At 59.2% G+C, this 66,643-nt stretch overlaps 3 protein-coding genes across 6 annotated transcripts; all 3 read right to left on the bottom strand.

Moving 5' to 3' along the window:
• Nucleotides 1-10,742: 10,742 nt before the first annotated feature.
• C2CD4C (C2 calcium dependent domain containing 4C) lies at nucleotides 10,743-13,777 on the bottom strand. The gene is made up of 2 exons (XM_079917076.1): nucleotides 13,428-13,777; nucleotides 10,743-12,832 (listed from the first exon to the last, which is right to left on the bottom strand). The coding sequence occupies exon 2, from the start codon at nucleotides 12,793-12,795 to the stop codon at nucleotides 11,533-11,535; it is 1,263 nt and encodes a 420-aa protein (XP_079773202.1). The 5' UTR covers nucleotides 12,796-12,832; nucleotides 13,428-13,777; the 3' UTR covers nucleotides 10,743-11,532.
• A 6,323-nt stretch (nucleotides 13,778-20,100) lies between these two features.
• On the bottom strand, nucleotides 20,101-50,065 carry SHC2 (SHC adaptor protein 2). 3 transcript variants are annotated; one of them, XM_079918267.1, is made up of 13 exons: nucleotides 48,891-49,434; nucleotides 34,686-34,756; nucleotides 32,889-32,949; nucleotides 32,655-32,774; nucleotides 32,100-32,153; nucleotides 31,920-31,971; nucleotides 31,706-31,832; nucleotides 30,351-30,507; nucleotides 29,647-29,704; nucleotides 26,615-26,758; nucleotides 24,462-24,772; nucleotides 21,424-21,557; nucleotides 20,101-20,235 (listed from the first exon to the last, which is right to left on the bottom strand). In XM_079918267.1, the coding sequence occupies exons 1-12, from the start codon at nucleotides 49,362-49,364 to the stop codon at nucleotides 21,429-21,431; spliced, it is 1,758 nt and encodes a 585-aa protein (XP_079774393.1). In that variant the 5' UTR covers nucleotides 49,365-49,434; the 3' UTR covers nucleotides 20,101-20,235; nucleotides 21,424-21,428. The 3 variants fall into 3 exon arrangements, with proteins under 3 accessions (XP_079774393.1, XP_079774392.1, XP_079774394.1); XM_079918266.1 differs by having other exon boundaries at nucleotides 32,655-32,949; nucleotides 48,891-50,065; XM_079918268.1 differs by lacking the exons at nucleotides 20,101-20,235; nucleotides 21,424-21,557; nucleotides 24,462-24,772 and adding an exon at nucleotides 24,831-25,765 and having other exon boundaries at nucleotides 32,655-32,949; nucleotides 48,891-50,065.
• A 1,950-nt stretch (nucleotides 50,066-52,015) lies between these two features.
• CIMAP1D (CIMAP1 family member D) lies at nucleotides 52,016-57,496 on the bottom strand (the record flags this gene model as incomplete). 2 transcript variants are annotated; one of them, XM_079917891.1, is made up of 4 exons in its annotated part: nucleotides 52,016-52,500; nucleotides 53,728-53,841; nucleotides 56,402-56,551; nucleotides 57,370-57,496. In XM_079917891.1, 4 exons carry the CDS (start codon nucleotides 57,494-57,496, stop codon nucleotides 52,016-52,018), a joined length of 876 nt encoding a protein of 291 aa, XP_079774017.1. The 2 variants fall into 2 exon arrangements, with proteins under 2 accessions (XP_079774017.1, XP_079774018.1); XM_079917892.1 differs by having other exon boundaries at nucleotides 56,402-56,509.
• Between the last annotated feature and the right edge of the window lie 9,147 nt (nucleotides 57,497-66,643).

Below are 66,643 nucleotides of genomic sequence, written 5' to 3'. Positions count from 1 at the left end.
AGCTAGGCGGGTATCCCCTTCCACTCCACGTGTGTCCCTCCGGAAGCTGTGAGCCCGGTGGAAGAGGATGACCTTCCCTGATAGAGGAGGACAGTTCTTCGGTCAAGGGTATACAAGTAGCTGCGCTCCCCTGCTAGAACCTCCAAACAAGCTCTCAAGGTCCATTTGTAGGAGAATGTAGGGTAGTCAAGTTTCCAAGACTCCAGACACATGCAAATGAAGCACTGCATGTGGCAGTCTGCCTTTCAAAAAAAAAAAAGTCTACAAATAACAAATGCTGGAGAGGGTGTGAAGAAAAGGGAACCCTCCCACACTGTTGGTGGGAATGTAAGTTGGTGCAGCCACTGTGGAGAACAGTGTGGAGGTTCCTTAAAAAACTAAAAATAGAGTTACTATATGATCCTGTAATCCCACTCCTGGGCATACATCCAGAGAAAACCAAATTTCAAATAGATTCATGCAGCCCAGTGTTCATATCAGCACTATTTACAACAGCCAAACCCTGGAAACAGCTTAAATGTCCATCGACAGAGGAATGGATAAAGAAGGTGTGGTATATATACACAATGGAATATTACTCAGTCGTGAAAAGGAACGAAATAATGCCATTTGCAGCAACATGGATGGACCTAGAGATTATCATACTAAGTGAAGTAAGTCAGAAAGAGAAAGACAAATACCATATGATATCATTTATATGTGGAATTTAAAATATGACACAAATGAACTTATCTACGAAACAGAAATAGACTCAGAGACATAGAGAACGGAGGTGTGGTTACCAAGGGGGAGGGAATGTGGGAGAGAGAAGGATTGGGAGTTTGGGATTAGCAGATGCAAACTATTATATACAGGGTGGATAAACAAGGTCCTCCCGTATAGCACAGGGAATTATATTCAATATCCTGTGATAAGCCATAATAGAAAAGAATATGAAAAAGAATATTTAAAAAATAGGGAGTTTGATGGGGACTTCTCTGGTAGTCCAGTAGCTAAGACTCCGCGCTCCCAATACAGGGGGCCTGGGTTCAATCCCTGGTCAGGGAACTGAGCTCCCACAAGCTGAGAGACGTGGCCAGAAAAAAAAAAAAAAGATGGAAATGTGGACAGAGACACCCAGAGGAGAAGGTCGTGGAGGACAGAGCTGGGATTGGGATGATGTGTCCACAAGCCAAGGAACCCCAAGAATGCCAGCACCACCAGAATCTGGGAGAGAGCCTGGAACAGAACCCAGAGCGCCAGGAAGGAACCAGCCCGGCTGACACCTTGATCTTGGACATGTGACCTCCAGAATGTGAGAGTGAGTTTCTGTTATTTGAGCCCCCAGTGTGTGGTCATCTGGCAAGGCAGCCCAAGAGATGAGCCCAGAGGGCATCTCGGGCAGGAAGGTGGTGCTGGGGGTCCCTCACCCCCTTGGGGGCACTGGATCTGTATCCAGACACTTCCAGGAAGAGCTGGCCACGGGCCTGGATGTCAGATATTCATCCATATACACCTTCAGCATACATTGGGCACCTACTCTGTGCATACCTGTATGTACAAAGTGCTAGGAGGGGAGAAAGCCAGCAGGGGTGTGAGGTGGCATGGGGGGCTGGTTCAGTAAGGCGGTATCAGGAAGCCCCACCAGGAAGGGATGCTTGAACAAGTCTGACGGAGCTGAGGGGGCGGTTTTGTGGTGGGGAGGGGCGGTGCCTGGCCGGGGCACAGCCAGGTAAAGGCCCAGCGGAGGGCGGGGATGCTGGCGTGCGGAGGCCATCGGAGTGGAGTGAGGGGGCAGCGGGAGGCCGGAGGAGAACCCCTGCCCTGGGGCTGTGGCTCCACAGGGCCGCCGGCCCCCTGCACGGCCTGACCCACCCTTCTGCCCTCACCTCCGGCCCCTCCCCCTAGCTCCCTCCGCTCCAAGCAGCCCAGGCCTCTCCGCGGTCCCTCCCCGCTGTGCCGGGCACAGGGCTGTCCCAGAGCCCCCCCCAACCCCCCCGCCAGGTGCGCCTTCGCCCCGTGTCTCCACAGGGCCCTCACCGCAGAAAGGCTTTCCCTGGCCATCCATCTAACAGGTCCCTCTTCTCCCCCTACTTCTTTATTTTCTCCCTAGCGCCCCCGGAGGGCCAGGCTGCCACCCTGCGGTTTGTCCCCGCCTGGAACAGCGCCTGCCCCCGCCCACAGGGAGCCCGCCCAGCGACAGGCTCCTGGATCAAGGGTCTGGGAAGGCTTCCCCGGCGGCGGCGGCGGCGGCGGCGGCGGCGGCGTCAAGGGCGGACGCGTGAAGGACCACGAGGGCCGGGCGGCCCCCACAGATGGGCTGCGCGTGCCGGTGTAATTTTAGGTTTCCTCGCCCATGGCCCGCCCTTATTATTGTGCAATTAAAGCACTCGAGGCAGCAGATCAGGCAGTAAAAAATAGCGCATCCCAGTCAGCCACACAGGTGGGGGGCGGGGTCTGCTGCGGTCTCCGAAGGTGGGAGGAGGCCTGGCCCCGCCCCCTGCTCGCTGACTTCTCCAAAAAGTGCAACACCGTGGCATCTGGGTGGTCACTCGCCGGGTCGTGATTCAGCAGATAATTGTTGGGCAGCTGTGCCCAACAGGCCTGGACAGATGTCAGGGGGACAGCCTGGCCCTCCTGGGGGTGTAGGGAGAAAATAAAGAGGGGCGGAAGATGGGGGCGTACATCTTCGATGGATGGCCATGGAAGGCCTTTCTGCGGTGAGGGCCCTGTGGAGACCCGGGGCGAGGGCGCACCTGGCCGGGGGATTGCGGGGGGTTGGGAGGGGGCCCTGGGACAGCCCTGTGCCCGGCAGGTGGGAGGGACCGCGGGGACGCCCGTGGCGGTTGGAACGGAATGAGCGACGGGGAGAGGGAGGAGGTGAGGGCAGGAGAGGACGGGGTGGGTCGGGTGGTGCAGGACCCGGGGGCGCGGAGAGCTCGGCTCTCACCCGGAGAGACGTGGGACACCCCAGGGCGGCGGGCAGAGCAGGGACGCGGGCTCGCTGCTCACAGGCGCCCTCTGGCGGCTTCGGGGAGAACAGGCCGTGGGTGGCGCCGGGAGACTGGGCGGAGGGGACGGCGGAGGTCCGGGAGGGGTGGCGAGGGCTGGCGGGGGGCTGGGGAGGGATGGTGGAGAAGGAGGATGGGAGGGGACGGTGGGAGAATGGGGGGGGGATGGGGAGGATAATGGAAAGCGCTGATGGGGTGGATGTGGGAGCAACGGTTGGGGTTAGGGTGGGGAGGTATGGGGGTTAGGACGGTGCCACGGTGGGCGTGGATAGTGGGACCTGACCTGTGCAGGGGCCGAAGAGGGGGCAAGAAATGGGCAGTTTCTGTGAAATGCTTTTTCCATGTCCTTTCTAATGAAATATAGCTTATATGCAGTAAATGTAAGCACATCAAGTTCAGTGAACTTTTTTAAAAATTGAAGTCACAAAAAATCATTCAAACGTGAACAATTCGGTGTCATTTAGTACAGACACAACGTGCAACCATCACCTCTAACTCCAGAACATTCCATCTCCCTGAAAAGAAGCCCCGTCCTCATTAGCAATCACTCCCCCTCCCCCTCCCCAGCCCCTGACCACCACGAATCCACTCTCTGTGTCTGTGGATCGGCCCGTTCTGGACGTTTCCCATCCATGGAATCACACCCTGTGTGTCCTTCTGTGTCTGGCTTCTCTCACTGAGCGTCGTGTTCTCGGGGTCCATCCACGCTGTAGCGAGTGTCAGGGCTTCTGTCCTTTTCCTGGCTGAGTGATGCTCCCGTGTGTAGAGGGGCATATTGTGTCTATCCCTCATCTGTTGATGGACATTTGGGCTGTTTCCACCTTTTGGCTGCTGTGAATCATGCTGTTATGAACATTAAGGCACAAGTTTTGGTTTGAGGAGCAGTTTTCAATTCTTCTGAGTATACCTAGGCATGGAATTGCGGGTCGTATGGTAATTTTCTGTGTATCTTTTTGAGGAAATGCCAGTCTGTTTTCCGTAGCAGCTGCACAACCTCACATTCCCTAGGCAGCTGGAAGGTTCTAATTTCTCTACATCCTCTCCAACCCTGCTTATCTTCCGTTTTCCTCATCACAGCCATCTTTTGGGTGTGAAGTGGTATCGCTGTGGTTTTGATTTTCATTTCCCTGATGACTAATGATGTTGAGCATCTTTTCATGGGGTGTTAGCCATTTGTGTATCCTCTCTGGAGAAGTGTCTGTTTGGGTCATTTGCCTTTTTTTTTTTTTTCCCGTTGTGGAGCACAGGCTCTGGACGCGCAGGCTCAGCGGCCATGGCTCACGGGCCCAGCCGCTCCGCGGCATGTGGGATCTTCCCGGACCGGGGCACGAACCCGCGTCCCCCGCATCGGCAGGCGGACTCTCAACCACTGCGCCACCAGGGAAGCCCGCCCATATTTTAATTGAGTCATGTGTCTTTCTGTTGTTGAGTTGTAGGAATTTTGCAAATGCATTCTGGATACTTGGTCCTTATGAGCCTAACGAACATTTATAAATAAACTCACCCAGATGAAAATGCCGACAGTGAGAGCTCCCCAGAGGCCATCCTCACCTCTCCTGGCCGCTACCCCCAGGTGGCCTGACTTCTGTCTCCAAAGACTCACGTTGACTGTCCTTGAACTTCTTACCTGTGGAATTGCGCAGAGTGTCCTTCACGGGGCGACATTCAGTGCTGAGGTCCACCTGGCTGTCACGTGCGGTGGTCCCCTCTCTGCAGGGTTGATTCTGGGCATTTAGAAGGCAGAGCTGGGTTTGCTAGCAGGCAGGACTGAATGGGGCCGAGAGAGAGAGGATCTCGCGGATCCCCCACCACACAGCCCTCACATCCAAGCCAGCACATCCCGGACGCCGTGCATCCTTGGTCTCTGTCAAATGTGTCCTGTCCACCTCTGCTCAGCCCAGTCCCAACGCCCTCCCACCTCCTCTGGAATCAGCAGCAGCCCCAGCCCCGTTTCCGTGCCACCCAACAGTGCCCCTTCCTCACAGACGCTGCAGGGTCTAAAACATTAACCAGAGCCCCTCGCTCCCCGAGGCTCCCCACTGTCCTCAAGACAGAGTCCACCCTCCCTGCAGGGTCCACCTCTCCAACTACCAGCCTCCTCGATGTGCCCGGGGGGTTAAGAACTTCCCGACCTCGGATCGGTTCTGTGTCCTGCACCTCCTCCCCCAAGAAGCAGGTAGGGGTTCTGGTGACTCAGACCCCAACACACATGTGAAACAACCATTTTGTGGATTCCGAGGGTGAGGAAGAGGTCGGGGATGCTGGCTGGAGACTGGAAGGCAGGCCAGGCACGCACCTGAAGACTCGGAGGTGCCGTCAGCCCAGCCCCCAGAGTTGAGCTTCGCGGCGGCTTTTGCATGTGGGGGTGCTGAAGCTCTTCCCCGAGTTCAAGAAACAAGGAAGGAGTTTCTGTGGCTTGGCTGTGGGAGCTGAGGAAATGTTGGGGGGCAGAGTGGGCTGTGGGGGGCTGGGCACCTCTGGCTGAGAAGCAGGGGTGGTTGAGCATAAGTCAGGTGGCTGGAGGAGGGGGGCTTCCTGCGTCACCATAGCAACGCAGGCCCTGAGCTCCTAGGAAGGGCTTGGGGCGGCGGTGGGGAGTTAGCCAGGCTGGAAGGTCAGAGGGCACAGTCTCCACTTCTGACACCAACTGAAAGTTTGGGGGTCCTCCAAACCACCCTGGGGTTTGATCATTCTCTGGAAGGGATTCGCAGACCTCACTGAAAGCATCTGAGAGGCTGCACAGGTTACCAAGGGAGGAGCGTGGGGAGGGGGTCTCGCCATCACCACCGTCCACTTATGCCCCTCCCGGCACCACGGGCCCCACACGGGGGGCCAGTGCCGGTGTGACGCCCGCATCGCGCACCAGCTGACCTCAACCTCCAGGCCCACTGATGCCGTCACGCAAGGCCACCCTAAAACGCAGGGCTGGTCTTCCTGGCATGGCCAGTCCTGTCAGGCGGGACACAGATCACCTCGAAGACCCCTCTGGGCACGGCTAAACCCTCTACAGCCCGAGGGCATGAGGCAGAGCCTCACCGCCCAGCCCTGGGCCGGGCCCGCGGCGCCCCTGGGCCAGGTTTGGGCGCCGTGTCTGTTCTGCGTCTGCGCTCGTCTCCGCCCCCACCACGAGGGGCAGGAGACAGGGTTCTGGAGGGGAAACCGCGGTCACAGAGAAGACGGTGACTTGTCAGGATTCAAACCCAGGCGGCGTGGTCCGGGCGGGCCGGGGGCCTCTCACGGGGAGAAGGAGCCTTCCAGTACCGGGAAGGCAGCCTGGGCGGGGTTGAGGGCTCGGGGTCTGCACCCGGCGCTGCTTCGAATTGCGTCCTGTCCCCTGTGAGCTGGGTGGCTTTGGGCAGGCCCCTCTGCCTCACCCGGCCTCGGTTTCCCCATGTGTGAGTGGGAGTGGCAGCGTCTCACTGAGGATCCAGGGGGTCGTCCCTCTCACCCGGTACAGGCTTCGTGAACGGGCCCTGCACGGTATGTGCGCAGCTTATGTGCCCTGGAGGGAGTGCGCAACGTCCCCATTGCACGGGGAGGGGGGGGGGGCGCGGGTAAACTGAGGCCCCAGAGCCAGGCCAGCTTGTTCGCAGTGGAGCCGGGACTCCGGCCTCGGTCAGGCGGCTTCGCGGGGGAGGGGTGCGCATCCCGGGTCCGCTCCCCACTCGCGGCTCCTTTTTATTGAAGTCATTTTTCTCCTCGCGTCAGCAGAGCCGGCTGCGGGCAGCCCCTCCCTCCCACCCGCGGAGGAGCTGAGAAGAAAACAAAGGCTTAATTGAATCCCACACGGGGGCGGGGGAGGGGGGGGAGAGGCCCTCGGCACTCGGAGGCCAGGGGAGCCCGGGCCTCAGTGGATCTGACGGGGCCGGTAATTAAAATCCTGATGTGATTAGATTAATACCATCGCTGCCCTGCGCCTGCGGCCGCGCATGGACCCATCACAGCGACCGCGTGGGGAGCCTGAGACCGAGACAAGCCATGTGAGTTGCCCAAGAACGCAGGGCGAGTGAAAAATCGGGGGCTTGAATTCCGCCGTGGAACACTCCCCTCGCTTGTCAGGGTTCAGATTCCCAGACTCCAGACATGGGGTGTCAGTGAGGGGGTCGCTCCAGGCCGGGGGAAGTGCATGGGTTGCAGGGCAGGGCGCCCGTAGCAGGCCTCCCATGCCAGGGTGTGGGGCCCTGGGAACTATGGAAGGTTTCAGAGCAGCAGGTGAAGGCAGAGGGCAGACTAGGGTGGGCAGTGCATCAGGGCTGTGGTGGGGTGGGATGGAGGCCTACTGCGGGCTGGATTCCCAAGGCCCCTGGAATGTCTCTGCTGCCCCAGAGCTCCTTCCCTGTTTCAGATTCTGCTCCTTCTGCAAAGCCTTTCTTGATGAATGCCCTGATGGAAGCTCACCCCCTCACTCCAGGGCCACCTTCTCCAGCTCTGTGGGATATACAAATCCCAGGCCTTCCCCATGCTGCCTTCCTTCTCTGCTTCCCTTTCCCGTGTCAGACTGGGGCACCCCAGGTCGGTGCTGTTCCTCCTTCCTCAGACTGGAGATGCTGTATCAGTGATCTTTGGCTGCAAATGAAAAAAAAAAAAGTCAAACTGGCTTAAGCAAAGAAGGGAATTTATTGGCCCTCTGAACTGAAATGGTGAAATGGACTGCAGGCATAGCTGGATCCAGGTGCCCACCATGTTGCCAGGCATTTGACTCCTCATCTTTTGCTCTGCTGTCTCCTGTGCTGGCCCCACTCTGAGAAAGGGGCATGGTTTTGCGATCTTCACCAAATCAGGTGCCTACCGCTCGTGGTGGACCTGGCTGACCACAGCCCCCACTGAGGGTAGGAAGATGTTGGATGGCAGCCGGGCTGGAAGGAGAGAGTGCTGACACCACCTTCATTTGCACCCTGGGCTGAGCACTGGGGTGTTCCAGGTGCAACAACAGACTATTCTGATAGCATCAATATTACAAGGCCGAGTATGACACTAACAAGGAATATAAAAGGGGTGTCTGACCTCACTGGGGTGGGGGCTGCCCTGGGGAAGAGGCAGTGCTTTGAGACCTCAAGGTAGAGGGAGAGAACGTGGGAGAGGGGGTTCCCAGAGGGGAACCAGCATGGAGAGGGGAGGGAGGGGGTCTCCCTGAGTCCATTTATGTCTTTGGGGGCATCCTTCTGGGGGCTGCACAGGGCAGCCACAGCGCAAGCACACAGGCACAAACACACGTACACGCGCACAGCCACACATTACACAGCAACATGTGTGCACACGGGGCTACATACATGTACAGGGTGCAAACACAGAAACGTGCACAGTCCACACAGGTGTGAGCACACACGCGCACGCACGTGTTTATGCCCACACTGTCACACAGGTGCAAGCACGGCTGCACTCTCACACTCACGTGGCTACCCTAACATTCACACACACGTGCATACGGCCTACAGCACAGTTACACATGTGCACAGAGGCGTGTGGATGTGTGCATGCAGACATGCATCACACACACACACGCGCACACACCGGTTGCCCATCCATGAGTGGCTGGTGGGGAAGAGGCAAGAAGGCGCCCGGTTGCCCTGGCAACACATCCTGGAACCCGACCAGGCCTGGTTAGTGCAGCTCATCTGGCGGGCTGTCAGCAGGTGGGGGCTGCTCAGGACCCCAACCCGCACAAGGTTGGTGAGGGAACAGCTGGTCTGATTCCACACCCTGGGGCTCAGTTTCCCCGCCTGTCAAATGGAGCAAACACAGCCCACACCAGCTGCAACTCCCACACTCGCAAAGGCTGCGCAGTCCCGGGCTGCACAGACGCCCTCCCGTCCCTGCGCACTGCCTGACCCCCAGGCTTCCGTGATGGGAGGCCTGCCCCCCAGCCCGGGTCCCTGAGTGAAAGGAAGCCACTTCCCAGGGGACAGGGGAAGGCAGGGTCGGACCCAAGCTAGAAAGAGCGGGCAGTTCCTCAAGGGGGAGCAAAGGGGGAGGGCTGGGACCCTCGCCCTCCACTGCCAGCTCCCCGGTTCCCCAGCAACCTTGCAGGAACCCAGAGACAGGGTCAGGCCACGGCTTTCCATGGATTCACACACTGAGGAGCCTCCCTGGGGCCCAGCGCAGTGCTGGGGCTGGAGATGGCCTTTCACGGAGATAAACCTGCCGGCCCTGGGGCTGGAGACAGATACGACCCCAGACAGCCTGTGAGCTGAGGTGGGACAGGGAACACACAGCAGAGGGGGCCAGGAAGCCTTCCTCTATGAGGTGCCATGTCAGCTAGGGCCTGAGAGCAGGGAACTTGAGGGGCAGCAGGCATTCCAAGCAGAGGGAACCAGCTGTGCGAAGGCACAGATGTGAATGGCCCAGAGCCGGCTCCCACGCCCCCAACCCACCGCCCCTGGCAGGGGGTCTCCAGGGTGTGTGACAAGGGTGGGGGCTGCCCTCCTGTCTGACTGCAGGGGCTGGGGCAGACCAGACGGGAGCGAGGGGCATCTGAGGGGGTCCCCGTCGACGACGGCCCTGCACGTCCAGTCTCTGTCCCCAGAAGGTCAGAGCGCGGAAGGGGCCGATCCTGGCATGGCTCTCCCCGGTGGCTTCGGTGAGGGTGCGGATTCACATCCCGGCTCTGGGCCAGGCTGCCCCGGGAGGGTGACTGAAAGGCGGGGTCTCCACACCTATGAGGTGGGATGCTCGCGGCCCTGGCGGGGCGAGAGCAGCGCTCTCACGCACACCTGCGGGATGAACGTCTCATGTCCTCCTAACAGGGCCTGGGGGTCCCTGCCCTGCTGCAGTCTCGCTTCCTTGCCTCCACCCCAAGCAGGAGAGGCCCAGAGGCTCGAAAAGGCTGGGTGGGGAGGGCTTCACTCATCCTGAAGGCTCCCGCCACCCTCCCTGGAATTCAAGACAAAACTCTTCTCTTGTTATTAAACAGCAAAGCCAGCAGATCTCCGCCCCCGCATCCCTGGAACACCTTTATTGCACTAAAAACAGCAGTTATAAACAAACACTTGGGCGAGGTTGTCTTAAAGATATACCCACAGTCAGTTTCAAACACAGATGTCAAACAGTGCAGGGGCCTATAAAACGGGGGCCCCAAGAAGGAAAGCCGGGGATGTGAGCGGTCAGGGTCAGAGAAGGGGGCTGAAAGTCCGAGCATCTCACTCCATGCAGGGCTGTCTGCCCCCTCCACCCACAGGCCTGGCCCGGTGGTCCCCCGGAGCAGAGGGCCTAAGGGAGCAGGCCCAGCACAGAGGCCGGAGGGGGCACAGCAAGGGACCCTAGTGCCAAGGGCTTTCGTTCTCGGCCTCAAGGGTGCACAGGTATGTCTCACCACATGTGCAGAAGGGAACACGTGCTCCTCCCCCTGCCCCCCGGGGCGCTGGAGGGAAACATGCTCCTTCATCCCTCCCCCAGGGTGATCTGGAGACCCAGAGCCAGGAGGGACGACGTTTGGACTGGGAGGGGCACCCCAGGATCCCCACAGACTGGCCGGGTCCATCCTCGCCCAGCAGGCAGCCCAGGAGAGGTGAAGGGTCAGAGCTGGCCTTGCCTGGCCCCTGCTTCAAACTGTATCGTTTCTGTTTCGGTGAGCAGGAAACCTCCACAGAAATCATTCAAGGACCCACAAACTGACACAATTAAACCCATGCAGCTGTTTTAGCAGCACGAAAAACCACAACCAGGGTCTCCCCAGCCTCCCCTTTGTCCCACCCACCCTAACCAAAACCTATGTACACGAGTGGAGTAAACGTCAAGGCCATCAGTCACTGGGCATCACTTCCTGGGTAATGCACCGGAGGGGGCAGGGGCCAGGGAGGAACGGGGCCCCCGGGCTGGCGCTGCTCTCTGAGCACGTTCTGAGCAACCCCTCCAGGGGAGGGAAGTTCCCAACGTCCAGCAGGGCCACAGGGTCCCGAGTAGAGAAGGCGATGGAGGAAAACAGCTGACAGGAGGGCTGCCTCGCTCGAGGGGCTGGAGGGGAGCAATTGCCCCCGTTTTCATCTGCTGGGACTTCCTCCACGGCTGCCTGTCTCTGCCAGGCAGTGGCTCTCAGACGTGGCTCTCGCCTCCAGAGCCTGGGAGGACCGAGGACTGCCCAGAGCCAGCCCAGCCCAGGAGGGGATTCTCCCACAGCCCCGAGGGGCACCGTGGGCAGAACTTGGGCCTGGCCCTGATCTCTGGGGGGGCGGGGGGCAGGGTCTGGCGGGCCGGTGGCAGGAGGACACTCATGCAGCAGAGGAGAAGATACGACTGGGCCTCAGGACCGGCGGCCTCTGGGTCTGTGATCGGCCTTAGCTGCCTCCTGGCCCAGGTTCCAGAACTCGGGAAGGGGCGAGGCAGGGGCATGGAACTTGGGGCACAGGGGGACCCTCAGCCCTGCAAGCTGACCCCTTCTTTTCCCCGGCAGCCCCCTCCCTTCTCCTCTGGAAAACAGCATGACCCAGGACACCCCCAACATGGGCTGCAGCATCAGGGCCGGGCAGCCTGAATGGAAACCACCTCCCCTGCCGGATCCGGGTGGGGGCGGGGTCTCCTCTGCCGGCGGGAGGGGGCGTGGGGGCCTTTACAAGAAGGGAAGCAGAGAGGTCAGGGGCAGCTCCTTCTCCCCGAGCAGGGTGTCCCGCTTGAGGCTGCTGCCCTTGTTCACCACCTTGATCCTGAGCGCCAGCTTCCGCACGCTGGCCGGCCCCAGGCCGTCGAAGAAGAAGTCCTCGTTGAAGACGGGGTGGCGGCTGTTCTTGACGATGGTGCTGCGCTGTTTCTGCAGCTTGCCGGGCACCAAGCACAGGCCCACACAGCAGTTGATGCTGCGGGCGTCGCAGAGCCGGTCGTAGAGGCCCTCGGCCGCCAGCAGGCGCACGCGCAGGCGGGCCTGGGCCGCCTCATACTCCGCCAGCAGCCGCACGCTGCCCCGCGGGCCTATGCGCACAGCGTGCTCCGCGCGGGGCGCCGCGCCGGGCTCGGGGCCGGGCTCCGGGGTGGCCCTGCGGGCCAGGCGGCGCCGGGCCCCAGGGCTGGTGTCCGGCGTGCTGTCGTCGGCCGACGGGGAGCCGTGGCGGCCCACCGAGTGCTTCAGCTGGCTCACCTTGGCCTGGCTGTCCTGGGCGAACCCTTTGAGCAGCGACACGGAGCGCGAGAGCAGGGGGGACCCGAACGGCGAGGACTCGGCCGAGGACCCCGTGTCGCTCTCCCCGCCACTGACGCAGCGGCCGGGGCTCATGAGGGCACCGCCGGCCTCCCTGGGCGCCCCATCGCCCCCGTTGGCCTTGACGCCCCCCCGACGGCGCCGGGTGCCCGGGGAGCCCACCTGGGCCAGAGCCCCGTGCTCGCTATGGAACAGAGACTCCTTGCGCCGTGTGTGGGGGCTCTCGGCCAGCGTGGCGAAGCCATAGGACGTCTGGGCCTTGGGCACCGAGGGCAGCGACATGGCCCCCTGGGCCTGGGGGTCGGCGTTGGTGGCGGCCTCCTCGGCGGTCCAGTCCTCTGCGCTCTCGATCTGGATCACATGCCTGGTGGCCGCCTTCAGCAGGCTCTTGCTCTCGGCGGCCAGCTTGGCAGGCAGCCGGGGGCTCCGGGGGCCGCGGCGGGGCGCGGCAGAGGCCAGGTTCTGCTCCGAGGTCGAGGGCCCCAGCTCAGCCTGAGCCTCCGGCTCCGTGGGGCCGGCGGGCAGCTTCGGGGGGATGAAGAAGTCCGGGATCTTGTCGGGCGTGAGCACGTTGCTGTACAGGGGCCCCTTGGCGGCCCTGTCCCCACCCTCGCCCCCCGTAGCTCCATTCTCCCCTGACCCACGAAGCCGCTCCAAGAACCACATGTTGGTTTTCTTCATCGGGGCGGAGGCAGGAGCCTGGAGGGATCTGCGGAGCCTGGGAAGAGAAGCGGGGGTCGGGAGCTGCAGGCCCCCCTGCACGCGGGGGCTGGAAGAGGGGCTCCCGGCACCCGTTGGGGGGAGCCCTGCAGGGGGCCAGCGGGGTCAGAAGGCGCTGAGGCCCAGGACAGCGGCGGGGTGGGCTCGCCCCTCCCCTCCCCTCCCCAGAGGAATCGCGCTTAACTTCCAAGTGCCGAAGCCCGGCCCGGGAGGTGGGGGCGGCGCTGACTCTCGGGAAGCTCCCAGGGGACTGCGGCTCCACTCTCGCCCCCACCCCCGTTCTGAGGATCTCAAAGCGCTTTCTAAAGGGGTCCGCGCTCAGTCCAGGGGGAGGACACCCCAGGGCGTACGGTGGACCCTGGGGTGTCCCAGCTCCGCCCCCTCCCCCAAGCTCCCACCCACCTGTGGCTTCTCCCGGGCCGAGGGTCCAGGCATCCGGGGTGAGGGAAGGGAGAGGAGGTGAGTCTGCGGGCTGGCGGCGCGGCGAACCGACCCCTCCCCTCCTCTCCCCCACCCCGCCCCGCGGGACTCGGCTGGGGGTGGGGGTGGGGTCCTAGCAGCCCCCGCGGAGCGTGGCGGGGCCCCGAACTCACCTGCCCGGGGACGGTGGCCGAGGCTGGCTGGTCCGCGGACACGCCGGGGTCTCGGCGCAAAGGCTGGGGGCGCGGGGACGCGGGCGCAGCCTCGGTCGGGCGGCAGCGGCAGCGCAGTCGGACTCATTCACCAGCGGCGGCGGCGGCGGGAAACCGCCCAGCTGGCCGCCGCGCCGCCGTATTCCTCCTAGTACGGCCGCCCTCCTCCCCCGCCTCGCTTGCCCCGGGGACCGGGCGGGCGGTCTGCGCAGCCCCCAGCGGGCAGAACCGAGGAGCCTCGCGGGGACTCGGGGACTGAAGGGGTGGGGGGAAGGAGGCAGGTGGTGGCGGTTTGCTGACGCCCCTCGAAACCCCGGGCCCCTGCCTCAGTTCCTCTGAGGGCCACTTCCCGACTTACGCTGACGAGTAAAAGAACAGCAATAATAATAACGGCAGCTGAATTTATTACTGAGCGCTTTCTCAGTTCCAGGCTCTCAGCGCCCTCCCCCCAACTCATTCCACAAAAACCGGCGGGTACGTCCTATGGCTGTCTCCAGTTTGCACATGAGGAAGGTGAAGGTTTCTTTCCAGAAAAAAGGAGCTAGCCGCTGAGACGCGGCTCAGTGCAGACACCCGAGAAGCCGGCCAGGGCGCTGCTCCTTCATGGGAGAGATGTTTATCGAGCACCTACTGGACGCTGGGAACATGGCTGTGGCTGGCACGCAGCTGCCGGCTTTGTGATGTGTCCTGGTCGGAAGGACGCCAATACAGAAATACACAGGTAAATACTAACCGTAGGTTTGGTGGCTCCCATGGCAAATGTGATTCGGGGAGAAAGGAGAGAGTCCCCCCCTTCAGTTCACAGATGGCTAAACCAGCAAGGGTGAGACCAGGAGACTCAGGCCTGGCAGCTCTGAGACCACAGCGTGTCTTGGGATTCCACCCTCCACCCTTGTGATCTGCTGGCCCCAACCCCCCTCGTCCTCACTCCTTCCTCCCTCCCAGCCTCAGTTTCCTCTTCTGGAATCCAAGACCGAGTGACCAGTCCCAAGTCCAGCAAGATAATGTATTGCCAGGACTGATGCAGAGCAGGGGAAGCCTAGACCTTATTTAATTATCATATTCCAGGAGCCTCCTCTCTTCCAGAAATGTCCCCGAGCATCGTCGTGGCTGGAGCTGGGATGGGGGCTGGTCTGGAGTGACGGTTGGTTCAACAGCAGAAGGGGGGACGGGTGGGGGCAGACTGAGCTGGAGCTGGACAGAGGCCCCTCCAACACTTCCCCTTGACCTTGGAGTGAGGTGGGGCTTAGCGTCCCATTGTCCAGATGGGGAAAGTGAGGCTCCCTCAAGAGGCCTGTCTCAACTTTGCTCACCCAGGAAACATTGAGCCCCCCTTTGTTCTGGAGGCAACACTGGCATGGCCACACAGTCTGACAAAGGAGGCAGATACCAATGAATGCATCACTTCATTGCCACCTCCAGGAAGCCTGCCCTGCCTGCCCCGCATCACAGCCCAACAGAGCCCACGAAACCTTAACTTCAGCTGTCATGAAAAATACCCTCGAGCAATTACTCGGTTGATGTCAGTCACCCCTGCTGGGCCCGGAGTGCCACAGTAGGAAGGGTGACCCTAGAACAATGCTCTTCCTCGCAGGGGCCTCGAGCCACCGCCCAGGATGGCGAGGTGACCGGCTCAGGCGTCCTGATGACAGGCCGGCCTGGGTACTGGGGCTTCGCTCCCCACACAACCTCGCCTCGCTAGGAGCGGGGTCTTCCTCCCAGCTGGGTTGGGGGAGGAGGGCAGTGAGTTTATTCTGTGCCGGTCTCTGCGCTGAGTAGCTCAGGACGCTAGTCCGGAGCCTTGTATCTGGGTTCAAATCCTGGTGCCAACTATTCCTGCTGTGTGACTTCTGGCAAGTGCCCAAATCTCTCTGTGCCTCTGTGTTCTCAGCAGTCCATGGGCATAACACCTGCCCCTGAATTGCAGCGTCAGAGTGAAGATTCCACAGGGTGAGGTACTATTTGCAAAACGCTTAGTACGGGGACCAGAAACGTGTGAGTTAAGTGTGGGTTCCACGGATGCTGCTACCGGTGAAGAAGGGGACTCAGTGGGGGAGGAGCCCCAGGACCCGACCCCACCACGGTCCAGCTCAGCCGGAAGCCCCACTCCTATCCCCACCCCATCACATTTGGGGAAACTGAGGCACGGCAGGGGGGTGCGGGAAGGCACCTGGGGAAGGTCCCGAAGGCCTGCCCTGTGGGGCCAGGGACCCCACCCTGGGAGGCGCCCTTCCAGCTGGTCAGCTCAGCTCCGAGCCCAGCTCCATGTCCCTTTCTGTAAACAGGAACCTCTCCGGGTCCACAGAGCCCTCAGCTGACGGGCATGGCAGCGCCCCCAGGACTCCCCCCCTCAGCAGCAGCCTTCTTGGAAGAGGCTGCAGGCTCAAGCTGGAGAGAGGGCCCCCTCCACCTCATGCTGGGTGGAGGGACCCACTGAATGGGGAGGGGGATGTGGCAGACCTAAGGGTGGCTGGGAGGAAGCACCAGGAGGTGGCTTGCAAGAGATCTGAGCTCCAGTCCAGAGGGGCCACCTGGTGCCCATTTGACTCCAAGCAGTGGCCTCCCCTCTGAGCTCCGCCTCCTTCCCTGGAAAAGGGGGCGCAGGCCTGTCTGCAAGCTCCCAGGAGGGTCCTGGGCCCAACAAGGCACAGGGTAGCCCGCGTCGGGGGAGGGCCATCATCCCCAGTTTACAGAGCAGGACGCTGAGGCGCAAGGGAGGCCCAAGCCACAGGGCACCCAGTTCAGAGAAGGGGAGCTACTGGCCAAGGCGGCACGGTGGAGTTTGAACCCCCGTCTCTACTGCCTCCCTCCCCAAGTCTCCCTGAGGGCAAAGCTGGGGCAAGCAGCGTTTGTTGACTGAATAACTGAAGGTAGAATGGGGCAGGAGCTAGCTGTGCGGGGCCCAGGCTCCCAGCCCCCGTCACCATGGGGCACCCCAGGCCTGGCTTTCCCGACTCAGGGAGCAGGATAGGGAGGTGATGGGGTTGGAATCCAGGCTCTGCCCCCTCCCAGTGGTGTGGCCTTGGCAGTGACCTCATTCCTCAGAGCCTCTATTTCCTCATCTGTAAAGTGGGGAGAAGTTCAGGATTCCAAGTCTGTGCAGTTCTTAGCACATGCCCGGGGTGGGGTGCTAGATGGAGTCTTTGAAGGGGAACCTGGGCCTCGGAGGACCCAGAGCTAGGAATGAATGGCCTACAGACCTCCAGAATCTGACAGTCCCCCCCACCCCCCCGCCCGGTCCTTTCTGCCCGCCACCTCCCAGTCCCATCCTGTCCCCCACAGCTTAATTCCCACTTGGGAATCTTATCACCTCTGTGCTCAAAAGGCCCCAAGCGGCTCTCTCTGGCACCAAGCTTTGCCCAGCTGTGCCCCTCACTCCACCGCCCCTCTGATCTCCCTTCCAGCTGCTCTGGCCATCCTTCTGTCTCCTGAAGAAGTTGTGTTCCACACACCCAGAGCCTTTGCACACACCATCCCTTCCGCCCAGATCTCTCTCCTCCTCTCTCGGGGCCTCCCTGCTCATCCTCCTGGATTTCCTGGGGCCCCTAAGCTCCAGGGCACTTCCCTTCCCATGGTTGTCATCAGACACTTAGCAGTGACCTGCTAATTAATGTCATTTGACAAACTCCACAAGAGCGGGTCTGTCTTGGTCACCCGTTGCATCCCCATTACCCACCAGGGGTCCTGGCAGGTGGACAAGAGGAGGTCATGAAGGCAGATTAAAGGATATTAGGATGGGGGTGTGGATGGATGGACAAATGAATGGTGAATGGGTAGTTAGATGGATGGATGTGTGATGGATAGGTGGGTAGACTGATGAACGATGGATGGACAGATGGATGGGTGGGTGAGTGGATGGATGGATGGGTAGAGGGATGGGTGGGTGGGTAGGTGAGTGGATGGATGGATGGATGGGTGGATGGATGGATGGGTGGATGGATGGGTGGGTGGATGGATGGGTGGATGAATGGGTGGGTGGATGAGTGGGTGGATGGATGGGTGGGTGGATGGGTGGGTGGGTAGGTGAGTGGATGGATGGATGGATGGGTGGGTGGATGGGTGGGTGGGTAGGTGAGTGGATGGATGGATGGATGGGTGGATGGATGGATGGGTGGATGGATGGGTGGGTGGATGGGTGGGTGGATGGGTGGGTGGGTGGATGGGTGGGTGGGTAGGTGAGTGGATGGATGGATGGATGGGTGGGTGGATGGGTGGGTGGGTGGATGGGTGGGTGGGTAGGTGAGTGGATGGATGGATGGATGGGTGGATGGATGGATGGATGGATGGGTGGATGGATGGATGGGTGGATGGGTGGGTGGGTGGGTGGGTGGGTAGGTGAGTGGATGGATGGATGGATGGGTGGGTGGATGGGTGGATGGATGGATGGAGGGATGGTTGGGTGGATGGATGGTTGGGTGGATGGATGGAGGGATGGGTGGGTGCATGGATGGGTGGGTGGATGGGTGGATGGATGAATGGGTGGGTGGGTGGATGGATGGGTGGGTGGGTGGATGGATGGGTGGATGGGTGGATGGAGGGATGGGTGGGTGGATGGATGGGTGGGTGGATGGGTGGATGGATGAATGGGTGGGTGGGTGGATGGATGGATGGGTGGATGGATGGATGGAGGGATGGGTAGATGGATGGGTGGGTGGGTAGGTGAGTGGATGGATGGATGGATGGGTGGGTGGATGGATGGGTGGATGGATGGGTGGATGGATGGGTGGGTGGGTAGGTGAGTGGATGGATGGATAGATGGGTGGATGGATGGGTGGATGGATGGATGGGTGGATGGATGAATGGGTGGGTGGGTGGATGGATGGGTGGGTGGGTGGATGGATAGGTGGATGGGTGGATGGATGGATGGAGGGATGGTTGGGTGGATGGATGGTTGGGTGGATGGATGGAGGGATGGGTGGGTGGATGGATGGGTGGGTGGATGGGTGGATGGATGGATGGGTGGGTGGGTGGATGGATGGATGGGTGGATGGATGGATGGAGGGATGGGTAGATGGATGGGTGGGTGGGTAGGTGAGTGGATGGATGGATGGATGGGTGGATGGATGGATGGGTGGATGGATGGGTGGATGGGTGGATGGGTGGGTGGGTAGGTGAGTGGATGGATGGATGGATGGGTGGATGGATGAATGGGTGGGTGGGTGGGTGGATGGATGGATGGATTGGTGGCTCTGTCTCCAGATCTCTGAAGTAAGAGACATGGCATCAGAGTCCCCTTCTGGCTCTGCCTTTTGATGGCTTCCCCCCTAGTTACAGGCAGACCAGAGTGGCTTTCACTGCCCACACCCTTACCAGGTCCCCCCACAGTCTGGGACAGCCTGCTGACAGCAGAGAAAGCACAGCCCCTCCCCAGAGCCAGACCCTGGGTAGGGGTGTGGCCCAGCCTGGCAGGGATGTGGTGAGGCTTGGGGTGCCTCCTTGGGAGGGATGCCTCCATGTTTGTGGGAGGAGTTGAAGGAGGGTCCTGGGGAGAGATGGGGGTCTCCCTGGGAAGTAGAAATCACGTGAGGGAAGGTCAGGAGAAGAGAGTCGGGTGCCAGAGCAGGGAGCTGGGCACGTGGGAGAAGTAGGGGCTTTGAGGTCGATAAAGGGGCCTGAGAGAGAACTGGGGTCTTCTCAGGAAAATGAGGACGAGAGACGTTGGGAGACCAAGAAGTCAGGCCATCTTTCAGGACAAGTTAGGAGTTATTTGGAGACGAAAACAAAGAGCTTTTTGCCAGATATCTGGGGGTATCTCGAAGGACAGAAGAAGTTTCTGGCATTTGGGAGATAGAGTGTTTCCAAAGAGAAGCTGGGGGTATGTTTGACAGAGGAGCTGGAGTGTGCTTTGTCTCAGGATAAGATTGAGGTTCTGGGAAATGTCAGGGGATTCGCCACCCCCCCCCCCCAGACAGGGGCACAGCCAGGGCCTGGCTCCCTCTTCCTCCAGCCCCGGGGAGGCCAAATCCGGTGCTGCCTTGGCTTCCCCCCGCCCAGGAGACTGAACCCAGACCCCCAACCCGAGAGGGCCTTGTAAGGCGCAGGACGGCTCACGCGCCCCGTGGTCATTCCCAGGTTTAATTACAAACAGAGTCCAAGTGTCCAGTGCAGGTTGACAGCTGGGAGGGCGGGGGCCTCACAACCAGCCCCACCCGGGTCAGTTGTCTTGGGGTTGCCTGGATACCCCCCATCATCCCAAGGCTGCCCCCCACTTCCACATCAGCATTTGCCCTGGCCTGAGGGCCCAAAGCACCTCGATTCTCCCCCCAAAAGACAACTGTGCACTAATTTTTCAGGTGGAAAATCTGAGCCCGGCCAGGACAGGAACCCGTCTCCATGCCAGGGAACTGGGGACCTGCTGGTTCCAGGGAGGCGAGCTGACGTCCAGCCGGGAAAGGAAACGGTGCTTCCTTGCCCCATCAGGAACCTGGGCCAGGGCTCCGAGATAGAGGGCTGCTTTCTGATATACTTTCTTTAAAGGCGAGAAAAGGCTCTGTCTTTGGTATGTGTGCCCTCACTCCAGGTGAAGGCTGGCGGCAGGCAGAGGGCTCGGTGGGAGAAAGGGGTCGTGGGCTCCGTCTCCAGGCGGGCTTGACCCAGCCCAGCCCAGGGCCAGCTGGAGAAGGAAGATTCCAGAGACCCACGCGGAGGAAGGAGAGACAGCGGCGATTCCGGCCCGACCAGGGTCCAGAGAAAGGCTGAGGGCCCCTAAGGCCACCACAGGGCCATCCGGGGGGAGCGGGGACAGGAGCCACAGGCTGAGAGCCACAACCTGGGGGAGAAAGAAGGAGAGGTCAAGGCTCAGCAGAGACAGCAACCGGAGACCCGGCTTCAGGTGCCAGAGACCTCAGTTACAAGGCAGCAAAGTGAGCCAGCGTCAAGCCTCAGGCTGAGGGCCAGGGTTCGAGTCCCAGCTCCTCCGTGGTCTTGCTGTGTGACCTAGGGCAGTCCCTTAACCTCTCTGTGCTGCTGAGAACGCTATTAACAGTGCCTTTGTCAGCGGTGCCTGGGAGTCAGTGAAGATGTGGAGAAGGGATGAGCTCAGGGCCTGGACGCAACAGCTGCTGCGTTAGCACCTATGATTACTGCCATCGGTGTTGCTTCTCGGGTCACAAACAACTCAGGGAGTAGAAGGGAAGCAGGTCAGACCCCGGCACGTGCACACACACGGCCCCACGGTGCCGCAGATCGTTTCAGGTGTTCCACAGGCCACCCCCATCCCTGGAGCCCTGCCCCAGATTGGGAATCCTGTCTCTGCCTGCGGTGGTGGCCGAGGCCTGGCTGGGGGCAGGGAGCAGGCCAGCGCTGAGTGGGGAAGGAGGCAGAAAGAGACTGTTGTCATGGGGACCGGAGAGCAGCCCAACCTGGCCCACAAGCGCCTCTCAGCCTTTGGGGAAATTCCACCAACCCCTTCCCTCTGCGAGCTGAGCCCCCGGCTCCCAGCTTCCCTGCATCCCCGGGTCCTGCCTCTGTCTGCTCCCCAAAGACTGTGGCTGCCACCCAGACCCCTCTGCGCCCCAGCTCGGCCGCATCCTCCCCTGCCTAGCCAGGCCCCCACCTCACATTAGCCCCCCCCTCAACCAGAGAGGCCCTGGAATCACCAAGACCTGCCTGTCCCTCACCCACTCAAGACTTCCCGAGGTTCCAGAAGTGACAGGCGCAGGTGGACCTTCTCACCCACCCACCTCGCCTCACACTCCAACCCCGCCAGACCCACCTCCTCTGGGGGCTTTTTACCCCCAGTTAAACACAGAGTTACCCTAAACAACTCCGAGCGTGACTGCTGATGGGGACAGGTTTCCTTTGGGGGTGATGGAATGTTCTGGAATTAGATGGGGGAAGGTGGCACAACTCAGAAAGCCACTGAGTTGTGGGTGAATTATGTGGCGTGTGCATCTTAGTGTTTAAGATGAGAAAAATCTGGCAAATGGGGGCTGGGAGCCCACGGGGCCGGACGCACCTGGCTCAGGGTTCCCGCCTGACGACACCACGCAGGTGCAGCTCGCTCTCGGCGGCCACGATGGGCTGCCCGTTCTGCAGGTGGTAGTCGATCAGGTGGCTGATGCTCTCGAAGAGCACGTCCTTCGTCCGCACCTGTGGGGCCAGAGGCCTCAGCATCACCACCACCAGGAGCTTGTCGGAGAGGCAGACTCTCGGGCCAGCCCCAGACCTGCTGACGGGGAGCTGCGTCTTCACGAGCCCTCCGATAGCTCGCGCTCAAGGCTGAGAACCGCTGGGTCAGAGACTTCAACCACAGAATCAGCCTCAGAATTCCAGAACTACGTGTGGACACAGGCTCCAAAAGCACCAGCAGGCTGGGGCCACGCTTCCTGTAGCGGGTTGCATGGTGCCCCCACCCCAAGTATATGTCTACATCTTAACCCCTGAAACCTGTGAATGGGCTGTTGTTTGGAAAAGGCCTCTTTGCAGATGTGATTAACAGGAGTTCACCTTGATGGATAAGGAAGATGTGGTCCACAGGCACAACGGAATGCTACTCGGCCATAAAATAGAACGAAATAACGCCATTTACGGCAACGTGAATGGACCTAGAGATTATCACACTAAGTGGAGTAACTCAGAAAGAGAAAGACAAATATCATATGATGGCACTTCTGTGCGGAATCTAAAATATGATGCAAATGAACTTATTTACAAAACAAAAACAGACTCATAGACATAGAGAACAGGTTTGTGGTTGCCAAGGGGGAGCGGGGCGGGGGAAGGAGGGATTGGGAGTTTGGGATTAGCAGATGCAAGCTATTATACATAGAATGGATAACAAGATCCTACTGTAGAGCACAGGGAACTATATTCAATATTCTGGGAAAACCATAATGGAAAAGAATATAGGAAAGAATGTATATACGTATGTATAACTGAGTCACTTTGCTGTATAGCAGAAATTAATACAGCATTGTAAATCAACTATACCTCAATTAAAAAATTAATTTTAAAAAAGAGTAAAAAAGGATGAGTTCATCTTGGATTACGCAGGAGGCCACAAATCCAGTGACCGGCATCCTTATAAGAAGAGAAAAAGCTTGGACACAGAGACACAGGGAGGGGCCACGAGAAGACAGAGGCGGTGACTGGGGTGATGTGTCCGCAAGCCAGAGAACAAGAATTTCCGGCAACCATGAGATGCTGAGGGGGAGGCCTGAACCCAATCCTCCCTCAGAGCCTCAGAAGGAACCAGCCCGGCCAACGCCTTGGTGTCAGACGTCTGGCCTCCAGAGCTGGGAGAGAATACATCTCTGTGGTTTCAAGCTGCCCGGTTGGTGATCATTTGGGAGGGCAGTACTAGGAAATGAATACCCGCCAGGAATCTTGTAGACATGGATCTGAAAATCAGAACCACCAAATCTAAAAGCCACCTGCATCTCAGAATGAGAAAATCTTAGCATCCTACGTATAGACGTGGACGCAACGCACACCCGCTGGCCTCCAGCTGCCAGACATTCACGGGCGATGCCAGACTCGCTGGGCACAAATCACCAGGAGAGCGGGCTGGCAATGCACATGCCTGGGCCCACGGCAAACCACCTATTTCCCAGGCACTGGGGACAGGACCTGGGAACCTGCATGTTAACCAAGTATGTAAGGAGGTTCTGAAGCTTCTACAGCGTCTCTCATCCTGGAGATCTGTTTACCCGAGAGGGAATTAGGCCTGGGGGAGGGCTGACGGCACGCCAGGCTGAGGTCACAGCTGTGAACTCTGCGATCAGACACGAGTGAGGAGGTGGCTCAGGGAACTGCCGGAACAGGGGCCTGGAGCCGTGGCCCCACCTGGGCCAGGCCACACAGTCGCCACCCCCGTGTGCCCCGTATAGGGCACGGAGCGCACGCAGCCCCCCGGGGCGGCGCCGAGGATTCAGCTGGGGGTGGTAAAAGCACTTGCTAAACTCCGAGAAGGCCCTTAACACCCCACGCTCCTCACCAGGGAAACACAGGACAAAGCCCAAGGCCCTCGGACAACGGAAAACCCTTCAAAACCCTAGCACGCCTTGTAGATCGGAAAATGCCTTGTAAACCCTAAGATGCCTTAGGAGCTATAGAATATGCCAGACCTCACTGACTCAAGGCAGCCGCAAGATGCCTCACAATTTACGTGCCACAAGGAGAGGAGAAAACCTCCAAGTTCAGTCATGATAAAAGCGATGCAGTTGGGCTTCCCTGGTGGCGCAGCGGTTGAGAGTCCACCTGCCGATGCAGGGGACGCGGGTTCGTGCCCCGGTCCGGGAAGATCCCACATGCCGCGGAGCGGCTGGGCCCGTGAGCCATGGCCGCTGGGCCTGCGCGTCCGGAGCCTCTGCTCCGCAACGGGAGAGGCCACAGCAGTGAGAGGCCCGCGTACCGCAAAAAAAAAAAAGTGATGCAGTTGATGGTTTAAAAAAAAATCAAGACTTTAGAGACGTCAAAATGAGAGGAAAGTGTGTACCAGAGGGTTGAAGCAAGTCCGTAACTTGCAGGCCCTGAAACTCCTTGTAAATGGAGACGTGCTTTGTGAACCCGCAGATACGTTAGAAATGGAAACGACCAAATTTATCGCTCAAAGACATCACTGTTTGCAAGATGCGTTAGCAATGATAGAATGTGGGGGAAAAAAGTGCATCTCGCAAATGATGGAATATGGTACTTTGTAAGTCCTAAAAGGCCTTGAGATTGGAAAAGGTTTTGTAACCCCTCTAAATGCTTTATAGACTGGGAAGTCCTTCGTAAAACCTAAAAGTCTTCTAAAACTGCAAAATACTTTGTAATTCTAAAATACCTGGTAAAGGGAAACAGAGTAAAGGGCTCTGTAATCTGAAACATACTTCATTAAACCTAAAGGGCGCTTAAAAGGCGGGCACCCTGGGCCTTGGGCTGAGGGGAGAGGCCAGGTCCCTTCCCTGCCCAGCCCGGTTCCACACCTGCCTCAGGCCCCCCACCCCAACCCCACCCCACGCAGCCTCCGGCCCCCTCCCCACCCCTGCCCCGCCCCCACGCCCACCTTACCACGCCTTCGGGGTCCACGAGCAGCAGGTGCTTGGGCTGCCCTGCGTGCATGCCGGTGAGGACATACTGCCCCGGGTTGGTGACGCTGTCCCGCACAAGGAAGTCCCCGTCCACTCGAAGCAGTTTCTCCGCCGCGCGACGGCTCATCTGGCCGTGGTACCAGGGCTCCTGCCGCAGCTGCTCTTCCGTGGGGGCGATGGGGGCCCGGCGGGTCGGCGGGCTGGGCCACTGGTCCTCCACGGGAAGGGGGGCTGCCGCCGGACCCGCGGCCACGGAGCACTCGTGCAGCCTCAGGGCATCCTCGAAGGGTCCTGTGGGCGAAGACCGTGCGGGAGGCGGGGGGGGGGGGGGGGTGGGGGGGGAGGGAGGGGCCTGGGCCGGGGGGACCTGCTCCTTCACCTTTTATTGGTTCTATTAGTAACGCAATATATTCTCTTGGATTTTCTAAGCATGCGCAAAGAACGAGCATGTCTTTCTTTCCAAGGTGCACACCTACTTCTTTTTCTTGTCCTGTTACACTGGCTTCCTTCCCAGTGTTTATGCCTCTTGTTTCAGCAGCTCGTCTGACCGCACTGGCCAGGGCCTCCACTACAGGCTCCACCTCGGTGGTAGGCAGCAGGCATCCCTTTCTTTTCCAAACTCTTAATGGAAAAGCTCCGGATGGTCTTCCTAAGTTTCCCGAGGCTCCCAGCAGGCACCATTGTGACACTGTGCAAGCCAGTCACCCTCTCTGAGATGTGGCCGCATAGCTCAAACACCCTGGAGTGCAGTCGCAGCCCTGACCCCTGCCCTGGCGTGTCTGTGCTCTGCCTCCACCCTCCTTCCACTTCTGGTCCCTCCGGATCACTCCTCCCTGACTCCTCCAGCGACCTAGGGGAAGCTGACCCAGCCTCCCGCTCCCAGGACATGTGACCAGTCCTGGCCAATCAGCATATTCATCTCGCACCCCTGGCCTAGTGATTGGCTGGGGGATGAGCACATGACCCAAGGAGGGCAAATCAGAGGCAACCCCAGGATTTCTAATGGGCGCCTGGCAACAAGCATCACTTTCTCCACTGGGGTTGCTGGACCATCTGGCTGGTCACCCAAGGGGACAGCCTGCCTCAGAAGGAGTTCACACCCGGAGCATCTCCTTTCCCATCTGAAATTGCTGTGGGGGCCAGCAGGGCCACAGCAGGTGCAGGTGTCATGTCACTACTGTAATGACAAGAAATCGAGTTGTCGGTGGAGGGAAGGAGGCTTTGCAAACTGTGAAGGAAGACATTTCCAGGGCTTCTCTGGTGGCGCGGTGATTAAGAATCCGCCTGCCAATGCAGGGAATACGGGTTTGAGCCCTGGTCCGGGAAGATCCCACATGCCACGGAGCAACTAAGCCCGTGCGCCACAACTACTGAGCCTGCGCTCTAGAGCCCGCAAGCCACAACTACTGAAGCCCGCGCGCCTAGAGCCCGTGCTGCGCAACAAGAGAAGCCACCACAATGAAAAGCCTGCGCACCCAACGAAGAGTAGCCCCCGCTCACCGCAACTAGAGAAAGCTCGCGTGCAGCAACGAAGACCCAACTCAGACAAAAATAAATAAACAAACAAACACATAAATAAATAATATTGATGTTGTGGGAAAGGAGTGTATTTTGGACCCAAACCTCCTCCATCAGGCTGAGCCCTCCCTCAGGCTGGGGCATCCCAGAGGGAAGAAGGAATGGCCTCCACCATCAGCTAGTCACTTTATCAAGGTGTGGATTAGGCCTACCTCCTCAGACTGGGGGCTCCCCATTAGGCTGGGATTTCCATTTAAGGGGCTTGGGCCTCCTCCCTCAGACCATGGAGTCACATGAAGAGGGAGCTTAAACTCCCTCATCAGACTGGGGAGACCCAGAGATGGGGAGCTAGGCCTCCTGCAGACTGAGGCGTCCCACAGAGAAGAGACGCCTGAACGCCCTCCATCACACTCTTCCCCCATAGAGAGGGAGCTGGGTTACCCTCAAGAGACTGGAGGGTCCCACCGAGGAGGAAGTACCATAGGATGCACACTTCCCCACCCCAACCCTATAACCTGGGGAGAAGTCCCAAGGGGAGGACGCAGGGCATCTCCCATCAGGCCACGGGCTGCTCAGGCCCGGCCTCCTCCAGCAGGCTGGCTCGCCCCCACTTACTCATGTCGAACAGGTCCTTCTTGGGGCTGTCCTCAGGCTGCAGGGTCTCCGGGCCGTCCAGACCTTGCGTGTTGACATACAAGTGGTCCTCGTAGTCTCGCGGGCCCCGCGGGTCTGCCTGCACGTAGCCATCCCCGGGCGGGGCTGGGGTTGGGGAGCCGGAGTGGGGTGGAGTCAGCCGGGGGACCCCAAGGACAAGGGCCCTGGAGGGCAGCCCCGCCCACACTTGTCTCCCTCCAGGAGGGAAGCCCTGCCCTTTTGCACAGCAGGGTTAGGAGTGAAAAACCCGCATAAAAGCCCAGCCCGGCGCAGGGACTGTGCAGACGCGGAGGTCACGGGGAGCCGCGCCCCCAGCCCCCCCCCCACACCTACGCCCATCTGCCAGGCAGGAAAGCGGCCAGGGGGCCAGAGCTTCTCAGTTTCAAGGGAAGGCAGGAACCCCAATGTTTATGTTAAATCTCCACGTTTAAAACATAATAACAGGGCTTCCCTGGTGGCGCAGTGGTTGAGAGTCCGCCTGCCGATGCAGGGGACACGGGCTCGTGCCCCGGTCCGGGAAGATCCCACATGCCGCGGAGCGGCTGGGCCCGTGAGCCATGGCCGCTGAGCCTGCGCGTCCAGAGCCTGTGCTCCGCAACGGGAGAGGCCGCAACAGTGAGAGGCCCGCGTACCGCAAAAAATAATAACAATAAAATTCTGCTCTCCCTGTAATTATGTTGTCAACATGATACATGGTCAGGTCATTTGTTTGCTTCCGTTCTATTTTAGGCTTTCCTTTCTTTTCTTTCCTCAGTTTTGTTTTTGAATGTATAAAGCATTCACGTGGTTCAAAAGCCACAACACCATGAAAAGGTATCCTCGGTGGAGTTTCTCCCCGGGTCCCTCAGCACCTCGGTCCAGATCTGCTGGATCCTCATCAGTTTGCCTCTGCCCTGTTCCCAAGGCCTCACCACCGTGTATTATCAGACTGTTGGATTTTCGCTGACGCGGTAGGTGAGAATGGCATCCTGGGGGAACTTAATTTCCATTTCTCTTATTCTGAGCAAGGTTCAGCATCTTTTCCTACATTCAAAGGACACGTGTGTATTTTTTTTTCCCCAGAAGTGTCAATCCATTTCTAAACGTCTCCATTTTTAATCATTGGCAGGGAAATAATGGCCTTTGAATAATACACTGTGGCCAAATGCAGCCCAAGGGCCCGCAGCCACGATCTCTGCTTTATGCCAATTATATCCTTAACCCTCGCAGACACCTGGGCTCATACATCGGCTCCACCCTCTGTGGGCATGAGCAAGTAAGGTCACCTCTCAGTGCCTCAGTCTCCTCCTCTGCAAAATGGAGAGAATGGGAGTAGCTTCCTCACAAGTAGGGGTGAAGATGAAACCGCCCTGGGTGGTTGATGGGGGCCGAGGGGCCTCAGCCCAGGCTTCCCAGTCTTCACAGAGGAGGCACAGATTCTCCCGGCCTCTTATAATCAAGGTGAAGTGAGAAGGAAGAAACCTGGGCTGCAGGAGTCCAAAGAGAGAAAATTTCTGGGCATTGGAGCTGGGGCATTGACATATTGGTAGGAGTTCTTGGCCAGAGACTTGGGAAAGGCATGATAAGAAGTGATAACATCATGTGCAAAGGCTCAGGGGTAGGAAATGCTAGTGAGCCCTGGGAGTCAGGCCTGAGCAGCCCATGTCCCAGAGAAATAGCTGACCAGGGCCAGATGACGGCTGGACACCTGCTGGGCACCCAATGCCACGCGTGTTCTTTAACCACAAGCTCCGGGAGCCAGTAGGGTTCTGATGCTCGGCAGTGAAATGCCCAGATTGTTTGCGAAGATCTAAAAAAAAAAGCCCAACACATGTCAGCACGGCTGTGAGGGAAGAGGCAGCCGCAGCAGGGCTGGTGGGAAAACACACTTCCCGGCCACATGGGGAGCCACTCGGCAGCTTCCCTCCCGTGGCTGACGTGTGCACTCCATCCACAGCTCGGCATCCGTGGGAGGGACACACGGGGGGGCCCAAGGGGTCTGCCACCCATCAAGAGGGGGCCACGTCAATAAGCAACTCCAAGGACAGGGGACTAGCACGCAGCCGTTCAGAAGAGCACACGGACACAGCCAGAGCCCCAGAGAGACCGAAGGTGTCCGCAGCCTGCCGCGGGGTCCTGACTTCTTTGGGGGCCTGTTGGTAATAAAGGCTGAAAGGAGAGACAAAAGTGCCAGGGGGGTGAGGTCACGACCTCGGAGCTGGGGCAAAGGGGATTTTAGCCTTCTCTGTCACCGTAAATGTCGTATAACGTTAACATTTAAATGGCTGAAAACTCTACCATTTTGTTAAAAGCTCATGATACCTGGTGGGAATGTAAATTGAAAGGGCAGCTGTGTGACCTGTATCACATGGAACAGCGGCCACTGTCCCAGGTACGGATTCTACGGAGGCCCTTGAACAGAGCTGAGTGGTGGACGCTGTTGTGGCGAATACCTGCGAAAAGCGCCCAAATGTCTGAGCGAGGACGGCCCTTCACGTGGCAGGGAGTATGCCGTGGTGAAAAAGAAGGGGGGCGACTGCCGTGCCCCGACGTGGGGAGGATTCCAAGCTGGGTTGTTACGAGGGGAAAGCAAGGTGGAGGGGTAGATAGCACGCCACCGTCTAAAAACCGGGGAAAGCCACGTACGTCTCAGTTGGCTTGAATGTGCGTGCAAAATTCTGGAAAAAACATGGAAACTACTAACAGCGGTTACCTGATTAGGGAGGTGGATAAAACAAATGGGGCAGGGAGACTGACTTTTCACCGGATGCCTTTTTATACTCTGGTGCTTTGAACCACGAGATGCAGTACCTATGCCCAAAATACAAGGAAACTGGTCTGCACAGAAAAAAAAAAAAAAGCAGACGCTGTCAAATCTCTAAGAGCGTGGGGAGGGAATACAATCTCGCCGGTGAAAGTGGAGTGACCCAAAGAGTGGAAGCAGTGTGAGGGGCGGCGGGGACCCAGGGGGAGGGCTGGGCCCCCCCCACAGCCCAGAGAGCAGCCGACCGTACCTGAGGGGCCCACGTCCCACTGCGGGCCTCGGGCGTCTCTTCGAGCAGGAGATGCTCCCTGAAAAAGAGAGCAAGGGGTCCTCCGGCAGTGTGCAAGCCCAGATCCCAATCTCCCATGGCAACCCTCCTGATTGGCCTATAGCACCCCCTCTTCCCAGCACAGCACTCCGGTCTCCCACACCAACCCTCCTATAAGCCAGATTTGAAGCTCGGCTCTGAACCCATCCCCCGCTCCCTGGCCTCCGTCTGCCTGTGCGCCCACCACACACCTCTGCTGCAGCCTCATGGGCCGTCCCCACTTGGAACGCCTGCCCCGGCACATGCTGTCTCTTGCACCTTGATGCCCTTCCCTGCACTGCTCTCCTGGGCGACGCCTATTGACCCGTCAGGGCCCAGCCCAAACCCTGCCCTCAGGGACATCCTCCTGACCAGGGCTGGTCAGTCTCCCTGGGGTACGTTCTCGTTATCCTCCTTGGAAGCCCTGATTCAATCACTGCTGTACCCATTTCCTCCATGTCTGCGATGGGAATCCCGTCTGAAGTGTCAAGAATAGGGCCGAGCAGATCTGGGCAGCTTGGGGAGGGAGGAAGGAGGTGGGGGCGGCACAAGAGACCCTCCTCTAGGATCCCGGAGGACAGGAGCAGAAGGAGGGGCTGGGGGTCAGGCCCCCCGGGACACCCTCCCACGAGGTCCCAGAGGCTGACCTGGCCAAGGGCCCCGAGGGCACAGGGCTGCTGCGCGGGGGTGAGCCTGGAGTCCACCAGCCCGCCCAGGGGCGGTTCCTTCCCGGGAGTGCGGTTGTAGTAGCTGTGTTCTGTCTCGTCCTCGTCCCCCCAGGCCGAGTCCTCCGGCCCGGTCAGCCTGCGGACACAGAGCCAGCGGGAGCACAGGCCCCAGCACGGGACGGGGAAGGGGCTGGCTCCCAACAGGGTGCCGAGGACCCCAGGCCCAGGGACCCTGACCGCCCCCCATCAGCTGAGCGGTGGCACCAGGAACTGCTGCTGATGGAGGGTCTGGGTGCCCCTTTCTGTCCATCAAAGGGGACTCTGCACGAGCCTCAGCGCTTTGGCTGGGCCAAGCAGGGCCTCAGAAAAGCTGGTCTCCACCCCCTTTGCCCACGCCAGGCTTGCACCAGAGCCCGGAAGCCACGGCTTAGGGTGGCGACACCCCTCAGCGTTGAAAACGCCCTCGCCCTCTGGCCCCGGATGGCGCCTTTGAAGTTTATGCCATGGAGACTCATCCAGGCAAGCGTGGTTCCTAAGAGCAAAAGACGGGAAGCCGCTGACCGCCGCTCAGTCAGGGAGGGACAGCAGGTCGCAGTGGGGGCCCCAGAGGAGGGCCCTGCAGCCCGGGGAGGAGAGGGGCTGGGGCCGCCCCAGCGTGCGTGTGCGAGGGGCGTGCAAGCCCGTGCGAGGGCCACAGGGGCGTGCCCAGCTGCACACGCCGGCCCCTCATCGGTGCATATCGGACTTCTAACAAATTCATTTTTTCACTACTTATTCTAGCCAATTCCTGTCTGTCCAGATATTTAAATAGCCGACCGCAGGCCACTGCCTGTCTCTGCCGGCCCAGGAGCCGAGGACGGTTTCTATACTTTTACGCCGCAGAACTGTTAAATGGCTAAGAAAACATCCGAAGAACACCATCTGATGACATGTGAAAGTCAGACGGAATTCAGAGTTTGGGGTGTCCATAAATACAGTTCTGCGGGCACACAGCCCACCGTCGACTGCTCACACATCCTCCTTGGCTGCCCTCCGCCACAGTGGCTGAGACAGCAGGGCGTGCAGTCCGGCCCTTTGCAGAAGCGCCAGCCACCCCCGTGCGGACTAATGACGACAGTATGACGGCCACCTCCCGCCAACCAGTTCCCTGAGCCCTCACCTCAGCCGGGAGTGGGGATGTTGTTATCCCAGCTTTACAGATGCGGAAATGGGGTCCTGGTGGTCGAGCCGTGGGCCACGAGGGGCGCAGAGCAGGGAGGGGACAAGGACCCAAGCCCGGGGAGGAGGGGCAGGGCCGGCAGAGGTGCGGGGGGACGGGGCGGGCAGGCCGGTACCTTCCCGGGGGGACGACAACCCTGGGGGGGCTGTGCAGGTACTGTTTGAAGCGCAGCTCGAAGGCTTGGCCCACGGTGCTGATGACGCTCTGGGCGAGGCCCTCGCAGCACTCCAGGATGTGGCAGGCTGGGGGTCGTGGCGCAGCGTCAGCGGGGCCTCGGCTGGCTGACGCGCTCCAGCCCAAGGGCCCCTCCCACCCCCACCGGGCCTCACCTCTCTGGTTGATGGGGTCCTTGGCCACGTAGGCCACATAATCCACCATGTCCTGGGGAGAGAGGGCAGCGGGCGGAGGAGTCCCAGCAACGCGGGGGGTGGGACCGATGGGCACAGGCAGGGGGTCTCGGGGCTGGGGGGACAGAGGGGCCGGGAGTCCACCCCCAGTCCCGGCCTTACCGTGTCACCCCCCGACGCAAAGGAGATGGACTGCATGTGGTGGCTGGCGATGATCTGGCCGAAGAGAGACCACCAGTCACGGGGCTGCCGCTTCAGGGTCGGGGGAGGAGACAGGGGCTCGGGCCGGTCACGAGACCAAGGCCACGGGGGGGCCGGAAGGACAGGGGTGAGGGGATGAGCCATCCCCTCGACAGTACGCCAGGATGACCGAGAGCCCCACTGGACGGGCAGCCCCGCAGCCAGGGCAGGACGCAGAGACCCACGGCCACGCGGCCGCACGGGAGGACAAACCCGCCCCGCGCTGGTGGGCATTCTCACACGTGTGCACGTGGGCGCCAGGCTCAGACACGTCACCACAACCCCAACACAGACACACAGACACACGTGCTAAAATCCACACGCGTCCCGGTGCGCAGTTCACACCAACACCTGCACTTCACCCAGGCCCCCCCACACCCGCGCCCAGCATGCCTCCAGGCTTCACCTAGGTGAGTCCACAGACCCCGCCCTGGGCGGGGCTGGCGGAGGCTGGGGGGAGGGGCGGGCGGCGCTCACCTGGTGCGTGGCGGGAACGGAGAGGTTGAGGCCGTCGATGGAGATGCTGACGGCGATGCTCATGCCCGCGAAGCGTAGGTTGCTCTTGCCCAGGATGGAGGCCAGTGCCTTGTTGGGGGCCTGCGGGGGGCACAGGGCACCGGGAAGGTGGGCCCGCGGTGGGGCTCCAGCTGGGGCAGGCCCCGGGATGGCCATGACTCGCTCCCACCCGGAGGCCACGGGCCCCTCACCCACCTTCTTCTTCCAGGAGCCCCGGATGCCAGGCACGGCCTCATGGAGCCGGTTGATGGCTTCCCTGTGTGGGCGGAGGAGGGAGGGGGCTTGAAGAGCTTGGAGTGGAGGGAGCAGAGGCTCAGAGAAGGGGGGGGGTCAGAGGACGATGGGCTGAGGAAGGGGTGCAGTGGATCCTGAGTGGGGAGGGGCTCAGAGGAGGGAGGAACGCTGGGGTACCTGGAAGCCTGGACCAGGGGCTCCGGGCTCCCAGCCGCCCACCCCGTGCGCCCCGCAGGTGCCCCTGCCCTCGGCTCTCCCCCTCCAGCTCTTTCTTTCTCAGTGACCAGCGGACCTCTGAGCCACAGCCCACTTGACAGATTTGGGGGTCAGATTTGGGGGTGCTGACACAGCCCTTCAGCCTAAACCCCAAGTTCTGTGTGGCCACAGGCTGGCCAAGATTCCCATCTGTGGCATAAGAGGATGACCTCTGCTCTGGGCCCCCAGACACACTGGCAGAACCAACCCTCCCCAACAGAATGGGAGAGACTCCACGAAACAGCTCATCCCTCCGGAGGGGCTGCAACTTTTACAAGGTCCTGAGGGTCAGATGGACACTCAGAAGGCTCTCAATAATGTCAGTGCCGTGAGGGGAACCAAGCCCTCACCCCGCAGGTGGGAAGGCAACATGAAGCAGTAGCTCCTCAAAGTGTGAAGCGATCCACCCCCAGGTGCGCACCCTGGAGAACTGAAAACACACGTCCACACAAAGCCTGCCCGTGGGCGGCCACCGCAGCTCAACTCACAACAGCCCGAAAGGCAGAAAGCACCCGAACGGCCGTCAGCGGAAGATGGATAAACACAATGTGGTCCCTCCACACACGGGACCATCACTCAACCCTGCAAAGGGGGGAATCCCTGACACTCGCTACAGCGTGGACGGACCCTGAGAACACGATGCTCAGTGAGAGAAGCCAGACACAGAAGGACACACAGGGTGTGATTCCATGGATGGGAAACGTCCAGAACAGGCCAGTCCGCAGACACAGAGAGTGGCTGCGTGGTTGTCAGGGGATGGGGAGGGGGTGGGGTGACTGCTAATGGGGATGGGGCTTCCTTTCAGGGTGATGGAATGTTCTGGAATTAGATCGTGGTGATGGTTGCCTAACTTGGAAAACAGCAAAATACATCGAATTGTACACTCTGATTGGGTGAATTATATCTCAATAGAGTTTGGGTGTACACTTTGATTGGGTGCATTATATCTCAGTAGAGTTTTTTAATGTCTCTGGTGAATGCACTCAGTCAGTTTCCAACATGCAAAACAATGGGGGCCCCTCCTGCCTCAGCCCTGGCTGTACCCTTGACTCTACGTGACTCAGGTCCAGGCAGCTCGGAACATCACGACACCACCACGCCTTCTCTGCACCAAAAAAAAGCCAGGACGGTGGACATGCCCTGGTCGCCTTGGACGGGCTCCCAGCCCCTTGCAGCCCTGCCCTGAGTCTCAACCAGGAGCCAGCAGCATCGCCCCCCCGGTGCCAGGACATGCTGGGGCGTCCTCAGCACCCCTCGTGGGACCCACACACTCTCTGAGGGATGCGCTGTCGTCTCCAGGAGATCATCTGGGGTCCGGAGAGCGTGGGTGACCGGCAGGCGGGGACAGAGCTGGGACTGTGCCCCACCCCAGATCGCTCTGACCCTGCAGAGCGCTGCTCCCCAAGCCGGGAAGGGGGAGGGAATTGTCGCCGAGTCCACCACCCTCACCTCCCAGCACAGAGCTACACACCGGACCCCCCCACCCCCACAGCCGGGCCTCACCTGGTGAGCTGGGTGCGAGTGCTGAAGTCCAGGGAGCGCATGGAACGGAGGACTTCGATGCAGCCCATGTACTGAGGGGAGAGAGCACAGGGTGAGCGCCAGCCCAGCAGAGCCCAGCTGGGGCCTGACCGTGGAACCCAGGCCTTCCCTCCAGCGAGCCCTCTGCCCTCCCCTCCCGCCACCCTGGGCTCCAGCCCCCGCCTCTGTCCTTATGAGGCCCAGCCTGGTTGCCACAGGGCCTTTGCACCAGCCGGCCCCAGCCGTCCCTTCCCCCATCTATTTGCGGACTGCTTCCTTCCCCAGCTCCAGGCTCCCGGTCACCTCCTCAGAGCTGCCCTCCCTGACTGTAAGGGAGCTGTTCCCTGGAAGCGGTGGATTCCTCCAGGCTCAGTCCTGGCTGTTCGTTTAACCATCTGCTGTTCATTCTCTTTCTGCTCCACTAGAAGGTCACCTCAGGAGGACTGGACGGTGGCGACCCTGTTCACTTCTGCGTCCCCAGGGTCCGGGACAGAGGACGTCTGGCCCGCGAAGCGCAAAGCTTTGACTGTCTGACCTTTTCCAGGGAGAGTGTGCCCACCCCTGCCCAGATTACCATTTCCACGGAAGGTAATTCGGTAATTCAAAATCTCCGAGAGACGATGCTGAGGGACAGAGAAGGCAGGAACAGCCGGGGGAGGGGTGGGGCAGGGTGGCCAGACGACGGCCACCAGCACCCCCCAACGTGCTGTCTGCACAGCTGGGAGGGAACCTGGCACAGCCATTTGCAGAGTCTGTCATGTGATCCCATTGATGGGAAACGTCCAGGACAAGAAAATCCACAGGGACAGAGAGTGGGTTCATGGTTGTCAGGGGCTGGGGAGGGGCGTAGGGGGTGACAGCTAACGGGGACGGGGTTTTTTTTGGGTTGATGGAATGTTCTGGAACTAGATAGATTTGGTGGTTGCACAACCTTGTGAATGTACTAAATACCACTGTACTGTGATTTCAAACGGTCAATGGGGGACTTCCCTGGTGGCGCAGTGGTTGGGAATCCATCTACCAATGCAGGGGACATGGGTTCGAGCCCTGGTTCGGGAAGATCCCACATGCCGCGGAGCAGCTAAGCCCGTGCACCACGACTACTGAGCCTGCGCTCTAGAGCCTGCGAGCGACAACTACTGAGCCCACGCGCCTAGAGCCCGTGCTCTGCAACAAGAGAAGCCGCCGCAATGAGAAGCCCGCGCACTGCAGTGGGGAGTGACCCCAGCTCGCCGCAACTGGGTAAGGCCTGTGTGCAGCAACAAAGACCAAATGCAGCCAAAAATAAATAAATTTTAAAAATAAAATTAAAAAACAGAAAAACAAAAGGTTAATGGTAGGGACTTCCCTGGTGGTCCAGTGGTAAAGAATCTGCCTTCCAATGCAGGGGACGCGGGTTCGATCCCTGGTCGGGGAACTAAAATCCCACAGGCCACGGGGCAACTAAGCCCACGCACCACAACTACTGAGCCTGCGCACCTCAACGAGAGAGCCCGCGTGCTACAAACTACAGAGCCCATGCACCCTGGAGTCCGCGAGCCACAACTAGAGAGAGAAAAAACCCCCACAGGCCACAACTAGAGAGAAGCCCGGGCGCCGCAACGAAAGATCCCGTGTGCCGCAACTAAGACCTGACACAGTCCAAAAAAAAAAAAAAAGAAAGAAAGAAGGAAAGAAAATAAATAAATAATGGTGAATGGTTAACTTAGTTATGTGAATTTTACCTCAAAATAAAATATTTTAATAAATAAATTATTTATTATAATAATAAATAATTTATTAATAATAAATAAATAATTTAATTATTGAATAATTATTAAATAAATTAATTAATAAATAATAAATAAAGTATAAATAAATTATTTATTATAATAAATAAATAATTTTACCTCAAAATAAAATATTTTCAAAAATATTTATTTATTTACTTACTTATTTGGCTGTGCCGGGTCTTAGTTGCAGCACACAGGATTTTTTAGTTGCAGCATGTGGGATCTTTTTTCTTTAGTTGCGGCATGCGGGATCTTCATTGCGGCATGCAGGATCTTTAGTTGCGGAATGCGGGGTCTTTAGTTGCGGCATGCATGTGGAATCTAGTTCCCTGACCAGGGATCGAACTGGCCTCCCGCACTGGGAGCATGGAGTCGTAGCCACTGTGCCACGGGGAAGTCCCCTCGGCTTTTAAAAAATGATACACGCACACATGCTTTGACCCTGAAACTCCATTTTGAGGACTTTATCCCACAGACACACCAGTCTGCAGGCTCCCTATGTGTGCACAGGTGGCTATTGGGAGCCATACTCCACCTTCCCCCCAGGGCTCCGCCCCCACCCCACCCCCACCCCCGCAGGACTGGTGCTGGGGCAGGTGCGCGGGTATTTACTGCCACCACAGCCCGGTGCGGAGTATGCCTTCCTATGCTGGCCCGGGGGGTGCCCTGCCCCCGGCCGCCTGCCCCTCCCTTCCTGCGGGACTTGCAGCACTGGAGGAATAAACAAGAAATTGCAGACACCCCAAAACTTGACACATCTAGGGTTTTGAGGTCCAACCCAGGACGCCAGTTAGGTTGGAATTTCCCATAAGCGATTAATATCTTCTTAGTGTATGTCCCAAATAACGCACAAAACATACTTATACTGACAATTGTTCGTGTTCACGGGAACTTTACATTTAACTGGGCAGCCTGTATCTTTGCTGAACCGAAATAAATCGCGGTGCTGGGAATGGAAGAGTCTGCAGCTGTAAAAAGAGCAAGGTGCCGACTAGAAGCCACAGTGCCTTTTGTGTGGACAAGGGGGCCTAGGAGGACACACGTGTACACAGCATGTGCGGACACTGTGTGTTTGTGTGTGTGCGCATGCACATGTGTGGGTGACAAGCTCTAGCAGGACACAGCAGCTGCTTCTACAGATGCCGTTGGCTGACTGTAAAAGTGGCCACCAGTTCCTCCCCTCCCCCATCCAGGCCCTGGGTTGGCCGTAATGCAAGCAGCACACGGACAGGCACGGTCACCCGTCACCGGAGTTTGCTCCCCTGCTGCTCTTGGGACCCTGCGACCCTGCTGGGGTACCCTGCCTGATGACGAGACACGTGGCCCACCCCCATCTCCCCAGCTGACATGGAGCCAATCGCCATGTGAAGGAGACCATTCAGCCCCAGCCGACCCACAGCACCACAGGAAATAAAAAGTGTTTGTTGTTTCCATGCACTAGGTTGTGCGATGGTTCGTTACACAGCAGAAGCTCCCTAGACAGTGACCAGGAGAAGAGAGGGAGTAAGGCAGGTGAAGATCCAGGCCAAAGGGAACAGCAGGTACAGGCCAGAAGCGGGAACCAGCTTGGAGAGACCAGACTCACTCCAGTGTGGCTGGAGCAATGAGAGATGAGAGGATGTGGGACCCTGGAGCTGTGATGAGGGGCTGGGTTTCACTGTGACCAACTTGGGGGGCCGTGGGACAGCTTTAAGCAGGGAAGTGAACTGATGTGTCTCACCTTCATTGCATAGATGATAGACGATGTATGGATGGATGGATGATGGTTGGATGGAGGATGGGTGAATGATGGAGGATGGCTGATGAGTGGATGATGGATGATGAGTGGATGATGGATGATGAATGGATGGATTGAAGATGGATGATGGATGGAGGATGGGTGAATGATGGAGGATGGCTGATGAGTGGATGATGGATGATGGATGGATGGATTGAAGATGGATGGAGGATGGATGATGGACGATGGATGGATGGACGATGGATGAATGATGGATGGAGGATGGGTGAATGATGGATGATGGATGGATGATGGACGATGGATGAATGATGGGTGAATGATGGATGATGGATGGATGATGGATGATGGATGGATGGATGGGTGGATAGATGGATGGATGGATGACAGATGATGCAAGGATGATGGATGATGGATGGGTGATGGATGGACAGGTAGATGGAGGGACGGATAGACAGGTCCGCAGGGACTATGTGCCAGGCGTGCGTTAGCCATGTAGAACCTCGAAGAGAATTAGCTGTGGCCCCGGCCCCCAAAGCAGACTCTCACACTGAGTGGACAGCTTTGCTGGGTGCTGGCGGCTCAACAGGTACCCTCCCTCTAACAGAGCATGCGTCTGCGTGGGGCATCCGTGCTGCAGGGCCCCAGGGTCTGAGGGGTCTAATTCACCCTAACCAGTGTACAGCTCATTCTGGTTGTGTGACTGAAATCCTCCCAGTACCCCCAGCCCCCCCCGGGTGAAGTGGGTGCACGACACAACTGCACGGGAGAGGAGATGCAACACGGGTCCCCTTCCCGGAGGGTGGAGAACACACTACGAAGGCAGGGAAGGTAAGCAGGTGGCTGGAGCGCCTGCCGGGCAGCGATGACACTGATAAGCCGCTTGTCGCATGCCGGGCCCTGTTCCAAGTGTGCTGCGCACATGACCTGTCAACCCGCTCCACCCAAAGCCCGCACTGCACGGCAACGTGACCCCTCAGGAAACAGCCCCGAGGGCTCTGTAACCTGTTGGCAGTCACAGGTCGTAGGCGGCAGAAATAGGATCTGAACCCACAGCCTGGGCTCTGGAGCGTGCCCCGGCCCTGCAGGAGGCGGTGAAGACTGCAGCAAACTACACGCTCAGGGGCCAGAGGGGCCCAGTGCTGCCAGACCACCTGAAATCCAGGGCCTTTGCCTGCAACACCCCAATTTGTAAACAATGACAAGGAATTTTTATTTTTAGATAGAAGAAAAAAAAAAAGGCAGAGGTCAAATTGAGCCTTGGGCCTGCCAGGGAGTACGACCTCTGACCTAGGACCCCAACGTCTCCGAAGGCCAGCCGTGGTGTGTGGGTGACAGCCCCAGGAGGCTCTGTCCACATGCCCAGCCTCACAGCCTGTGAGAGGGACCTTAGTGGAAGGGAACCTCTGCAGATACAACCAGGTTAAGGATGTCAAGGTCAGACGGTCCTGGATTTAGGATCGGCCCTAAATTCGATGCCACACGTCCTCACGGGAGAAAGGCAGAGGGGGGCTGAGGGACAGACACGCAGGGAGAAGCATGTGGAGCTGGAGGCAGGGCTGCGGCCCCAGACGCTTGGAGACAGACTCGCCTTCAGAGCCTCAGAAGGAACCAGCCTGCCGACACCTTGATTTTGGACGTCTGGCTTCCAGAACCGGGAGAGGATACATTTCTGTAGTTTTAACCGCCCAGTTTGTGGTCATTTGTTACAGCTGTCCCCGGGAGACCGACAGAGAAGCCCGGGAGGGGACCCCAAACGGCGGATTTGCAGCCCACCTTCCCCTTTGCCAATGCAGAAACAGAGGCCACCCAGAGCCGGCCCTAGGATGTAAGGGGAAAACCGAGTTACAAGAGGGAAAACTGAGGCTCAGAGCAGGAAAGGGACCCAGCCGAGTTCACACAGCACACCAGGGCGGACACAGGACGAGCACCCAGCTCACCACACTCCCCGCAGGCCGCGCCACCCCTCACGGTGCAATAGGTCCTGTACCATTACTACTTAGCGTTTTCATTTTAAATAAACTCCATTTATAAACATAACTGAGTTTATTTCTGAAGGCAACTGTAGGAAACCCCCCCAAAGTCCATAAACTGGTGAATGGATAAACAAAATGTCATCCGTCCACACACTGGAACATTACTTGGCCATGAAAAGGAGAGAAGCCCCGCCACTCGCTACCACATGGATGGACCCTGAGGACACGACGCTCAGTGAGAGAAGCCAGACACAGAAGGACACACGGCGTGTGATTCCACTGATGGGAAATGTCCAGGACAGGCCAATCCACAGACACAGGGAGTGGGTTCCTGGTTGTCAGGGGACAGGGAGGGGGTGCAGAGTGACTTCATGGGGACGGGGCTTCCTCTGGGGTCATGAGAATGTTCTGGAACTAGATCATAATGAGTGTTTCACAAATCTGCAAGGGCACTAAGAACCACTAAATCGTACAGCTTAAATGAGTAAGTTTTATGACACTGAATTACATCTCAGTTTTTTAAAAAATGTGCATGGGGAAACAAAAACAAAAAGGAGAAAGCAAAAACAGAAAAAGAAAAGAAAATGTGCATGAGTGGGAATTCCCTGGCATTCCATGTTCAGGACTCTGAGCCCTCATGGCCGAGGGCCCGGGTTCAACCCCAGGTCGGGGAACTAAAATCCCACAAGCCGCATGGTGCGACCAAAAAAAAAAAAAAAAAAAAGAAAGAAAAAATGTACATGAAGAAAAGAGGAAACTGCATATTGCTACCATAAAACTTGGGTTTGATGCCTAGCAGTGTTTCCTAATAACCATTAAAATAAACACGTAATTATCAATGAAAAGTGTCCATCCAGGCAGAACTGTCCATTTTTGCTAAGACGAGTTAGTGAACGTTTGTTGGGCCCCAGGCTGCTTGCAGAGTGTCAGAGTCCCCCCTCCACAGATGCAGGTGAGGAACAGACACACAAGGCTCTGGGCGGAGGGGCCCGGATGGTGGGGACTTGGTGGGGCCGGCGAGGGGGCCCCGGGCAGCAGCGGACTGCCTTTGCACACTTGGACACACCTATGTTACCCTTCCCTTTGAAAGGTCTGACCAAAAAAAAGTACATCCCCACAGATATGTGATTATAACGGAAACAAATGGGGCCCTTGACCAGGGAGAAACATCGCCTTAACTGAGTGCGTTAGTCTCCTGGGGGGCGGCCTCGAACAACAGAGACTCCGTGTCTCCCAGTCCTGGGGCTCGGACGCCCAGCATCCAGGTGAAGCAGGGCCACGCCCCAGCTGGAGGCCCGAGGGAGGCCCTTCCTGCCTCTTCCAGCTACTGGCGGTGGCCAGCAGGCCTGGGCTTGCAGACACATCCCTCCGGCCCCTTCCTCTGTGGTCACGTGGCCTCTCCCTGTGTGTCTGTGTCCAGATTTCCCTCTTCTGAGAAGAACATCAGTCACACTAGATCTAGGGTCCATCCTGCTCTAGGAGGACCTCACCTTAACCTCATTGCATCAGCAAAGACCCTATTTCCAAATGAAGTCACATTCTGAGGCCCGGCGGACATGAACCTGGGGGGACGCCACTCTCCCCCGTACACCAAGCGATCAAAGTTTCCAGCAGCCGCGTCGGGATGCACGGGCACCCCTGCCTCCCGACCAGACACACAGAGGCTGGCAGAGCTGGCCTCCATGCTCCCTGCCAAAAACGCACAAGGTGAGCCCGCCGCGAGCATCGAGCCCGGCTGAGGGCCGACACAAACTCAGGGGCAGCCTGCAAAATCGTGGGGCGCACTCCTCCAAAATCTGGGGAGCCCTGCACTGACGCTGGTCCTGGGTCCCCAAGGACTTCAGAGCATCCTCCTGGGCGTTCGTGTTTGTGAAAAGCCCTCACCATTCACCACGACTCCAACCTAACACCATTTTACACAGAACTCGAAGCATCTAAGGGCATTTTTTGTTTGTTTTCTTTTCTACCGTGGCAAAATACACGTAACGTTCAATTTAACATTTTAACCGTCTGTAAGTGCACAGCTCGGTGGCACTAAGCACCTTCACGTTGTCGTGCAACCATCCCCACCATCCATCTCTAGAACTTTCCCATCTCCCCAAACTGAAGCTCTGTCCCCGTGAAACGCCGACTCCCCACCCCTCCCCCAGCCCCTGGCCCCCACCGTCTACTTCCTGTCTCTGTGGATGTGACTCCCGCAGAGACGCCCTGTGCCTGGAATCACACAGTATCTGTGCTGTGGCTGGCTTCTCTCACTGAGCGTCACGTCCTCAAGTTTCATCCATGGTGTAGCAGGTGTCAGAACCGCCTTCCTTTTTAAGGCTGAGTGATGTTCCACTGTGTGGCTGGATCACGTTTTATTCATTCATCCATCAACGGACAGCTGGGTGTTTCTGCCTTTTGGCTGTTGTCAATAGTGTTGCTATGAACATGGGTGTGCAAATATCTGAGTCCCTGCTCAATTCCCATAAGAGAAAAATACTTATCTCCTCCCTAGATGCACACACACACACACTCAACCTCACCCACATAGCCAGTCATATACTTATCATCTTCCGGCTCTTTCGGGTGTATACCAAGGAGTAGAATTTCTGGATCACATAGTAATTCCATGCTTAACTTTCTGGTATGGTTTTAATATGCATCGAATGTCATGAAACTTGAAACTATCTTGTATGTTGACAGAAGGCTTCATTGTGTGTCGTTCAGGCTTTACCAAGAGTTGTCCGCTGTTTTGAGCATCACACGGCCTGCAGCAACTCTAATGGTGGTACTGGAGCTGCCAGAGTAACCCTGGAGCTGTTTGTAGCTGTCGTGTGAACGGTGGCTCCTGTCTCTGTCGCTGTGCGCCTAGAGGAGCTTACGCGTTTACACACTGAAACATATTCTGTTACTGTGAATTGCTGCCTCTGTGTTTCTCCTTTTTATTGCTGTTTTGTTACCTCGTATTGATTTTGGGGGGGATAAATGTGCAGGTAGGTGTTATATACGTGATGTTCATTTCAGGGTGGAGGTTACCAAACACTAGTTATAAGTGAGCAGTGGTTAATTCGACAGTATTGCAAGCAGCTGGCTAAGGCTGGTGGTTCTCAAACACGAGTGGGTGTTGGAATCAGCCGGCAGGCTGGTAAAACATCGTTCACCAGGCCCACCCCAGAGTTTCTGACGCAGCAGGTCTGGGGTGGAGCCCAAGAATGTGCATTTATAACAAGTTCCTCGAGGTCTGGGCACCACATTCTGCTCACCATTGGTTCAAGCGAATTTGGTGGCCCACCTCCCCTGCCACGAATGGAGCTTGACACCTCCGGCCAGCGAGGTGTGGCGAGAAGAACGAAAGGGATGGCCTTTTCTTCCAGTGGACATGGCTGGATCTGCGTGCGATACGTGGTGCTGTGGCCGCTCTTTTGTGACCATGAGGACGGCTAAGCCAGCATGCTGAAGACGGCAGTGGAAAAGATGGAAAGACCTGGGGCTTCAGGGATATGCTCAAGTCATTGAAGTAATCCACCCTGGAGCCATCCTACCCCTTGCCTTCAAGGAATCAGCTGCATTTGCAGCTAAAAACACCTGAGCACAGCTAACCTCCCAAGGTTCCCCACACACCACCACCTACGAGACCAGCCTTCAGGAAAGACTGGGCGGTGGAGACAGCCAGGCCTGGGCCCCTGGGGCAGCTCTCAGTCTCTCTGCGCCCCATTCAAAGCCTTCCTCGTGAGAAACTCGAGAGAGCGCACGGTGAGGGCACCTCGAAAAGCAGAAAGGGCTTGTTAGTAGAATTTTCGTAAAAGTGTAATAGGGAAGAAACCTTGTATTCTATTACAAACTAATCGCTATGGGGATGTTGTCTAAAAGCTTAAATTAAACACAGCGGCCCATCTCCGGGAATCCTGCCTCCTGCAGGAGGAAGAAATTAACACCTGCCCTCCGGAGGCTGACGGGAACCAGGAAGTGCTTGGCTTTAGTCCCGCCCCTTTCAGTATGAAAGAATCCCGCACGCTCTCTCGGGGAAGATGGCTCTTTGGGACGCACGTCCACTGTCTTCTCCAGATCAAGTCGCTATTCCTTGCCCCAACGACTCGGCTCTCGATTTACTGGCCTGTCCTGCATAGACCAGTACAAGCTTGGACTCGGTAACAAAAGGAGAAGTGCCCGGCGTGGAAACAGCCCCGATGGAAGGAAACGGGATGGATCCACAGACGGGGCAAGTATCCATCTAGACCAGAGCCGTTCAACAGGGGCGCGGAGTGCCAGGCGACCACTTGAACTTAGCTTAAAATGAAGCAAACTGAAAGTTGAGTTCTTCAGCTGCCCCAGCCCCATTCGAGTGCTCGTGGCCACACGTGGCTACCAATGGGACGGCACGGACCTGGAACATTACACGTTCGCCTCTGGGCGGCACTGGTCTAGGCTAGTCCCACGGGCAGTTTAGGGAACGTCACAGGACACTGTCTGGGGCTTTCCGGAAAGGGCATCCTTATTCACAGAAGGACCTGGCAGGAGAGGGCTCTTTTCTGGAGGCTGAGGGGACAGAGGAACTGATCTGAGAAAGGAAAAGCACGGCAAGGGTGCTGCATACGTTTCTGGGGATGGCTGTGCCAAAGCCCCACAAGGTGGACGGCTCAAAACAGCAGACGTTTCTTGTCTCCCAGTCCTGGAGGCCAGACACCCCTCACCCAGGTGTCGCAGGGCCGGGTCCTCCCGGAGGCTACAGGGGAGGCTCCCTCCCGCCCGCCCCTTCCGGCCTCCGCTGTAGCTGCCCTCCTGCCTCCCTGGCCTCGAGCTGCGTGGCCAGCGTCTGCACGCGTGTCCTCACATGGCTCTCTCTCAAGGCCGCCAGTCACTCGGTCCAGGGCCACCCTAATGCAGGAGGACCTCTTCTTACCCAATGACATCTGCAAAGACCCTATTTCCAAATCAGGTTGGGGACACTATTCACCCCCAACACAGATGAAAAGAACGTGAATCCATGACAGGGTCCCCAAGCTGTGAAATTAACCAACCCCAGAGCCGCCACCCGCCCGGGGCTGCTTCTCCCGTGAGATGATCGATGTCGTTGTGGGTCTAAACTGCTCTGGGTCAGGACTGCCGCGATGCCGCTGAAGGCACCACAGCTGCTACCACCCTCGCCGGGCTCCTTGACGCGGCTGCGCCTCCGTTTCCTCCCCTAGAAACTGGGTAGGAAATCTCAGGGTTGGAGGCTCCACACTAGCGTCTAGAAACCCAGGTGCCCTGATTGCATCACTGCTCGCTGAGTCTCCCTTTTCTTGTCTCAAAACAGGGACCATTCCAGGGTTTTGTGAGGGTTCTGTGACATCAGGTAGGTGAGTCAGCTGCTGTATTAGTTTCCTCTTGCTGCTGTAACGAATTACCACAAATTTAACATAAATGTATTCCCTTACAGTTCTAGAGGTCAGAAGTCCGACTGGGGCCTCACGGGGCTAAATCCAGGCATGGGCAGGGCTGGTCCTTCCGGAGGCTCCAGGGCAGCATCGGTTCCCGCCTTCTCCAGCTTCTAGAGGGACCGCACCCCTGGCTCGCGGCCCCTCCTGCATCCTCACAGCCAGCAGCGCGGCATCTCCCGTCTCCCTCTGCCTCTGACCCTCCCGCCTCCCTCTTATAAGGACCCTGGGATGACGCTGGGCCCCCCAGGGAATCGAGGGTCCTCCCCATCTCGGGGTTCTTAACTTAATCCCTCCTGCAAAGTCCTCTCTGCCTTGTGAGGTGACACATCCTCGGGGCCCGGGACCAGGATGGGGACGTCTTTGGGGCCGTTAGTCTGCCAACCACCCTGGTAGTTGCCAGGTGGCAACGAGTTCAGGCTCTGAGAGGAGCCTCAGCTCTGGGTCTGGTCCTGGATTCTCACCATGTAACTGCCCTGCCTCCCTGTCCCTCCGTTTCCCCACCTTACATAAGTGGGGACACACATCCCCTCTTGAGGACCCAGGGTTGGACCTGCCTGTCCCTGCGTAAGCTGGGATACGGCTGCTCCTGCCTTCACTTCACACTCCTCTGTGAAGCGGGAGGGGACTCCGTGGCTCCCAGGACACCTGGTGGATGCAGGTGCAGGGAGACAAGCGGCTCCCAGGGGAGGAGCAGGCCACGGAGGCTGGTTCAGGCCCCGCGGGGCCGCGCCTCTCCAGGGAGCCTGAGTCAGGGCACCACACCCATCAGCCAGCGACTCCCGCTGGCTTGTCTCCAACGTGGATGCTGTGGTCCCTCTCTCCCCAGCCCCACGCTGCCCTGGCCCATTGCATCCGCTAACCCGACTGCTCCCCAGCCACCTCCGAGGTCTCTCTGCTGCCCTTCCAGCCCCACCTCCAGCCCATTTCCACAGGAAAGATCCTTTCAGCTCCAACGCTGCCCTGTGATCCTGCCTAGAGCCATCCAAAGCCCAGCTTCTCCCCACAGCCCCCAAATCTTATTCCTGCTCTTGTCTCCCTCCATCAGCCCCACCACGTGGGTCTCCGGCGACTCCCCGAATGTGCCCGCTGAGCCCCTGCCTCGGACTCTCTCTCCCCAATCGTTTCACGTCTGGGGCCGCAGTGGCTTCAGGTCTCAGCTTAAATGGCATCTCCTGAGAGGCGCCTCGCCCACCAGCCCGGCTAAAAGCAGCCACCAGTCTCTTGCTCTGACATCACTCGATTGTAATTTCTGCACAGCATCTACCAGTGTCTGCCATTTCCCTGTTTGTCTCTTATTTATTTACTGTCAGCCTCTCCCTCTAGAAATCTGAGCCCCGTAAGAGCAGGGATCAGATCTTTCCCATTTCCTACGATACCATCAGCACCTGGCAGGGCGAGGCATGCATTAAATATTTGCTGCATCGATGAAAACGTCAAGATCGGGCTTCCCAGGTGGCATAGTGGTTGAGAGTCCGCCTGCTGATGCAGGGGACACGGGTTCGTGCCCCGGTCCGGGAAGATCCCACATGCCGCGGAGCGGCTGGGCCCATGAGCCATGGCCGCTGAGCCTGCGCGTCCGGAGGCTGTGCTCCGCAACGGGAGAGGCCACAACAGTGAGAGGCCCGCGTACCGCAAAAAAAAAAAAAAAAAATCATCAAGATCATTGGAATAATCCAACAGCCTGCACTTCAACAACACGAGTATCTGAATTCTGAACAGTCCTAATCCCCGTGGCCGTGGCCGGTGGGCAGACACAGCTCGCCCCTGAGGGGATGTGGTTTGAAGCGCAAGGCATCACCCACAAAACATCTCACTACAAAATCAGTCTTGAATCCAGTGAAGCTGAGATTCAGCAAAAGAAGGGGCCACAGCCAAGTTAGAAGACGCCAGGAGAAAACAGGGAGACCCAGCGTTTGGGGCAGCCTGAGGCCCGGCACGTCTAACAGGCTTCCGGGACGCAGTGGACCCTGCCTGGACCACACATGGACAAGAGTCAAGGCCACTGGGGGCCGCCACAACAAAGCACCACAAACTGGGGGCTTAACACAACAGAAATCTAACCCTGACCCTACTGTTCTGGAAGCTGGAAGTTGGGAATCAAGGTGTGGCAGGGCCCTGCTCCCTGGCGGTGAGGGGCTCAGGGGAGGGCCCTTCCCGCCTCTTCCAGCGTCTGGTGGTGGTGAGCGGCCACCCTCAGTGTCCCTTGGCTTGTGGATGCATCGCTCCATTTCTCCCCTATTGTCACGTGGGCCCTCCCGGTGCGTTTGTGTCCAAATCTCCCTCTTCTTATCCAATACGCCGCCCTAATCCAGTGTGATCTCATCTTAACTTGATTATGTCGACAAAGACTCGATTTGCAAATGAAAACCATATTCACGGGTTCCTAAGGTCATGAATCTGGGGGGATACTATTCAACGCAGTACGGGGGTGGGGGGCGAGGCGGGGAGAGGTTGTAAGAGAACCAAAGACAAAACAACCAACTGCAAAGACACAGACCTCCAGGATCCCGGCCCCAAAAACCAGACTGAGGCGCTGTGAATACTGCCGGACCCTGGATGTGACAATGAACTGTGGACGGGCAGGGCCCCGGTGGGCCAGGGGGCCGCACGGAAGCATTTTACGGAGCGTCTTCCCCCGGGCCGCTTGCCTCCTGACGGTTCATCAAAAACTACACACAGGGGCAGACAGGCTGAGCGGGGAGCGTGCAACGTTCACAGGCGTGGGTGCTAGTACGGGCCGGCCAACGGCCCACGTCTCCGTACGTCCAAAAGGTTCATAATAAAACCAGGACAAATGAAGACCTGTTCCCTGACAGCACCTTCCAAGTTCCCGGAGTCTCACATCTCGAATCCTGGGGCCTAGCGGGGCCCGGCCTTTCTGCGCCCCACCTCAGGCCAAGGTCTCCGGTTCTGTAGTCTGGGAAGGAGGTTTCAGTGGGGGTCTGGGTATCAGGACGCCCCCACCCGCATCCTCCCCCCCCCCCCGCAGACGGTGGCCAACGGAACGGGGGCTCCGCTTAACCCGCGCATGCGTGCCCCCCTCCCACCAGCCGCCCTCTCCCCGCCCCTCCCCACGTGACGCCGTGGGAACCTGGACCCCAGCGCCTCCCGAGTGGGGGCGGCCCGCTGAGCGCGGGCTGGCGATGGGGGTCTAGGGTGATGGGGAGAGAAGGAGGGACGGAAAGAGACCTGGCTCTCGGGGTCCAGAGTGTCCCAGAGAAAGAAGTGGGGGATGGGAGCCCCTGTGCCCAGGCTGGGGCTCCGGGGAGGATGGGATCTCAGAGTCGCGCCGGCCCACTCACCCGAACGATGTAGGAGACCCCGGGCCCCAGGACCCTGGCGTCCGGGTGTAGCCAGCCGTGCGCCGGCTTGTGGATGAAGCTGCCTTTGCGCATCCACTCGTCGGCGGCGGAGTCCGGGGGCCCGGCTGCCCCCCGCGCGCCCCGCGACCCCCGCGCCCCGGCAGCCCGGCAGCGGCTGAGCGCAGGCAGGGGGCAGGGCGCGGTGCAGCGCGGCTCGCAGGCGCCCAGGACCGCCGCCGCCAGCGCCGGGACGCCGGCCGAGGCGGCCGGCTCGGGCTCGGGCTCGGCTTCCCCCGCCGCCCCCGCGCCCCCCGCAGCCCGCGCCGCCGCCGGGCCGCGGCCCAGGAAGCCGGCTGGGGCCGCGAACTTCCACTGCGGCATGCGCGGCAGCAGCGCGCAGAAGGTGGTGGGCGCCTCAGGCTCCGGGGGTGCGGGGGGCGGGGGGGCCGCGCGCCCGCCCGGACCCTGCGTCATGGCCGCGGCCGCCCGACCGAGCCCGACCGGGCGCTGAGCCTGGCGCGGAGGAGGCCCTCCCGCTCCCTCCCGCTCGCTCCCCGCCCCCGGCCCGGTGATGTCATCCGTCCGGCCCAGCGCGCAGCCGCGGGGGGCTGCGCCCCTGGGACCCCCGGCCCTTGGCGCCCCGGTGCCCGGCGGGGAGGCTGGGGAAACTGAGGCCCGCCGAGGGCACGAGCGCTGACTCGGGTCCGGCAGCCAGGGAGGGAGCGAAGTTTGGAACCCAGGGCCGGGGCAGCGACCCCTCACTTCGCCCCCCACCCGTCGCCCGAGTTCCTAGAAGCACAGAGGCGGGAGAGACTTATAAATCACTTCCTGTCTTCCCTTCTCGCCGTCGGGAAACTGAGGTCTGGAGAGGGGCGGAGGCGCGGTCAAGGAAGGAGAGCGCCCCAGCCCCTAAGCTTAGCCCCTCTGTTCCTGCCGGAAGTACTTGAAAATCAGGCCCTGCTTTATTTCCTGACAGGGGAACTGAGGCTCCGAGAGGGGAAGGGGTGTGCGCCCGAGGACACGCAGCGCAGACTCGGGCCCTACGCTGCCTTGCCCTGGGCCTCACTTTCCCCGGCTGTAAGCCAGGGGCGCGGGCCGGAGGGTCACGGGCTCCTCCTCCATTTCTGGGGGGCCCCGTCCGGCATCAACTCAACTGAACTCCAGGGCCTGAGCCTCCCAGGCCTGCCGGCTTGTCCGTCCGCCAAGGCCTCAAGGGTTGCCGCCTCTGCACCGGGGAGCGGACGGTCTCGGTCACCCCAGGACCCAGCCTCCCAGCCCGGGGCTGGCCGATCCCCTCCCCTCCCCCTCCAACCCCGCCCCAGGCAGGGCCGGCTGCCGGGAAACAAAGGGAGGGGCCGGGGCCGGGGCAGGTGGCAATGGAAGGGAAGGAGGGGCGAGGCCGCTAGGGGTCGGATCGATAAATCAGAGCGGTGAGATCACCGCGCGGCCGCCTCCCGCGGGCTGGGGAGGAGGCGGCGATGGGGGCTGGCGGGAGGGGCGCGCGCGGCCGTCATTGGCCGGCGGGCTGGACCGGGGGCTGCGATGCCCGAGGCCCGAGCCTCTCGCCTAGGGAGCCATTGTGCGCCTGCGGTCCGCGAGGAGCGGGCGGGGACAGTGTGGCCTTGGGTCGGTGTCGGGGGGTGACGTTTGGCGGGGTCTGGAGCCCCCACCTGGACTCTGTGCGCTCTGTGTCTGTTGTGGACCACAAACTTGTGGGCTGTGTGAGGGTTGGGTTGTATGTATATTGTGTGCGGATGTGACCGTGTGTGTGTCCAGGTGTGGGGGGCGGGGAGAGGGAGAGAGAGGAGGGAGTCTGGGTTCCCGCCCAGGTGTGTGTGTAGGGGGTCCTGGTATGTGTCCACCTAGTTGGGTGAAGGGTGTGTGTTCAAGTTTGGCACCCCAGGCTGGGGGGAGAGAGCTGACCCCCACTCCAGGAGCCCTCTAGGTCCTGCCTACTGCGCCCACCCCCACCCCACCCCACCCCACCCCACCCCCCGCTCCGTGTCTTCTCCTCCAGGGAGTCGAGGTGCATGCAGTCTGTGTCCCTCCCAAGCTCCTGGGTTAGGGTCTTTCTGGGCTGGGGTTTATAACGTGTCATCCCATGGAGGGTTCGGTTATAGGACTCCATCCACGTGTTTCCTTCCCGTCCCTGGGAAAGAGCGGCAGGAACAGAGCCCAAAGGGCAGGATTTACATCCTGGCATCAGAAGGACACACACTCTCAGTGCCCTCAGACAAGTGTCCAAACTCCCTGAAGCCCTGTTTCCCCTTGGTAAACATGACCTGCCTCCTGAGTCACTGTGAGATGATCTTATCGATATCCGGAACACGGTAGGAACCTACTGATGGCAAATGTTAGACTCCATCAAATTCCTATGCATCCTTCAAAGCCCAGCTTCAGTGTCCCTTCTTCCAAGAAGCCTACCTGGCTAGCTCCCCCCACTCAAAGCCGTGGCCCCACCTCTCGCTTCCTGTACCCCTGGATCCTGTCTCTGGTCCCATCCAGATCCCCAGGGGCTGCAGAGTTGGGGGTCTGGATCTCGAGAGCAGTGTTTGGGTTTCCTTCCCGTGACATGAACAGACAACGTGTGTGTGATGCGGACAGCTCCTGGTGCCACGGGGATTTATTGGCAAGCAGCTAGAGGGTGTGAAGGGGCAGCAGGGCTGTTTGCAGCCTGATTCGGGGCTGAATTCAGTGCTTCCATGAGTAGCAGGAATGAGCCCAAGTTTGGCAGAAACCCAAGCTGTGCTGGGGACCCAGGCCCTAGCGGGCAGACACTGAGTTCTAGGACACAGGAAGCCGTGCCTCCAGCCAACAGCTCGAGAGGACCAGAGTGTCCCTTTTTCCACCTGGCCTGGCCTGACCTGGCCTGGTGTGACCCGGAGAGAAGAAACTGGGACGCTGGAAGGAGGCTCTCCCTGTCGGGACCACGGGGTCACAGCCCCCCCGGGACTGGAGAAAGCAGGTGGCCTAGAAGGACCTCAGACGGTTCAGAGAACAGGAAGAAAGGAGGCACCTTCCCCCCACCCTGGCTTCTAGGCATGCCCACCACCTGCCCACACCCCACTTCACAGCATGGGAAACTGAGGCTCAGCCCAGGCCAGGCGTCCTGTCCCCCAAGGGCATCAGGGTGCGGTGTCCACGGCCATGGTGGTGGCCCGTTTGGAGTGGCGGATGCCCATGGTGAATGCCGGGGCCCTGGCCTTGGTCATGGTGACCTGCTCGGGGCTGTGGGTGCCGGGGCCAGGCGTCTCATCCGGGGGGCGCGGGGCTCGGGGCCGCCCCAGCATGGTGAAGGCCGGCCGGCGCTGACGGTAGGCGTTGGGGTCCGGGCTATCATACTGGCCTGGACCCGGTATCTCAGTGGGGTCCTGCGGGGGTCGGACGGGGGGCGTGCGGCCTGCTGCCGTGTAGCTTGGGCTGCTGGGCTTGGTGAAGATCTGGGAGCCCCAGAGGGAAGGCAGGGTGTAGGTGTTGGGGGCAGGGACTGAGGTGTCCAGGGGCCGCGGGCGGATGCGGGAGCCCAGGGTGAAAGCTGGGGGTGTCCGCTGGCGCGTGGGGGCCACCTTCTCTGGGCTGTAGGCCCCAGGGCCGGGCGTCACCTCCAGATCTGTAAGAATGGGGCAGGAAGGTTGGCAATGGACAGGGTCCTCAGCTCCTCAAGGACCTGGCGTGGCTCCCCGTCGCCACATGCGTCATGGAGCTCACAGAGCCCAACCTCCCTCTGTTCTCTTTCAAGCTTCTGGCCTTTGCCCAAGCTCAACCCTCTGCCAGGAATGCCTCCCATTCCCCATTCCCACCGCCCAGGAGTTGCTTTCCCTCCTCCAAGACAGTGCGAAAGGCCCCTCCTCCCTGCTGCCTTCCCCGCACCCTCCTAAGCAGAGCCCTCACGGCCCTTCCTGAGATCCCCCTGGGGTGGGTCTCTCCGCCTCTCCAGACATGGCCACGCTGAGGTGAGATGGTCCCCACCTGGATCTAACCACACCAGGCTGGGGTCTCACAAAAAGCGAGGACGTGTCAAATCTACTTCAACTCTCAGCAATGGGCTTAGTACATGTTGGAGTGGATGGGTGAGTAGAAGGGTGGGTAGTGAGTGGGTGGATGAGGGGTGAATGAGTAGATGATGGATTCAGGGAGTTGTAGCTGGATCGATAGCTTGTGGATGGATGGGTGGATGGACGAGTGGATCGTGGGTGGATGGGTGGGCGGGTGGGTGGATGAATTAGTGGATGTGGATGGGTGGGTGGGTGGGTGGGAGGGTGGATGGGTGGTTGGATGAGTGGATCGTGGATGGGTGGATGGGTGGGTGGACGGACGAGTGGGTCGTGGATGGGTGGATGGGTGGGTGCGTGGATGGGTGGATCATGGGTGGGTGGATTAGATGATGAATAGGTGGATGGGTGGGTAGGTTGGTGAGTAGATAGATGGGCGAATGTATGAATGGATGGATCGATGGATCAGTGGTGGACAAGTAGCTGTGTGGTAGGTCAAAGATGAAAGGGTGGGTGGATGGGAGATGCGCTCTAGGTGAGAGGGAGCTGTCTGGAGCCCGCGAAGGGGATGGTTGCATTTGCCACAGTCCCCACTGTACCCTATTGTCTCCTGATGCCGAGGGTGAGCTCCAGCTGCCCTTGTGGCACCCTTGGCCATATGTGCCCAAGATCACATCACCCTGGGCCCCTGGCCCCTCTTCTGAGTCCACTGGATTTTGTCATTCCAAAGACACTGAAGGTCCGAGAACTCGGGGGTGGGAGGGGAGAAGAGTACGGAGGCACGAGATTCACCGAGGGCCTGAAGGGGCAGGGTCCTGGTAGGGCAGCACAGGTCAGATACTCACCCCGAGACTTGCCCCGGCCCTGCATGGAGTAGGCAGGGGTGCAGCTGCGGCCAAAACGGGTGACTTTCGGGTCCAGGAAGTAGACCGGCCCGGGGCTGGTCTCCTGTGGAGATGCTGGGGAGAGGAGCCCAGGGTCCTAAGGGCGCCTCCAATGACCCCACCGCCTACTCGGTGCCCTGCTTAACCCCGAGGCACTCCCGCCCCCCGAGGCCCCGGCCCCATCTTGGAGGGCAGGGACTCAGTCCGCTGAGGTATGGTTGCCCTGACCTGGGGGCCTGGGTCTTGCTGACCGTCTGTGTACCTGTAGTCAAAGCTGTCCCGTTTGCTGTGCCCCACCCCCGACCTGTCCTCTGCCAGGGGCTAGGGGACCAGCTCCTGGACCATTAGAATTCTGTGTAGAGGGAGAGAACCAGGCCCGAGTAAGGGTCCAAGGAGAGCCCTTGCAGGGCCTGGGCTTAGCCTGCGGGTGGCCAACCTGAGGGAGGGGCTTGTGTCGGGCTCTGAGAGCCAGGTCCTGGGGAAGCTCTTCGCCCAGGTCAGCCTCCTCTTCACGCTAGCAGGATGTGAAGATGGACACTGAGATGGTCCACGGAAGGGGGTGGTCCGGCGCCGGGTGCTTAATAATTGCCACGGGACTTCCGTGGTGGTCCGGTGGCTAAGACTCCACACTCCCAATGCAGGGGGCCCGGGTTCCATCCCTGCTCAGGGAAGTAGATCCCGCACGCCACAACTAAAGGATCCTGCATGCCACAACAGAGATCCCAAGTGCTGCAACTAAGACCCGGCACAGCCAAATAAGTAATAAATAAATAAATAAATAGATTTTTTTTTAAAAAAAGAAAGTGGAAAACATGCACCGACTTAAAAAAAAAAAAATGGGACTTCCCTGGTGGTGCAGTGGTTAAGAATCCACCTGCCAATGCAGGGGACATGGGTTCGATCCCTCATCCGGGAAGATCCCACATGCCGCGGAGCAACTAAGTCCGTGTGCCACAACTACTCAGCCTGTGCTCTAGAGCCCGCGAGCCACAACTACTGAGCCCTCGTGCCACAACTACTGAAGCCTGCGCGCCTAGAGCCCGTGCTCTGCAACAAGAGAAGCCACTGCAATGAGAAGCCCACGCACCGCAATGAAGAGTAGCCCCCGCTCGCTGCAACTAGAGAAAGCCCGCGCACAGCAATGAACACGCAACGCGTTCAAAAAAAAAAAAAAAATTGGGACCAGTTACTATGATTGCCATTGTTACTGTCTACAAGCCCACTCCAGGATAAATGCACATGCACCTAAGAGCAGTAGGTCTGACAAGGATCAACTGGTTTAAGTACTATGCGTATGTGTGCACACATGACACGGTACACACACGTGAAGCATGTTCATGACAAATGAGCACAGTCCAACTCATGGCATTTCCCACCTCGATGCCTATGCTGCAAGCTCTGCCTGGAGTCCCCTTCTTCTGCAGGGGACTCCACCAAACTCCTACTCATCCTACAAAGCCCAGATCCCATGCCTCCACCTCCCAGAAGTCTTCCCTGGGCACTCGGCAAAGTCTACAGTAACCACCACTACCCCCGACTCCCCAGCCTATCTGTCTCTCTGTCCCAGGATGGGTCCTGTAACTGGGATTAGAACCTGGCAACCCAGGTTGCTCTGGGCCATAGGCTCGGTTCTTGATCCTTCCTAGTGACAGATGTGACGCTGATTCCCTCCTTTGCCTTCTGGGGCCACTCGCAGCTTCCTGAGTTTTCTCTCACTTTGGTTTGGGATTGTTGCTGATTCTGAAGGCTGAGAAGAGGCTGCTGGCGCCGCACCTCCCAACAAGCCTCTGTCCACAGGAAGCAAAGTCCCCACAGAGCAAGGACCCTTCCAGCCCCCAGCCCAGCCCACTCGGGACCCCGAGCGCTCTAGCAAGTGGGTGAAGGAGCGGGTGGGCAACGCCATGAAGGCACAGGCTTGTGGGTACATGGCAGTGACGCCATCCACACAATGGGCCGCTGGCTATAGCTGGGGCCCTGTGTCCGCCCCATCACTGCATCCAATGCTCACTGACACCCTGTCGCAGTCCTTCTGGCCAGGAGGAAAGTGGACATCACAGAGGCGGGGTGGCCCACGGACCAGGCCAGCCGCACAGCCTGCTGTCTCGCCAACCTTTCCTGTCCAAACACGAAGGATTCTCCTTCCACCCTCCCCGCGCCCCGTGGGACATCACGGCCCAGGAGCCCCCATCCCGCTGACTGAGGACCTGAGGCGGCACTCACACCCACAACCCTTCTTTGTGGAGCTCTGACTGGAGACCAGGCACTGCTGTAGCCACTTTGAAGGCATCCAATCCTCACTTAATGAACGTCTCCAGACATCCAAGGTGTATTTAATCCTGACCGCAACTCGGTAAGGACTGTACCGTCATTGTTTACAGAGGGGGAAACAGACACAGCTTGCCCAAGTCAAGCAGCAAGGAATTTGCAAATGCCCTGCAAAACCACACACTACTCCCCTTCCATAAGGAAACAAGGGACCAGAGAAGCACAGCAGGTTTCCTGAGGACACACAGCGGGGGTTACGTTGCACACTGTCCCGGCTTCCTGCCTGACTGAATGAGAGCTTGGATCTAAGGGGGTGAGGAAATACTCTGGGTGGGAGATTGGAGGCCCACCTCTCCCACACCGGCCTTACCCTCGCTGGGCCTCCGGAAGAGCGAGTAGGCAGGACCAGCCACCCTGGTGCAGTCGTGGTTGATGTAGCCGACGGTGGACGGCAGGGCGTACAAGCCTGGCCCGGAGCCTGCGACCAAAGCCTGAGGATCACGGCCTGGGGCCATGCACCCTAAGAGATGGGAGGAGACAGGGGACCAGCCCCTGAGCCCCCACCTGGCCTCCCAGCCAGTCTCCACAGCAGGGGTGTGGGAGTAGCAGTTGCCGGGGTGGTGGGGGGAGTGGCAGGGGCTTTGTGAGTCACAGGAGTTACAGGAGGGCGGGGCTGCAGGGCTGGGGCACCCTGGGACCGCTGAGGCCCAGACACACAGATACACAGTCACAGGTGGGAAACTGAGCCCCAGACGCAGAGATACGCAGTCACAGGTGGGGAAACTGACCCCTGGACACAGAGATACACTGTCACAGTGGCAACGTTTGGTGGCCTCTGCAAGAATGTCCGTGCTACATAGGCCACGGAATCTGACTCCAGCGGCTTTGCTACAGATGGAGAAACTGTGGCAGGGCTGAGGCGGAACGGAGATCCCAGGGTCAGTGTCAGAGTTAGGGAGGCTCAGCTCCCCCACGGACCGCTGCACAGGCTCCCAGGTTCTGCTGCTCTCTCTGAGACAATTATCACCAGTGAATACACTGCAAAGGCTTTTTGCTTGTTTTTCCTCGTGTCCGTCCCCCCACGGGGCCTCTGCTGCTCTCTTGACCACTGTACCCTCAGCACCGGGAAAGGTGCCTGGCCTTTAAGACACTCAACTCACGGGCCCTCAGGAATGCCACATTCACACCCATACTGCGGGAAGGAAAACTGAGGTTCGGGGAAGCACAGGGGCCTAGAGACTGCCTGCTCCAGCCAGGCTCCCACACATTCCAGACACCCCAGTGGGGGGCACTGGAGCAGGGAAGGGTCCCACCACCACGGCCCCCTCGCCCACCTACCGTTCTCCAAGGGGGCTACCCCGCAGGTCCTCCTCAGACCAGTCTCCGGGATTTGGCAGTCGGTGGTCCGCCGGCCCAGGGCCACCGGAGTCAGCCGTGGAGCAGGGTCGCAGGGGAGGGTCCCCATGGTGGGCAGGGGCGGGTCCGGGGCTCCTGGTGTCAGCTTCTTGGCCACGCAGCTCTGGGCTACAGGTGCCGACACCTTCCCGGATCCTGGCGGCTTCTGCGGGGTTCGCAGAGCCCCGGGCAACCACACCCTCCAGACGGCACAGACGGCCCCTTGTCTGTCGGCAGGGAGTCTGGGGCCCTGGCCCGAGCAGGCTGGCCAGCGGTCACTGGCCTGGAAGTGGGGCCAGGATCGAGTGTCGGCCAGGTAGCTGGATGGTCCAGGAAAGAATCCGGTGTCAGCAGAGCCAGTCCCCCGGGAGCCAGCTGAGCTGGGCAGCCCAGGCCAGAGCAGGCCCTGGGGAGCCGGAGCTGCAAACAGGACACCCACAGCCTGGTGGCAGGAGGGACAGGTGAGGTCATGGGCGGCCTGGCCCCATTTCTACAGCTAAGGAAACTGAGGCACGGTCCAAGGTCGCCACTCTGGGAGCTGCTTCCTCCCCTCCTTCCTTCATCCAGGAAGGACTTATTGGGCGCCTACTGTGTACTAGTTTCTGTTTGGGTTGGTGGGACACGATGGAAACAGGCAGACGAGGAGTTGATGTTTTCGCGAGGGGAGAGAGGAAATAAGCGATAAATGTATAAATGAGCACAGCGTATGTTCGAAGGCTAAATGTCCTGCAAACATACAGCAGGGCAGGGGCAGGATGAGAGGTCACTGCGGTGAGAAGGTGAGGGAACAGCATTTCAGGATAGGGAAGGGCTGTGCCGAGGCCCCGGGCAGGAGCTAGGACGGCAAGGAGGCGGCAGTGGTCCTCCGGGACAGGCCCCTGCCTTCCAGAAGCCAACAGGGATTTACTCCATCCTAATGCAGAGTTTATTTCCTTGGCGGCACCGAGGGCTACCACTGTGTCAGGCTCCAAGACGGGGCTCGGGGAAACCTGTCTGAAGAGAATTCACATTCCTGTCTCTTCCTGGCATCCTGGTTTGTTGTTGTGTTGTCAGCCCCTTTAGCACTGCCATGTGTTACCAGCTGTATTGAGTTACAATTCACATACCGTACCATTCATTCCACAACGTATTTTTCATGCATTCTGTAATTTTTTAACTTTTTAATCAAAAAGTCATAGTCTGTGTCAAAGGTCATAAAACGTATATTGGAAAAGAAGATCTTAAAACCAATGACCTAGAAAACTGTAGAAAGAATTCACAAAGCCCCCTACCAAAAAAGCTGGCTCTTTGAAAGGATCAACAAATTTGATAAGGCTCCAGCTGGACTGATCAAGAAACCAACGAGGTGAACCAATCCCAACATTGGGAACGGAGGACGGGCAGGGGTAACGCGGTCCGTGTGAAGCCAGAAAAAGGCCCTTTGCCGAGAGGCACCTGAGGCGCTTTCTGCGCCGGCATCATCGTGTTTAATTAACCCAGCATCTCGTAAGAGGTACTGATGCTGACCCCTCTGTGGTCACAGGAGGGGAGATGACGCTCGGCAGGGAGAGCGACAGGCACGGACCCTTGACTCGGGTTTTAGAGCAAAGCTTAGGGTCAAGGGCTTCTCCCGGGTTCTAATTCCCGCTCAGCTTTCTGGAAGTGCTGAAATCCTCTGGATTCCCGTCGCCCTAAGGATAAAATCCAAGCCCTCCCCGTCACACAAGGCCCCGCACGGTCTCACCCCCACTTCCACCTGCCCCGGACTCCTACTACTCAGCCCTGGTCCACACCCCTGTGGCCACATCAGCCGGCTTCCTGCTCCTTGGGTGGGAACCTCTGGGACTCTACCTGCCCACCCTCCCCCTGGGATGCACGTTCTGCAGATCAGCCCACAGCCAGCTCCATCCTCAGTCACCTGTGGGCCCCAACACTGGACAAGCTACGCGCTTCTTTCCAGAAGCTCACAAACTCCAGAGCCATGGACAGAAGCGGGCGCTGAGGAGGGAGATGGGGGATAAATACCCCACCTCCCTCTCCTTCTGCCTGTTAGCGCCTCCCATTGACCCACACTGGCCAGACTTGCAGGAGCCCAGGGACACCCCACTGAGGTCAGCCTCTGGGGCCCAGGGCAGGCAGAGGAAGGACCCCAGCCCTCCCCATGCCTGGGGCCCCCAGCCCAGGCTCCATGAGCCAGCCCTGGAGTGAAGACAGCTAGAGACACTGGTTCCAGTCAGGATTCGGCCCCCACTGTTTCCTCTCTGTGTTACAGTCCCAGAGATGAGACCCTACATTCAGATTCCATTTCCCCTCTGTGCCCTAGGAAAGAACCAGGGGCTAACACGGAGTGCGGGGTGGGAGGGATAGACTGGACCAGCAACCTGAGCTGGGAAGGGTGCTCTGGGGACCTCCAGGCCCAGCCCCCTCCCCGCCTGAACTCGGCAACCCCAGCCCACCGGCCCCCCCCACTACTGGCTCACTTGTCTCTGCAACTCCAGCCCAGAAATCTTCACTCCACCAGGTGAGCTGAGATGCCAGTTAGCTCAAAGCAGATGCAAAGAGCCGTGTTTTAATCCGAACTGACACAGGGGCAGCAGAGGGCAAATCACAGAACTAGTAGAAGGAAGCCTAGCTGGGCGTGAGAGCAGGGCTCAGGCCCAGCCACAAGGCCGAGGTGCGGGCAGTGTCTGGGGAAGACTGCAGAGCCGAGCCGATGCCTGGATACAGCCGGCGCTCCACCAGTTTCAGCCCTTATCACAGTTACTGCTTCAACCAGGATTCAGCTGTGCGTCAGGCACTTTCAGGTACTGGGGAAACAGGGGTGAACAAAAACCATAAACTCCTTTCCTCCCCTTTTTATGGAGAGAGGCAGGCAAGTAAGTCTGCAGGTGTTAACGGCAAATAGCAAGGAGGGGCCGGAGGTGTGGGGAGTGCAGCTGGGGAAGCCTCACTGAGCAGGTGTCACTGGAGGAGAGAGCAGGGGAGACCTGGGGAGAGGGCGCACCTGGCAGGGGCACCGCCGGAACAAAGGCCCTGGGACAGCATTGCGCCCGGCGTGTGGGAGGGACCGCGGGGAGGCCCGTGGCGGTTGGAATGGAATGAGCGAGGGGGAGAGCAAGGAGGTGAGGGCAGGAGGGAACGGGGTGGGTCGGGTGGTGCAGGACCCGGGGGCGCGGAGAGCTCGGCTCTCACCCGGAGGGACGCGGGACCCCCCCCCCCCCCCCCCCCCGCCCAGGGCGGCGGGCAGAGCAGGGACGCGGACTCGCTGCTCACAGGCGCCCTCTGGCGGCTTCGGGGAGAACAGGCCGTGGGCGGCACCGGGAGCCGGGGCGGAGGGGACTGCGGGGGTCTGGGAAGGGTGGGGTGGGGAGATGCGGGGGAGGGACGGGGGTTGTCAGGGAGGATAGTGGGGAATTGCGGGCCGAGGAACTGTGGGGCCAGCTTAGCTGGGATGGAGCAGGAGGGAGCGAGAAGCAGGTGAGTTCTAGGTCTACTTTTGTGTGTGTGTGTGTGGCCGCCTTGGGTCCTCGTTGCAGCGAGTGGGAGCTACTCTTTGTTGCGGTGGTCGGGCTTCTCATTGCGGTGGCTTCTCTTGTTGCAGAGCACGGGCTCTAGGCGCGCGGGCTTCAATAGTTGTGGTGCACGGGCTTAGCTGCTCCACAGCATGTGGGATCTTCCCAGACCAGGGCTCGAATCCGTGTCCCCTGCATTGGCAGGCAGATTCTTAACCGCTGCGCCACCAGGGAAGCCCTGGGTCTACTTTAAAACTAGAACCAACAGGGTTTGCAGGCAGATTTGATGGTGGCAGGGAGGGAGCCACGAGCCTCCAGGATTTGGTCTGCTCACCTCAAAGAACGGAGCTGCAGGTACCTGGGAGGTCGCAGAGGCAGGGGGGGCAGGGTTTACAAGACCATGAGTTCAGTCTTGGGATTGTGGGCTTGGGACTCCGTGGGACATGCACAGAGACACCTGGTCAGCCAGCTGACAGGGTGGGTTGTTGGTTATCTATGGGCCCTGTGGGTTCAGAGGCACCTTGCCTTTTACCCCGAGGGAGGTGGGAGCCCCGGAGGGTTTGAAGCAGTGGTCAGTATTAAGAGAAAGGGAGGTGTCAAGAGTGGCTTCGACCTGAGTCTCCTGAAGGAAGTTGACCTCAACTGAGAAGAGGGCTCCAGTTGCTTTCCTTAGTTGTTTACTGTCCGATTCTGCCCTGCTCCCTCCTGACACACACGCGCAGAGGAAGAGGCGGAGGCTGTGCGTGTCCTGTCCTGGGGTCCAGCACATCACCAGTCTAAAGCAGGCTCACAAATACCCTTAAAAGAAAGGGGTGAGGGGTTGTTGACACTGCTGCGCTGAGCCGAGGTCTCCCACCCGTCTCTAAAACCATCCGGGAGCTAAAAGTGAGTTTGCACCCCAGGAAGCTGGGTTACTGGATGGCCTGCTGTTCTGTCCCTGGCATGGGGGGGCCACAGGCCAGGTGTTTGCGGGGCCACCACCCCATGCAGTGCCAGCTTTCCCCCTGCCCTCCTGGCCTGAGATCTGTCCCTTCCCACCTCCCAGGGCCCTCGCAATTGTCCCTTATCCGGGCCTGACTCAGACTCACGTGCCTCGGTGGCCGCCTGCCCCTTTGTTCCGGGGGCGGGGGTGCTAACAAGGAAGACTTGTTCTTCCAGGGATCAGGACTCAGAGAACCTGCCAGCTTCCCTCCTGCCTCCATCCGGGAAAGAGCCGGCAGCGGCTCTCCACGTGGGACCAGGCCAAGCAGGGAGGCAGCAGCTCTCCTGTTCTGCTGGGTACCCCGCTGCATGCCCGCCCGAGTCCCCATTATGAGGATGAGCACACGAGGTCCAGAGGAAGGAAGGGCTCGAATCGGGGGGGGCTGGAGAGCGTCTCAGCAGGCTTTCCTGGAGCCCACAAAGTCCTACCCGAGCACGACCAGGTCCTTTCTCCCCTCTCTGGCTTTATCCATCCCTCCAGGGCCGCCCCTCTGGCCTCCCAGCTCCAGGGCCTTTGCACTCACTGTACCTTCTACCTGGTACACTCCTTCCCACACAGAGGCTTCCTAATTCTCTTCACTTCCCCCAAGTCTTCGCTCAAACCTCCGCATCTGCCCACCCAACTTCATCCTACAACTTGCCCCATGTCCACACTGCCAATCCCCCTTCCATCTTCTTCTTTTTCCCACAGCATTTATCACCCACTAACATAGCGTAGCATTTGTCCCGAGCACAGTGATGGGCTGGAGCTCATGAGAGCTGACTTAGCAAGTTGATATCATGCTGGCAGCTCCCATCAGCCACGGTGGGAGTATTTACACCCAGGAATCAGCATGAAAAAAGCTACGGAGCAGGACTTTTTGCCCTAAAGTGCCAGCTGTCCAACATTTATAGGCACACTGCGCCTGTTTATCATACTTAATGTTTACGCCTCCTGGCTCCCGCCCCCGCCCCGCATCCATAAGAATGGAAGCCCCTCGGGGCAGGGTCGGCCCACTCTGCTCTCTGCTGTCACCCGGGCACCGAGAACAGTATTTGGCAACTGGTGGGCGCTCAATAACTATTTGTGTCTTAATGAGTGACCCTCATCAGGGCCCCTGAGACAAAACCACCCTCAGCCATCCTCCCAGCGCTAGAGAACACACTCAGGGCCCCAGCACCGTGACCCTGGGCCGGGCAACAGGACTCTGGCCGCCTGGCACGGACTCCATCACAACACACGACCCTCGTCACGACCCCACCCCGGCCGCTGAGACGCCCCCGCAGCCCCGACGCCACGGCCCAGCCGCGGCGGTGCAGGGGCGGCTCCAGGCCCGGCCACGCTCCTCTGTACGTTCCTCGGGGCCGGCGCCTTCCGGTTCGGGGTGGAGGACAGGACCCCCGGCCTCGCCGCTTCCCCGAACCCACCCGAAACCGCCTCAGGGGCTTCCGTCCCGTACCTCCCCGTCCAGGTCCCGGGCGATGCCAGCGCAGCAGGGGCACTGGGGGCGGGACCTTTAAGAGGCACAACGCCGCTGTCATTCGCCCTAAATTACGCGCAGACGGACACCCCCTCCCCAGCCTCCAAGTCGGGCCCGAGGGCCGCGCCACCTCGTTGGCCAGTCGGGGCTAGAGAGCCCCTGCGCTGCGCGCGGCCTTGTGGGAAACGCGCCCCGGACCGCCACCCTGGCGCCCGGGGCATGGCCGGACTTGTAGTCCGGCAGCGCGTGGCGGCCGCAGAAGACGCCGGTACGCGCGGGTGGCGGGAGCCGGGACCCGGGCGCTCCTGCCTTAGTGGCTGCAGGATGCGGCGCCTCCCGGGGCCGAGCCGAGCTGAACCGCCGCGGCCTGCTGGCCGAGGAGCTCGTCATCAGGGACGGCGGCGCGGTGGGTGCACCAGTCCGGCCCGACACTGACCCTCAACCCCGGCCCGACCCTGACCTTCAGCCCCGACCCGTAACCTTCGGCCCCGGCAGGACTCTGATCCTCAGCCCCGGAAGGACCCTGACCCTCAGCCCCGATCCCTGACCCTCAGCCCCGACCCCTGACCCTCAGCCCCGGCAGGACCCTGACCCCTGGCCCCAGCAGGACCTTGATCTCAGCCCCCACCCTGACCCTCACCCTGCTGGGCACCCAGCTTACCTGGATCAGTCTCAGCCTTGGATGTTGGACCTTGGCCCCATTCCCTACCCAGCACCCACAGAGCCCTGCCCCAGACACCCAGGCGCAGCCCTACCACCCCAGTTTCCCACCCTCCCTGCAGAACCACCCCCAACCCCACCTTGACTGGGCTCTGAACTTACACCCCCCCCCCATCACCCAGACCTCGCTGCAAGGCTCGGATCCTCCTGGTCCCACTCATGTCACAGGTACAGACCCTGCGCTTGAAACAGGCCCCTTGGGCAGAGAACTTTCCTGAGGGGTCTGCGCACTGGGCGCCGACGGTGACCCCAGCCCAACCACTCCCCCTCTCCAGGCAGGGCGCCCCGAGGCTCCCAAGTCGTCCATCAGCAGCCTGCCACCCAGGGTTTCCCAACCTCTGAGGTTCCCAGCACTGCTGGCACTGGGGTGCAATGGTTCTCCGGGAGCTGTGGAGGGTGGAGTGGCTCCCTGGCCCCAGCCTCTCAATGCGGGGAGCCTCCACAGTGTGACAACCACTGTCCTAACCCCTCAGCACAGTAAGGGTCCCAGGGCTCAGCCTGGGGTCCGGTGGAGGACCCCAACATTTCCATTCTGTGCTCACAGACACAAAGCCAATGCAAGCCCCCCCTGCCCCCGCCAACACTGGAGAGAGTGCCAATGGCCACACAGAAAAAACGGAAAGAGAAACTGGTGCCATCAGTAAACAGAAAATCAGTTTTTAAAAGGTGCTTTAGGGCTTCCCTGGTGGCGCAGTGGTTAAGAATCCACCTGCCAATGCAGGGGACACAGGTTCGAACACCTGGTTGGGGAAGATCCCACATGCCGCGGAGCAGCTAAGCCCGTGTGCCACAGCTACTGAGCCTGCGCTCTAGAGCCCGCGAGCCGCAACTACTGAGCCCACGTGCCACAACTACTGAAGCCCACGAGCCTAGATCCCGTGCTCCACAACAAGAGAAGCCACGTCAGTGAGAAGCCTGCGCACCGCAACGAAGAGTAGTCCCCGCTCACGGCAACTAGAGAAAGCCCGCGCGCAGCAACGAAGACCCAACGCAGCCAAAATTCAATAAATTAAAAAAAAAAAAAAAAAAAGGACTTCCCTGTGGCACGGTGGTTAAGAATCTGCCTGCCAATGCAGGGGACACAGTTTCAAGCCCTGGTCCAAGAAGATCCCACATGCCATGGAGCAACTAAGCCCGTGCACCACAACTACTGAGCCTGCGCTCTACAGCCCATGAGCCACAGCTACTGAGCCCACATACCACAACTCCTGAATCCTGTGCGCCTAGAGCTCGTGCTCCGCAACGAAGAGAAGCCACCGCAATGAGAAGCCCGCGCACCGCAACAAACAGTAGCCGCCGCCCCCTCCCCCCCCCCCCGCTTGCCGCAACTAGAGAAAGCTCGCACGCAGCAATGAAGACCCAACACAGCCAAAAAGTAAATAAATAATTTTTAAAAATGCTTTATTTAACCAGGTATATCCAAAATATTATCATTTCAACATGAAATACTCAATAAATGCTGAGATTTTTACATTCTGCACTCATACTAAATTCTCTAAGTCCAGCGTGTATTTTACCCTTACCTGTATTTTCTGCTTAATTTTCATTGGAAGTATTTCATCTGTATATAAGATTTCCTAAAACTGTAGATGAGGGACTTCCCTGGCGGTCCAGTAGTTAGGACTCTGCGCTTACACCGCAGGGAGCACAGGTTCGATCCCTGGTCAGGGAACTAAGATCCCGCGAGCCCCGCGGCACAGCCCAAAACAATAAAAAATAATAAAATCGTAGATGAAAAAGGAGATTCATAAACCCAAATTGTCCCAAATGTACTTAAAAGTTTTCCAATAAGTGGATCAAACGTCTGTTTTTAGGTTGGTATTTAAATTAAAAATTACATTTCAGGGGGTGAGTAGCCGTGCCTGGCTGGCAGCTCTGCCCAGGCCTGAGTTTGTCCTGTGCCCCAACCTTGTCACGTCCCCAGCCGGGCCCTGGAATGGATCAGCTGGGCTGCAGCCAGCTGGCCTACGGCAAGGTTGGAATTTCACACAGCTGGCCCAGCGCTGGCCCTAGTGACCCACGGCAGTTCCTCGTCAACTGTTTGCCTTCACTGCAGCACTTCTGCCCTGCGGGTGGCCCTTCCGCTCCTCAGGGAACACCCATACCGCCATCACAGCACTGGGTCGGCTTCCTCCTCAAACAGAGCTGGTCCCCACACCAGGACTGCCAAAGTGGATGCGTGGGGTGGTGTAGAGGGGGGAGGGTGTTCAGCTGGGGGTGGATGGATACATGGGTGGGTGGACAGCTGGCCGACAAGTGGCCAGAGGGACAGGTGGGTGGGTGGTGGGCGAGCAGACCTCTGATCTGAGCTCCACCCTGGTCTGCCCACACCTGCTAAAGTCAGTCTTGGCCTGTCCTGAGGGGTCTGCTCTGGGCGCTGACGGTGACCCCAGCCCAACCCCTCCCCCTCTACAGGCAGGGCGCCCCGAGGCTCCCAAGTCGTCCACCAGTCAGCCATCCTCACCCCCTCAGCCCAGCTCGGCCAGGGGACTTCAGGGGCCAGCAGGGATGTCGAAGTCCTGCTGGGACAGCTCCTGTCCGGCCCTAGAGCTGGCTGTGTAACAG

Source organism: Stenella coeruleoalba, assembly GCF_951394435.1.
Source record: "Stenella coeruleoalba genome assembly, chromosome: 3".
Taxonomy (NCBI): domain Eukaryota; kingdom Metazoa; phylum Chordata; class Mammalia; order Artiodactyla; family Delphinidae; genus Stenella; species Stenella coeruleoalba.
This window is presented reverse-complemented; position numbering and strand designations above follow the sequence as displayed.

Excerpts from the sequence above, each read along its gene's own strand:
- C2CD4C (XM_079917076.1), bottom strand. The coding sequence starts at position 12,795 with ATGAAGAAAACCAACATGTGGTTCTTGGAGCGGCTTCGTGGGTCAGGG.
- SHC2 (XM_079918266.1), bottom strand. The coding sequence starts at position 49,364 with ATGACGCAGGGTCCGGGCGGGCGCGCGGCCCCCCCGCCCCCCGCACCC. Across the intron at positions 31,972-32,099 it reads TTGCGTCGGGGGGTGACACG|GACATGGTGGATTATGTGGC; the intron begins GTAAGGCCGGGA and ends CTCTCTCCCCAG. Across the intron at positions 26,759-29,646 it reads GTGGGACGTGGGCCCCTCAG|CCCCGCCCGGGGATGGCTAC; the intron begins GTACGGTCGGCT and ends CCCCAACCCCAG.